Source organism: Pyrus communis, chromosome 4, assembly GCF_963583255.1.
Source record: "Pyrus communis chromosome 4, drPyrComm1.1, whole genome shotgun sequence".
NCBI classification, from domain to species: Eukaryota; Viridiplantae; Streptophyta; class Magnoliopsida; order Rosales; family Rosaceae; genus Pyrus; species Pyrus communis.
In genome coordinates, this window is record NC_084806.1 from 6695225 (window position 1) to 6756810 (window position 61586).

General features: G+C 35.7%; 1 pseudogene; it reads left to right on the plus strand.

The window, feature by feature from the left end:
- The first annotated feature begins 2413 nt into the window (after positions 1-2413).
- LOC137732590 (NADH dehydrogenase [ubiquinone] flavoprotein 1, mitochondrial-like) lies at positions 2414-31957 on the plus strand (annotated as a pseudogene).
- The last annotated feature ends 29629 nt before the right edge of the window (positions 31958-61586 follow it).

The following is a 61586-nucleotide window of genomic DNA, read 5'->3' on the forward strand; positions in this document are numbered from 1 at the left end:
CAATTAATTAATATACACACAAGTTATGATATAATAGGTTGACAAATGAGTTTCACCGAGTTGCAAAGCATGGGATCCCATCCCAATTAGGTTTCACTCACTCAGAGTCTCACTCACCTCACCCCCCTCTCACTCACTCGGCCTCAGCTCTCTCACATCCCCATTCCCCCATTTCGCACATCTGAGATCCGACCCTCACCATGGCATCTCATCCAAAAATATCAACGATTCCTCAGGCAACCCACAACCTCAGCTTCTGCAACGACACTCTTCGTCCTCCATCCTCCCTCCTTGGTATTTTCTCTATCTTTCTTATATTTGAAATTGAGATTAGGAATATGGTTAAGTTCCACTGGATTTCCATTCTCTTTTACCTGCACTATATATGTGTGATTAACATTGTCTAATTGAGTCATGTGACTCTTGTCCTACATTTAGGGCCATTTGTATATAGATGGTCTGTGGGGTTCAATAAGGGTGTTTTAAGTTCGTAGATTCTATAGAAATGTCATTGGTTTAGTTGGTTTAATTGGTTATGTGGTTCAGTTTCTGCGAAAGCTTCAGTTGCAGTAGAATTCAAAATTTTAGGAATAAAAACAATTTACTTTTCTTTAATTCTGTAACATCAAAAGAAATAGACAAGATAAATATATAACAATCATCCATCAGAGTTCCAGACTCACTTATCTATTTGAGGTTCACCTCCTTGAAAGGCATAAGCAAAATGCCCCTCTGCTACCTGTAACAAAAATGTGAAATGTAAGTCATATTGATGAAAGCACGAGGGTGATGAATAACACCCTATCTCAAACTAAAGTTTCAAGAACTAAGATGGAGCACTAGTTAAAGCTAAAGGAAAAACAACACTCTAATTGACAAGACTATTGCCCGGGGAAAAATAAAGTGTTTAACTGTGCTGAAATTAGTACGTTCATAGCATGTTTACCCCTTGTAACATGATATGAAGGTTAATTAACAATTTGTTTTTTTGGTTGCTCTGCAGTGGCACAACTGATGACAAAAATCAAGAATCTATCTTCACTGTGAGGAGAAAAGAAGATCTCATTAGTTCATCAATACCAAATCTATGGCATGAATTGACCTCAAAGCTTCACTATGAAACATTATGTGTTAAACCTGCAAGAGATGAATGCTTAACAGGGGTTAGAAGGTTATGGTAGGTTTATCCATGTTTACTTTTTCCTTTTTTTTTATATATTTTATTATGTCAGATAAGATCTCAATTTTAGACGATGAGACAATCTTGGAAGATATAGAGTTTTATGAAGCACTTGAAATAGGTATGAATATTTATTTTTCATTACTTTGTTTTTGTTTTTTCTCTTGTTTTGTTGCATGCTTACTTTCTTATTTTCTAATGAGTTCTTGATTTTTATATGTTCTAGAAAAAAGGAATGTTGGCACATCTAGCATTGGGGATTCATAAACTATTCAGTCCTAACTTATCACCTTTTACTAGTGATGGTATGTATGTAACTTTAATTGTTTAGCACTTTCCTTACTAGTTTGAGTTGTAAGATATATAATTTTGAATTCAACGAATAAGATATATAATTAACTGATGCATGAAGGAGATCATATGGGATGGGATAGTTAAATTGTTTGAGTGAGATGTTTTGGGGCATCTAGCTCGTAGCTTTGGAGAATAAGTTTAGCATGGGAGCTAAGCTAGGTTTTCTGTTAGTTGTCTCTTTTTGTTGACTTGGTGTCACTACCAAAGACATTTGCATTAGAAAAGACGTGTTGGATGCAACTTTATATAATCAGTTTTAGAAGATGTATTTGAATGCATGATGATTTGGTGTTCAAATAATTTAGTATTCGGAACCGTAAACCGGCAAGAATTGAATCGGAACCGGTGTAGATCGAACCGTAAAGTTTTAGTAATAAATTTAAGCAGAAACTCACTGAACTGAACTGTTGATATTTTCTGATTTCGGTTCCGGTTTAGGGGTGGAACCGCACCGTGCCCACCCCCACCCGTCTTTTCTTGGGCTTGGTTGGAGAAAGGTTCTGACCTTAGGCTTCAAATGGATTGCGAGTCTTTCGGTCTAAATTATTTGTCACCTCCATCGTTACCGTTTCTATTCGGATAAAAACCGTGTGGGGATATAGCGGGGAGTCCTCTTAGGCTTATTGAGTTAGTTAATTCAATGTAGGTCTAGGTTCAATTTTGTGTGAGACTATCTTCCAGGTCAAACACGTGTAGCTTGGTGTAGGCAAATTAAAAAGGAACACATATATGGTTAAGATGTTCTAGGAATGATGAATTGAGGTTGTACAAGCTGCATTTCAATCTTAGAGCACGTGTACTTGTATTGCCTTCTTCATGAAATGTAGAATCTTTAAGAAATGAATGTTGCGGATGTGCCACAGCTTTGTTATAGTACCAATGTTACACCATGGTTCTGGTTCTGTATGTTGGATTTTTCATGCATGTTTCTGTGAAGTTGTTTCACGTCAACTGTAATTTGTTTTTCTTGTTAGCTCTGAAGAGTAGATGTTATAGGCATAGGTCACTTTCGAGAAATAAACTAGTCTGACTTCTTGTTAATTCGTAGGCACCCATCAAGGGTATACTTTCTCTGCAGAGAGCAGCTTTAGCTCGTCATCATGGTGCGAAGTGGGGCCTAGCTTTTAGATCATTCAGCACTCAGGGTGTAGCACCCTCTACTACTGCTCAACCTCCACCTCCACCACCTCCCGAAAAAAACTCATTTTGGTGGTTTGAAAGATGAAGACTGGATTTTCACCAACTTATATGGGTTGCACTACCCATTTTTCAAAGGTGCCATGAAACGAGGTGACTGGTACCGAACCAAAGATCTAGTTATTAAAGGTGCCGATTGGATTGTCAATGAAATGAAGAAGTCTGACCTACGTGGACGTGGTGGTGCTGGTTTCTCGTCTGGTCTCAAATGGTCTTTTTATGCCAAAAGTATCTGATGGCCGTCCTTCCTATCTTGTCGTCAATGCTGATGAAAGTGAACCTGGAACCTGTAAGGACAGGGAAATTATGCGCCACGACCCACACAAACTTTTAGAGGGTTGCTTGATTGCTGGTGTTGGGATGAGGGCCAGTGCTGCTGACATCTATATAAGAGGTGAATATATGAATGAACGGTTAAACCTTGTAAAAGCTAGAAATGAAGCTTATGCAGCTGGATTACTGGGGATAAATGCTTGTGGATCTGGTTATGATTTTGATGTTCATATCCACTTTGGTGCTGGTGCCTATATTGGTGGTTTGAAAGATGAAGACTGCATTTTCACCAACTTATATGGGTTGCACGACCCATTTCTCAAAGGTCCCATGAAACTAGGTGACTGGTACCGAACCAAAGATCTCGTTATTAAAGGTGCTGATATTGGATTGTCAATGAAATGAAGAAGTCTGTCCTACGCGGACGTGGTGGTGCTGGTTTCCCATCTGTTCTCAGATGGTCTTTTATGCCAAAAGTATCTGATGGCCGTCCTTCCTATCTTGTCGTCAATGCTGATGAAAGTGAACCTGGAACCTGTAACAACGGGGAAATTATGCGCCACGACCCACACAAATTTTTAGAGGGTTGCTTGATTGCTGGTGTTGGGATGAGGGCCAGTGCTGCTTACACCTATATAAGGGGTGAATATGTGAATGAAAGGTACTGGGACAAAATGCCTGTGGAAAAATTTAAATTTCTGGAGAACCTGTGTTTCAAACCTCTATAGTTCTTATATTTCATTTTATGCAAAAGAAAAATTTAACTGCGTTATACAGTCATCTTTTTTCTCAAATGCATGCCTACTCCCTACTTACCGAGCTTTAAATTAGAATGAGTGTGAGTTTTAGCAGAAGGTTGAAAATTTTGGTATACGGCACGTACCTTCCAGCGGAAAAGGTGAAGGCAATGGTCCACGACCTGCGGGAAGAGCTAGACGACATAGAAATTGAGAGAGATGAAAAAGACTAATTCAACAAAAAATTATAAACCCACAACCTTATACAAGACGGTGAGCAACGAGAGCATACAAGTCAGTGGCTAGCCCAGAAATTGTTGAGCAGACAAGTTAGTGGCTAAGCCAGAAATTGTTGAGGTGTGGAGTGAAACTTAAAAAGATAAAAGGTCCAAAAAATGTAGACAACTCAATTTTTTTAGATAGTAAAATATTAATGTCGTTCATAATTTATCAATATAAACAAGTTACAATTGTTGTTGGCAAGGTTTCATGTCATGAAAACGTCGCATAATCTATGTGAGGGTGCTTCATACCTTCTTGTGTGAGTGACCCCAATCATGGTTCTGTTTTCTGTCGTCGATCCTAGTTGGGCTAGGATCGGTGGGTGGCTTTCTGTTATTGTTTTTTTTTTCTTCTCCCCTTTCATCTGCTGATGTTTCTTCCAATTTTTCTCTTTGGCCTTCCCATTTCTTCAACTCCCGTGGGTCTCCCTTTTCATGGCCTTTCCTTGCTTTGTTTTTCAGCCATGTTTTCTGTTGAGTTCGTGTGTAGAGTTCCGATGTTGTATCTAGCTTGGTTGTCTCCCACAACACCACGTTATCCTTGTTGTTTGCCGTTTTTGGCGGTGTTGCTCGGGATTTTCCTGGAGCTTCTTTCTGATGGTTGGCTTCTCTCTTGTCGACCGTCTCTTGTTCATGGATGTGTGCAAGTGGTGCTTGAGGAGGGAAAGTTCAGCGATGGACGGCGGATCAGGTGGCTGGCTGGTTCTCGGATCGGCGGTGGAGAACAAAGTAGATGGTTCTCAGTTGGTCGTTTTTGTTTGGGCTTCACTGTTGTTGGGCTCATTTTCTGTGTTTTCTTTGTTTTTAGGCCCGTTCTTTGTTTGTTTGTAGGAATAAATTGGGCCTTTATTTGGTTTGTAAGTGTTTGTTTGTTTTAATAAAAGTTCCTCTTTGACGGTCCTTTTGGAACCCACTTTCAAAAATAAAAATAAAAATAAAAAAATAACGAAGAGTCGAGAGCAAATGGATTTTCAAAAGGAGAATGAAGATGTTACCGCACAGTGAAGGTTTTCTTGGCTGCAAGTCGGGGACAGACAAATAGCACAGGTGGACCTTTTTTGCTACCTCTCTAATACTTAGTTTGATAGTATTATCCTGAAATCTATTTTTATTTATTGTGTTTTGTACCGAACTAAAATATGTACCGAACTAAAATATGTGCACTAAAATATGATCACACGTTCCAAGCAACTATGAAATTTGAGCTGAGAATGTGTGAGGAAAGTTGGGTCACATATAGAGCTAACAAGTGACAAATGAAAAATTCGTCACGTAAATTATAGGTGACGCCCCTTGTGATGCATGATATTCGTTACATATAAACATATGTGACGAATTTCAGGGTATATGTGGTGAAATCCTTTCCTCACAGAATCCATGTTTTCTTGATCATTGATATTCCCTTAATATGTTATGCTCAAGTAGTTCCCCGATATTGATGATTGACTTTCCCTCAGCTATTCAACAGCCATGGCATCGGGTGACATCAAACGTATCTTTACATGTTAACCCTTTATGACATCTAGATTAATTTAAACAAGTAATAACCCATTAAGCTCTATGGAAATTGTTGGAAAACCACATAAACCCTAATTGCGTGGTATCTACAAATAGGCGTTTATGGTATCATTTGCAAGAAGCTAAACCCAAGTTAAGTATGACATCGACTCTAACTTGCATCAAATCAACTTATAATCTAAACCTAGATGGTGATCAAGCATCTAAATAAAAATCAAGCATATTACGGTTAGCAAAAGATACTCAATATAGAATAAAAACTTGATAATAACAATGTCACAAGATAATTAAGTATTCATGATCAAGCTACATCGTAGCCATAGCAAAGAAAAACTCCAAAGTAGCTCTTCCTCTTATCTTTCCTTGCCGCATCCCCACTTTGTGAAATATGATGTGTTTGGTTTATTTGGTGGCTTCCTCCATCAAACAAGGAGAATGAATCTCCTTATAAAACCCACAGGAACGGCAAGAAAATCCTAATTAAATCCCCATTAAAATCATAGTCTTAATGGACTTTAAGTTTTTATTTAAGAAAGGAAAAATAAACGGAAATAATAAAAGCTAGATATTAAGTTCTCTCCTAAAATCTATTGGATAGCATCCCCATGTCCATTTGATTTCTAAAACGGATATCGCTTATCTTCTTGTTGTAATGCATTTGTCTTGGTACAAAAGTATACTCTTGCTCCATTAGAATTACTTTAGACATCCGAAAAGTTTGTTTTCCACTCCTTTTTTGCATATGCCTATAAAATAAAACAATAGAATTGAGTGCATTTAACCCTTTCATATATACAAAATCCAAAGAAAATATATTTTACTAATATATGAAAATATGATCAGATTAATTTATTCTTTACCTCGAGTATCCTCATTCTTTGACCGAAGCATGATTGGAGTTTATTTTTAAAATCATCCTTAAATTCTAGTTCGAAGCTCATTTAGGCTAGTCGAACTCATATTTCACGTGCATTTTCATTATAGTTAATTATGAGTATGCGTCAAATTTGATATTTGAATTGCAAGAATTATTTCTTAAATTTTATGATTTTAAAGTACGAAAAAAAAAGAGTTGATGTTGTCATTTTATGCAAGTGGTAAACCATGTTTCTTCATAAAGGATAATAATATATCATCAATAAGAAATAAATACATTAATCAACATTTAAATAATAATTCAATCATCAACATTTACATCATTTAATTTAGAAATTTGATCTCTCTAACATAATCCATTCATAAATAGTTCCTAACTATTTTCACAAAACCGATGTCGTCGAAGCTTCATATGATATATGCTGATTTTATGTCCAACCAATGTGTCCATATATCATATCCGGCTTTTGACTTTTCTACTCCATTTAATTTGAGTGTAAAATGGAGATTTCTTTTTGTCGAATTAAAATGCAGATTTATACAGTGCTTTTACTTTTACACGTGAATTTATTAGTCCTCTTCAAGGTGATGTATCTACAAAGAGATGTATATCTAGTATTTACATATATTTGTGTACCTATTTACTTTTATACGAGTGTATATATATGCACTTTTGTATTTATATACCAATAATTCTGTATCTATGTATATTTATGAAACCACATGGTTAATGCACGTACCCATATTTTCAAAATTTTATAGCAAGAAGAACGGTATCTGTTTATTTTAATTTTTAGGAATAAATTTATTTACCAACTCATATTAATAAATTTGAGAAAGATCAAGGTAGACTCTTTTTTTCGACTTTTTAGCCAAAATGGTTCCTGAGATTTGCATAACACATCACTTTGGTCCCTGAGATTAAAAATCAATAGAAATTGTCTCTGAGATTGTCCACCATCCATTATTTTGGTCATTCCGTTAAAAACTCCGTTGAGTGTCCCGGAGCTCTTGGCCGAAAGTTTGGCAATTTTCAAAGCTTTGTAACTCAATCGTTTCTTAACCAAATTCGACCCATAATATATCAAAATGAAAATAAGAAAGTGTAGAACAAGATTATAACTTCTTCAATACTAAATGAAATCAAGTGATTCAAAAACGAAAATCATACTTCTCGATGAGAGAAAAGCATGGTACCTTTTTTCGACGGCTATATCACTGTGGTTTGATCGGAAAACGGCTCGAGATTGGCTGTATTGTTCTCGAGTTAGCATTTTCGAGCCGTTTTCCGGCCAAACCATGGCGAATTAGCCGTCGAGAAGGGTACCATTCTTAAGAATTTTGTATGCCTTCTTGATTGGGTAATAACGTAATTTTATAACTAGTTTATGTCATTTAATCTTTCAGCTTTTTGTGGCATTGGCAGTAATAACTTCACTGGAAGAATACCTGACTACTTTCGAAGTTGGAAAAACCTCCGGGCCTTGTAAGAGATCTCTTTTATTGCACTTTTTAAATTCTCAACTGAAATATTTCATGTGCAATCCTAAATCCATCAAATATGCTGTTTACAGAGAGATGCAAACGAGTGGTCTTGAAGGCCCCCTTCCATCTAGTCTCTCTGCCTTGAATAATGTGACAGATCTATGACTCCTGCCTTCTAAGCTATCAGTTATCTTAATTTGCATGATCTCCTTGCGTCTTTCTAATTTAGAGAGAAAAATGGATTTATGAAGATACTTGTATTCCAACACGTTATCATGCTGTAACCTTTTGCAGAAGGATTAGCGACTTAAGCGGTGAGAGTTCAGTTTTTCCAAACTTATCAAGCATGACGGGCATTAATAAATTGTGAGCCATATTTTAGGTTTTATATATATTTCTATTAGCATATAACGCATGCAGATGAAAACTAATTTTCGAATATTGGTTGTTCAAATTGCAGGATGCTAAGGAGCTGCAATATAACCGGAGAAATGCCTGAATATATCTCTACCTTGACAAATCTGACTGTTTTGTAATTCTTCTATCTATTATTCTCCATTTTTTCGTGACATGGTCGTCTTAATAATTGGTTTTACACTGTAGCTCTAGATTATTACTAGGGAAACTTTGGATGCGGTCCTTAGTTATAAATATTCTTTGATTGAAACCTTGTTGGTTTTTAATTTTTGATTAAGGTCCCTGAAATCAATGTGATAATTTATTTCTATGTACGTTACTATATTTTTTTAAATTAAAAATTAGAAATTTTAGTTGTTTATATAAATGAGATTTTAAATTAAAAAAAACACAATTTGTGGGATTAAAAATATTAAAATATAAATATACTACAGTGTGTGTATAAACATGGGTACATTCATCAAAATTAACCAAAAAATTAATTGTATCAAAACATGGGTACATTCTTCAAAATCACAAAAAAAAAAAAAAAAAAAAAGAAAAGGAAAAGATATTAGGCTTTATAACATTAGTAAATTTTTTCGATTAAACTTAACATGGATACATTTTTAAATTAAAGAAAAAAGAATGTACCCATTTAAGTTTAAAAATGGATTAGAAAAAAATTGAATAGATTTTATATAAAAAATTGTACATTTTACATATAACAAATTGGTATATTTAAGAATGAGTACATTTTAAGATTAAAAAGTTTTACATGAATGGGTACATATAATTAGCATGGGTACATTTAGCAAAATAAAAAGTACAAATAAAAAAAAATATATGGGTACAAACACAAATAAACTTTAAAAAATATGGGCACAAAAGGAAATTAATATATGGGTACAAATTAAAATTGAAAAGAAAATTGGTACAAATTAAAAAAGAATTAAAAATTAAAAATGGGTACAAACTAAAACTAAAAACATCTGATAAAAAAATTTAGTCATAAATATAAATATACTAATTGTAACATTTTTAACATTATATGAATATATTTAGAAATAAAAAAAAATATTTATTATTGAAATAATTAATGATATTATTAATACCCAAGGACCATGATCAAAAATTGAAAATGAATAGGATTTTAATCAATGAAGTGGCAAAAGGAAGGATGAGAACCTAATTTCTCCTTATTACTAATATTGTATAACAAACTGGGAACACTATATATGAGCAGTTTGACCTTACAGTTCGAGATTTGTGGACTTAAAATGTTTGCTTGACCTTACACGTAATAAGCTTTAAAACATGTAACTTTCAGTTAAGCAGCACATTCTAAATTTGTCCAAAGCCCCACCGGAATTTGGTGTGCACACAATGTTCTATTTATTATTCACACTAACAGGCTACGTACTGGTTGATTCATTTATGTTTTTAAGATTTGCTTAATTTACTTCTGATTATTTGTATACATGCATAATCATTTGCAGAGATCTTAGCTTCAACAGATTGGAAGGGAGTATTCCAAAATTTGCAGATATTAGGGAATTGGCCACAACGTAAGGAATATAACTCATAAGGGTAGCTAACACACATGATGATGCATGGAGGCATTTTCGGCCAAACCACGGCGAATTAGTTGTCGAGAAAGGTATCATTCTCTTCATCTCGTTGAAAAGTATGATTTTCATTTTTGAATCACTTGATTTCGTTGAGTATTGAAGAAATTATGAATATTTAAAATTTACCCAGTTTCTGGCGAGTTTTTCAGTTTTCCAGCGGACTAGTCACCTTTCAAACTATTTTCTGGTCATCTCTGGCATCCATTGGGCTTCTAAATGGTAAAATCTTGTTCTACACTTTCCTATCTTCATTTTGATATATTATAGGTCAAATTTGGTTAAGAAACGATTGAGTTACGAAGCTGTGAAAATTGTCCAAACTTCAAGCCAAGAGCTCCGGGACACTTAATGGAGTTTTTAATGGAAGGACCAAAATAATAGATGGTGGACAATCTCATGGACCATTTCTATTGATTTTCAATCTCAATGACTAAAGTGAAGTGTTATGCAAATCTCAGGAATCATTTTGGCTAAAAAGCCTTTTTTTTTTCCTAACTTGAAAGTGAAGATTTAATGATATTAAAATTAGGGAATCTTAATAAAACACTTTGATACTATTCACTTTTAACGAAAAAAATTTTTTTACCTTAAAAAGTCACTCATGGTACCATTTACTTGTACCTTTATTTTGTCATTTTCGTTAAAGTTAAATTTTTTTAAGGATTTTTCGTTAGTTTTCCTTTATAATTAGTGGTTGTTTTGGGGGGTGGTGATTGATGTAATGATACACGGAAGTTGTCTTAATGGTCAATACCATAACTATTCTGGATTCCTGCGCTACTACGTTGCAGTTTCAGACTTTCATGTGAAGGTTTTCTTCTTCATACTTTCATGTGAATCTACTGCTTGCAGTTTCATACTTTCATGCGAAGGTTTAATGTTAAAATCAGTGGGGGGCAATGCCATTACATCTAGAAGTTGTATTTATCAGTCAATAGCACAACAATTCTGAATTCCTGCTATTGGGTTGCAGGCTGGCATGCATGCACGCATGTGAAGGAAAAACATCAAGGTAGACGTTTTTTCCTTTTAAACATGCAGCATGATTCTCACCCAATAAAAAAACAAAAAAACAACGACCCCACTACCCAGTGGTATAAACCACACCATGCTACAAACACTTGCACACACCTACCCAGTAGTATAAAACAGCCCCCACACCCTACACCAATCAACCCCTCCTCACCGCCACCGTCACCGCCACCTCAACTCTCATTTCTCAATCTCTCCTTCTGCCCCCAGCTGCCTCTTTTGACCACCACTATGGCGGACGCTGAAAATCAAAACCCTCCTTCAAATCCGCAACCACATCTAACCGAGACTCTAACCATCCTCTTGGCCTTAGCCACCATTCTGTTTGTCGTCGCGGTGAACCAGTTTGACTTTGTCAAACCTCCCTCCACCGATGCGGCTGGTTGCGACTGCAAATTGAATGACTGTCCATGCCTTCCTCCCTTGTACATTTTCTCTGTCGTTGCCACGGCAGCGCTGTCTGTTGTTTGGTTTGGACTTTTTGTCCTCACCGCCCGATTTCAATACCGCTTCGTTATCTGGGTAGGGCTTGGCTTAGTGTGGGCTATCTACTGGCTTGCGATGATTTGCAGTCTTGCACCCCAGTTTTATAATCCAATGCTTTATTCCTTCAATCCTATTCTGGCAGTCCTATTGTTGCTTAACATAAGATTTCGAAAGTTCTCGGACCGTGCAATGCATGTCCTATCTGACAAATCGGACCGCGCGTTCCATGTCATAGCTAACATCTGCATTCTGTTTTGGAACTACGTCACAAGAAACTTCTAATATTTGGGTATTTAAATTCTGTTCATACTTTTTTGCTTTTTTCTTTGTAATTTGTTTTTTTTTCGAAATTACCGTTTCTTGATTTATGTGTGTGGGACATGTTAACCTTTTTATGAAGAATTATTCTAAGACCATCTTCAATTTTTAGGTCAAAATTTAAAATTTTTAACCTAGAAATTTAAATTTTGACCCATAAACAATTTTTTTGCTCTAATGATTTTGAGTAAAAAATTTAGGTCGATATTATTAAAGGATTAATTTATGCTACTTTTTATTCAGTAACTTTTTTTCAAAATTAAAATTATGTAGATTATCTTAATTTATTTTTATAAACTTTTTAACCTAAAAATATTTAAATTTCGTTAAAAGTTAAAAATTCACTAAATTGACCCTATGAAACATGTAGTATACAATTTTTGGGTGAATTTTGATTAAAATAATTTTTAATTGTTTTAGCTGTTAGATTTAATTGTGGCCTTTTAGATTTTTTTTTTTTTAACTGTTAGACTGATCATACTCTATCTCAGCTGTTGGATTTAATGTTTTTAAAATTATCCAAAATTTAGGTTTTAACCTAAACCTTATTTTAGACCCAATCATTGGAAAATGATTGGATTAGTTTAAAACCTAAAATTTAGATTTTAACCTAAAATACGTATATATGTATATATAATATACAAGTTGTTGATGTCGCTCAAATACAAAATACATTGAAAAATTACAAATACTTTAATTGGCAACAAAAAAAAAAAAGTAGACAAGCTACATCTAAAGAATGTTCGTTATGTTACTTCTTTCTTTTGTTTTTGTATGAGTATCTTACATATATGTTTTTTAATTATTTCCAATGTTATTTTCAGATCATAAGAAAGATGGAGAGAGAGATAATTATCAGCAAAATGCATGTCCATTCCTCTTCTTTTGAATGTAATAGTCGTCTTTTCCTACTAGCTACGTTTTTAATATTTGGATCTCTCCATGAAAGATACTTGTTATATTTATTTGGTGGTGGTGTGTAATTTAGAATATTTTGGATCTCATCATGTAAGACTAGTTATATAACTCGTTTGGAACTACTTTGAAATAGCTAAAAGAACTTTTGGTGAAAATGTTTTTATGAACAAGTTCACAATAAAATTGCAAGTGAATCCTAGAAAAGTATTAAAGTGCTTACTTTAAGTGCTTTTAGAATTCAAAAATATTTTCGCTAAAAGAACTTCTAGTCATTTTAATTGTACTTTCAAAGTGAGAAGCATACAATGGTGAAGCATTCCGAAATGTCAAGAAAGCTCTTTTATTTTCTTCACAATTGAAATCCAAAAAAAGGAAAAAATGAGGACAAACTGGTTAAAAACCATTTCTCAACAAAAAAACCTTATTGGAAAATAAAATAAATAAAAAAAAGAAAAAGAAAAAGAAAAAAGAAAACGGAATTTAAAGCCAATACTGATTAAGAGTCCACGTAGTGGGTAAGTGATTGCTAAAAAAGGGGACGTGACCAACTTCACTCCTCCTCCACTTTCGGGGAGAGAGAGGGACTGATATCTCATAGCAATATTGTTAAAAAAAAGCCGAAACTTAAAAAAAAAATTATTGAAAAATGAAAAAAACTAAAAAACTAAAAACAAAAAAACAGGGAACGTGCTGAACCCCTCACAGTTGAGAGATGGGGTTTTCGATTTCATCATCTACTAGCCTCTTCGCACGCGCTTACGTGCATGCAAGAGGCATTTTAGCATTACGGGTGCTACGCGCCCCAAAAATGGGTTGATTTAGATATTCTTATATTTTTTAAGTGATTACTAAAAATAAATAGGATCTCGTTGCCAAATGAGATGGCCTCATCCAACTATTTAGGCAAAAACTTAAAATGTAGTCAAATTCGGGAAACTCTCTCAAAAGAGGGATTAAATTCTTCCCTCTAAATCACAAATGAAGTGCATGTGGAGACTCTCATTGTTTTCTGCCCCAGACTGTATTGCTCTTTTTTTTTTTTTTTTTTTGTCAAATGATAGATTTTGTTAAATGTTAGATGAGTCACCGACGGAGTTCGAACCCACGCAGTCATGCAAAGGCTTAGCACCTTTCCACTACTGTGGTAAAGAGCCATTTGCAGGACTGTATTGTACATTGCCAAAAACATATTTGTATATACATCATTGTTATTGAACATATGGTGTAACAGAAAAAAATAAAAAAAAAATCAATTTGAACATATGAAGATAATTAACAATGTTGTTATACAAAAAAAAAATTAAGAGAAAGCAATCAATAGTGAGAGCCATAACTAAAATTTAATAGATTCACAAGTTGCCTCATAGACGATCAAACTTCTCTAATTACTATTTCGATTCCCCGCGAAGTAAATATAATCCTGAATCTTGAGAAAACTAAATTCAATTAAACAACGGTTGATCAGTAGCCACAACGAATTGAAGTTTTAATCAAATAATTAACTTGATAAACAACCAAGTCATCTCCTTTTTGCCTCACAAACATAAGCTGATGAAGCTAGCAAGTGGGGACGATTTGGTTAAGCATAATAGCCTTTATGTGCATAAATATCTTTTCCAAAACACCTAAATATATTTTAAAAAATGAATAAATCCAATGCTTAGGCCACAGGAAGCTTGTAGAAGAAAGTTAACATGAAAAATGAATAAAATGACAGGCATATCTATAAATAGCAGGAAAATATGCAATGAGCGCTAAATTCCTCTTGACTAAACTATCTCGAGAGTTATTGTACTGAAATGATGTCAACCCTATGACAAAGAAACAAATAAAAACGTATAAATTCATAAATCGAAGTTTTAACTCAAATCAAATATTATTCCAATGAAAGTTGTAAACTGCAAATAAAGCCATTTAACAACCATTTGACTGCCTGCAATGTAGACAAAGAAATCTGATACTCATAGTACATAACTGCTCTATTTATCTCTGCAAATGACAAATAATAAAATGAAAAATTGAAGTATACCGTGGCTAGTTATTATTTTGGATCGTCATCTCCACTTGCTTTAAGTAAAAAGGAGGAAGTGTGTGAAGGCTAAATTGGAGGCTTGTCTTGAGTTCTTGAGTTCTTGAGTTGGCACTGCCGGCCGTCGACCACACCTCCTAACCTGTGACGTGCTAAAGCTATCGATTCAACAGAGAGTGTTTAACTAAATCTTATCTCACTACCGACGACGCATTATAATGTCAAGCACATATTTTGTGTTTATAGATAATAGGATTTTACACTATGAAGTAGTTATTTTTCATTTTCAGAACAAAATTAGGAATCGAACATAGATATGAACATCAACACATTATACAGAATTCCGTAATGACAATTAATTAGTCATGCAAACCTTTTTAAAGCAATCGCGATTCTCATCTCCATTTGAATACAACACCATTGACCTCAGGTTCTCAATTTTCTTAGCTTGCTGTTGCACCATCTTCTCTCTCTCAGCTTGGGCTTTTTTTTTCCTCCAACTCCAAAGCCATACGCTCCCTCTCTAACTCAGTCTGCACAGAAAGCACGCATATTCCAGACACTTGCATTCAACTAATTACAATAAACATAAAGTGTATATTCCAAACCTGCATTAACGTGTTTTGCAGATTGAGGATTTCCTCTGGCCAATGTTCTGAATGAGATACCTCGAAACATGCGGAATATTTAAATTCCTTTAATTTATGTACAGTCTATATTTATAATTATTATCATACATGGATGTCGACAATTAATACAAAAATTAGCCTGCAATTTGGCTCCAAGCTCCTCAATTTCTTTCTTTTGACGCTTGAGAAGAGCAGCATATGTTAGACTCTCCCAGGAAGGACTTACATTGAAATAATAACAATTAAGACATATGATAGACATAAAAGTACAATTCCTACGTCAAACAGATACAAACTTGGGAGAAAATGAAGAATTAATCCAAAAAAGATTGCAAACAAAGCCGAGAGAGGAATTTAAAGTACATCAGAGAAAGCAAATAAACTTGCAATCAATTTAAATTGCATGGCATGTATAACTAATATGTCCAATGTCAGATCAAGACTAACAAACATGTTCAAAGAAAAGGGGCAAATTATTAAGGTACCGTAATAACAATAAAGAGAAACTTTTGAGTTTCGTTTTTCCAAAATCCCATCACAGCCCATAAGAAAAATATAAATTAAGCGATAGATTCCGGGGAATTACCTTTAAAAATGGCCATATGATGCTCCGCCTTCCTGCAATGCACTTTGTACGGGAAAAAGCAGGAAAAAGACTGGGAAAAACAGGGGATAATGGATTAATAGAAACTATCCCAGAATATGAAATTAAAATGCAGAATAAAAAGAGAGATAGAAGTTAAAAGCCAAAGAAGACAAAAAGGAAGAAAAGGGTGGAAGCAAATACCTCAGACGCTGAGGATTAGAGATTGACGATCAATTAAAGGTGAAATCAAATGGCAACTGCTCATAGCAGTCTGAAATCTAATGCCACGTTCATACTTTATTGTCTTTTGCATTAAGTCTGACATATGATGGTAAAATGATGAATGAAAATTACTTTAGTACTGGAAATATAAAAACTACTGTATAAAACAATGAATAATTTGTAATAAAAGATAAAAACGAAAACAAAAAATTAACCATTTCCAAAGCCTCCCCAAGGCAAAAACAGAATGGCAATATTGATTACAAAGAAAACAAATTTCAAACCTTGTTCATTGTTTGTTCCACTATTATGAAAATTCCAACAATTGATTGATGGTAGAAGAACTTCGATTCAATAATCGTGTGAAAATGCATGAGAAGATTAACATTAAGGAATAAGGAGCAGAGAACAAAACACAAAAGATTAACCACAAAAGAAATTTTATTACCGACTTTCTCAAAGGACCAGTTCTTGTTGGTTTTTTCCCAATTTCATCTTCTCCAGCAAAACAATTTCAATTTGTTCTCTTCAGATTCTCTCTTTTATTTTGTGCTTTATTTAGCTCTTCCCGCAAAACTACTTCATATGATCATATCCCACGTTCGCTTTTATTTCCATGCACGTTCGCGTTCCACAGAACCGCTCCCATAATCCCATTGCACGGTTCAAGCCTTCAACTGTAGAATAGCAGTTCTAACCGTAAACGTATTAGGTTTCTTTTTATTTTTTATATTTTATTCAATTATTGAAAGCAGTTTGAAAATTGCAATATCTCCCAAACTCCCACGTTTCCTTCCAACATTTTTTTCATTTTTCGTTTGTTTTGGATTGGTTTTTTTGTTGCATTTATTTATCTACTTTTTTTTTAAATTTTTTTTAAATTCTTTTTTCAAATGAAGATCAGTATTTTTTTTTTTTAAGTACATCGACATTTTTAGACTACGGGGAGGAAGAGTTCAGCTAAGCCATATAATGGGCAGCCTAATTTGGTATTGAATTCGCCATCCACGAGATTCAAACCTAAAACCTCTCACTTCCAAGTGAAGAGGAATACCATCAGATCGTAGTACTGAGTGGCAAATAAAGATCAATCAGTTACTCACTACGTGGACTTTTGATTTTAAATTCCGTTTTCTTTTTTATTTTGATTTCCAATACAGCTTTTTTTTTAGTTATGATTTTTTACTAGTTTGTCCGCATTTTTTGAATTTTTTGGGTTTTGATGTGAAAGAAACAAATGGGCATTTTTAGCATTCTGGAAAGCTTCACAACACTGGTCTTCTCCCTTTATATATATATATATATATAGATAGATAGATATAGATATCTATATGGAACGTGCTGAATGTTACATCCCGACTCGAGGCGGATCACTTCCCGAGCCCGCTCCACCACCGTAGCACGATATTGTCCGCTTTGGGCTTACCATTCCCTCAAGGTTTTGTTTTTGGGAATTCACGAGCAACTTCCCAGTGGGTCACCCATCATAGGATTGCTCTAGCCCCCTTCTCGCTTAACTTCGGAGTTCCTACGGAACTCGAAGCCAGTGAGCTCCCGAAAGGCCTCGTGCTAGGTAGGGATAGGAATATACATTTAAGGATCACTCCCCTGGGCGATGTGGATTTCACAATCCACCACCGTAGCACGATATTGTCCGCTTTGGGCTTACCATTCCCTCACGGTTTTGTTTTTGGGAACTCACGAGCAACTTCCCAGTGGGTCACCCATCATAGGATTGCTCTAGCCCCCTTCTCGCTTAACTTCGGAGTTCCTACGGAACTCGAAGTCAGTGAGCTCCCAAAAGGCCTCGTGCTAGGTAGGGATAGGAATATACATTTAAGGATCACTCCCCTGGGCGATGTGGGATGTTACACTGAACCCCACAAAGGAATATATATATAAATTTTATGGAATTCTTTGGAGATGATTGAAAATAATAAGAAATTATTGTGATGGACACACATCCACAATTTATAAAATATTCACTTAAGAAATATAAAAATATTTAAAATAACACATCTTTGGGGCGCGTAGTGCCCTTGATGCAAAAATGTCTCTCGCACGTGCAAAGAGGCTAGTATATATGGAATGAGAGCCCCAAAACATGGTAATTAAAATTAAAAAAAATCATGGCAATTATCCTCTACTAATTAGCAGTTATGGAGAGGAGAAAGAGATAAATGATAAAGGAAGGCAACAAAAACAAATTAAAAGTTAGCAGTTATCGTTTGGTTTTTTAAAGTCAGAGATAAGTGTATTGACATCATTTTAGGAGAGAAATATTTATATATAAAAAAAAAAGTATTAAACAAAAGCGACATGGTGAATAACTGCTCTCCATTTTAGGAGAGAGAGATATTAAATAGAAAAATTAAAATTTGTTATATTGGAAAAAAGAAACAAAAAAAAAACACAACAGAATAACTTCTCATCCATTTTAAGAGAAAATATTAATCTAACAAAATTATATTAAAAAATATCTAAGAAATTTATATTAAACAAAAACAACGCATTTGCTCTCCATTTTAGGAGAGATATATTAAACATAGAATTAAAATTTGTTTTATTGGAAAAAATGGGGAAAAAAGAAAAAATATGAACGTATCTCCTCTATTTTAGGAGGAGATACTATTATCTAACAAAATTATATTAAAAATAAAGAAAAAAAGAAACAATGTGGGAGAAAAATGGTAAAGGTTGACGTCAGTTTTTAAAGTACGGTGAAGTTCTCCCACTACCAAGCAGTAACTTCCCAGTTTCCACGTACATTCCCATTTTTTCCGTTTGGGCTACAATATTATTATATGTACTCCTTATCTCCTTCGATTATGTGGCCGTATCTTATACTTCCCATTTTTTTTCTCTGCCTTCTTCACATGCAATGCTATTTGAATTAATTTGGTGAGAATCTTGACTCAAAAGGCTTTTGCCAACCATTCATATCCATCTTATGTGAAATCTTGGTGTGACACACCCCGACCAAAATCAAGGAGTGCTGGCCGTCACGTGAGGGTTACGTAGCCATGTGCACAGTGCGGAAGCAATAATAATAAAACAATTACGAATAAATAAAAACCAAAGTACTAGATAAACTAGTTAAAGTAATACGCTAGTGTAAGACTAAGTGTGATAAACATAATCAGAGCACAAAAAGCCTAAGTGATGTCCAGAAGAACGAATACTAATTATATAACACCCAAAGGTGATCCTACATTGGTGATAATATGTCAGGGATGTCGTGAATTCCTCGTAAGCCACCGAAAAGCACTTCAAACTAGAACCTGGAGGGGCGTAAAACAGAAAGTGTGAGTAGGCAAAAACAAAGCTTTTCAAAATCATTTCATTCTCAAAAGTTCTAACCTCTCTCCGTAAAACCTGTATAATTTTCCAGAAAATAGAATATATATATATATATATATATATATATCTCACAACCATGCATATATAGAATAGCAACATTCACAACTATGCCATATCGAATATCTCAACATAAGATGTAAGTAACCCAGGTAATGTCAATCAATGCAAATGATATGTCAGCCGGAGTCATCTAACGTGACCTGTACGGCTAAATCTAAAGCTCAAATCCATATCTCAATAACTATACCTGTACATGAGTCAGAACCACCTAAAGTGGTCTGTACGACAGGACTGGGTGTAAATAAATACGCTCAAGTGTTACGATCACGTGAAGACTGTGCGAATAATCGCGGGTCACCTACGAGTTGGAACCACCTAACGTGGTCTGTACGACAGGACTATGCACCTAACTTGGATCCAAGGTGAGCGTATGGTGCGGGAGGTGAACATCACGTGAAGGACTGTGCCCTACTCTGGGCGGGAACACTAACACCGGGGTGCAGGTTTATGAGTTCTCAATGCATCTCACATAACCACTAATTCACAACCATAACTTATAAACTTACCTAGCATTAACCTGTGCGTCCGCAGCACCAAACATACATATATGCAACTACTAATGCATAAATAAATAGGCAAACACTATGCACGACATTTAAAACGTATAAACATTCAATTTCATTTTTTGGGAAAATTCACAAGTATATAGGTATATACGGAAAATCAAAAGCCCACTCACTAGTATGTGCAAGGGTCGTAACCCCCGAGCCTTGAGTGACTGCGTTCGTCCTCAGGATAGGTCTCACCTATATGTGAAACAACTATAAAAACGTCAATTTAAAGCACATAACCAAAACTAGGTAATAACTTCTCATACAATGCTCAAATGGGGTGTTTGAATATACTAACGTGATCTACTCAACCTCACGAACATCCCCATATTTTAAAAATAATTTTCTGACCACCTACGCTCCGGCCAAGGCATGGCCAAACGCGCCGCCTAGGCGCAGACATGTGCCTGGCACACTGACGGCAGTAGTTAACGCCATTAGGAATATTCTGTCCAAAAGCAAGCATATTCCGTTATAACTAACCTGAAGCCGTTAACTGCCGTTATGAATATTCTGTTAAGATTAACGGAATATTCCCTTTTCTTCTCCGGCTAATCGCCGAACTCCGTCGCCGTTGTCGAAAACTGGGAAAAACTTCCATTCATCATATCTAACTCGTTTCTCAACCAAAATTCACGAATTTTATTTCAAAATGAAGCTTAGGACAAGGGAAAGAAGTTTATACCACTTTGAAGCATAAAAAATGTCAGAATATCGCCGGAGAAATCTCACAAAATCCGGCCAACTTTAGAACTTGCTATCCCGAGGTCCAAAATCATTCAAACTTGCTCTCTGAGCTTCGTGGGAAGGTTCTAAAGCTCCCTATGACCTTAAAAACTTCTAAAAACCTCACAATAATTAGTGCATGAACAGTGCATAAAATCTGTGGTTAGGGTTCTCGAGGTTTTCGAAGGTCTCACGTCTAACCACCACCACCAATTGACTCCTGAGCTTGAAAGGAGTCCAAAAACACCAACAATAATCTCGATCCGTGAGTGGAGAGGTTAGTTTCAAAGTTGACCGTACACTTTGACGGAAATGGAAGAAAGTCTGAGAGAGAAGAGATGGAGGGTCCACGGGTTGGTTTTGGTGTGTGTGTGGTCCAAATTGAGTCATTAACAAAAAATAAATCATCCACCACACCAACTAATGTCCAAGGGAAAACTGGTCTTTTCACTCCCTCGATAAAGAAATTCGGGACGAATTGTCATAACCTACCCCCTTAAGAAAATTTCGTCCCCAAAATTACACAACAAAAACAAACCACTAGTAACCATAGAATAAATGTGGATACAAATCTCTCATCCGGTCTTCCGTCTCCCAAGTAGCTTCTTCCACTGAGTGATTCCTCCACAAAACTTTCACTAATCTCACAGTCTTGTTCCTCAGAACCTTCTCTTTCCAATCCAAAATCGTTACTAGTTCCTCGTCATATGTTAAATCCGGATTTATTTTCAATGGTTGAGGAGGTATCATATGCGACGGATCCGCAACGTAATGACGAAGCATGGACACATGAAAAACATTATGCACTTTAGTCAGCTCAGAAGGCAACTCAAGCCTGTAAGCAACTTCACCAACTCGTTCAGTGATCAGATATGGTCCAATATACCTAGGACTTAGCTTGCATTTCTTTCCGAACCGTACTACACCTCTCCACGGTGAAAGCTTCAGAAACACCCAATCACTAATTTTATACACCCTATCAATGGCATGCCTGTCCGCTAAGCTCTTTTGTCGATCCTGGGCCACTTTCAGGTTAAACCTAATTACCTGAACATTTTGAGTAGTCTCATCTACAATCTCGGGACCTACCAAAACTCTTTCTCTGACCTTTGACCAACACAAGGGTGTACGACAAGATACTATACAGTGCCTCAAATAGTGACATGCTTATACTTGAATGAAAACTGTTGTTGTAGGCAAATTCCATTAAATCTAACCGTTTGTGCCAAGCGTCACCAAACTGCAATACCGAAGATCTCAACATATCCTCCAACGTCTGAATGGTCATCTCTGATTATCCGTTTGTCTGAGGATGATATGCCATACTATAGAGTAATCTCGAACCTAAAGCTTCCTGAAAAGCCACCCAAAATTTAGAAGTAAATCTAGGGTCACGATCTGAGACAATACTCACTGGGACTCTATAGTACTTCACAATCTTTGATATGAATAATTCAGCTAATCGGCTTAATGAATACTTCTCCCCCACTGGAATAAAATGCGCTGACTTAGTAAGCCGATCAACTATCACCCAAATGCCATCATAACCATTATGTGTACGAGGAAACTTGTACACAACATCCATAGTAATATTTTCCCATTTCCAATGTGGAATGGGAAGTGGTTGCAACAACCCAAACATTTTCTTCCTTTTAGCTTTAACCTGTTGACAAATGGCACACCAACTCACATACTCAGCTATCTCTCTTTTCATACCCGGCCAATAATAAAATGGTCGAATGGTATGATACATTTTAGTACCTCCTGGATGCATTGCATAAGCTGAGATATGTGATTCATCAAGAATCGCTTTCTTTAATTCCAAATTATTTGGCACATACATTATACTCTCATGCATAAGCATGCCATCAGATTCTCGAATTTTGAAGTCTTTCTTTTTCCCCTGATTCCTTGCTTGAATTATTTCCTAGGTCTCTTCATCTACCATCTGGGCTTCAAGTACACGATCAATTAAAATTGGCCTAACTTTAAAATTAGCAAGTAAGGCTTCCTCTTGATCTTCTACCCCTAACCTCACTCTAGTTGATCTCAAGTCTATCAGAAGAGGAACATGACTAGCGTATAACGCGTTAATACGACCTTGAGATTTTCGGCTAAGTGCATCAGCTACCACATTCGCACGACCAGGATGATAATCAATCGTGCAATCATAATCACTAAGCAGTTCCAACCATCTCTGCTGTTGAAGATTAAGATCACTCTGAGTGAAGAGATATTGAAGACTCTTATGATCCGTAAAAATCTTACATTTTTCTCCATAAAGATAATGTCTCCACAAATTCAAGGCAAAGATAATGGCTGCTAACTCCAAATCATGTGTAGGGTAATTCATCTCATGAGGCTTTAATTGTCGTGAAGCATAAGCAATCACCCTACCATGTTGCATCAACACACAACCCAGACCATTCAAGGAAGCATCACTGTAGATTTCGAAATTACAACTATCATCCGGGAGTGCCAAAACAGGTGCATAAGTGAGACAATACTTCAATTGCTGGAAACTCTGCTCACAATTATCATCCCACTCAAATTTAACTTCCTTCCTAGTTAACCTCGTTAATGGTAAAGCAATCACAGAAAAATCCTTTACAAACTGTCTGTAATACCCTGCTAAGCCTAGAAAACTTCATACCTCAGTGACGATTCGTGGTTGCACCCAATTCTCAACGGCTGCTACCTTTTGAGGATCCACCAAAATACCTTGAGCAGATATGACATGTCCCAAAAATGCCACTTGATCTAACCAAAATTGGCACTTGCTAAACTTAGCATACAATTGGTGTTCCCTCAATCTTTTCAATACCAAAGTAAGATGTTGAACATGTTCAGATTTAGACTTAGAGTATACTAGGATATCGTCAATAAAGACAATGACAAACCTGTCCAAATATGGTTGGAATACTCGATTCATCAAATCCATAAAAGCTGCTGGTGCATTCGTTGTTCCAAATGGCATCACAAGAAACTCGTAATGACCATAACGAGTCCTAAAAGCGATCTTAGAGGCATCCTCATTACTGATTTTCAACTGATAATAACCAGACCTCAAATCAATCTTAGAAAATACGTAGGCACCTCGAAGCTAATCAAACAAATCATCTATATGCGGCAATGTATAACGGTTTTTAATTGTTACACGATTCAATTGCCGGTAATCAATGCATAGCCTCAAAGTCTCGTCTTTCTTCCTCACAAATAACACCGGAGCTCCCCAGGGTGAAGTACTAGGCTGAATAAAACCTTTATCCACTAGTTCCTACAATTGGATTTTCAATTCCCTCAACTCAGCATGAGCTATTCGATAAGGAGTCAAGGATATAGGATTTGTACCTGGAAGCAAATCAATAGTAAACTCCACATCTCGGTCTGGCGGCAATCCAGGTAAATCATCAGGGAATACATCAGGAAAATGCCTGACTACCCTTACGTCCTCCACGCTTTTAGGAGCAACATCGTTCAACACCACATGAGCTAAATATCCCTGGCAACCTTTTGATAACACAGCAGAAATAACGCCATGTCTTACCCCACTCTGCTCACCCATAAAAGTAACCACATGCAATCCAGGACGATAGAATGTAACTGTTTTCCCGTAGCAATCTATATTGGCACGATTAAAATACAACCAATCTATGCCCAAAATCACATCAAAATCAACAATATCTAACGGGATAAGATTAGTTAGCATAACTACATCCTCCACCATCACTGGACATCCTGGATACACATAATCGACATAACATCTCTCCCCTCTAGGCATAGCAAACTCTAAATCATACCCTAGAAGTGTAAGGTGAGGTTGCGTCACTTAAGCAAATGTATGAAAAATAACAGAATGTGTCGCACCACAATCAATCAATACTCTAGCAAAATAACCAAGGATATTTAACGTACCCATGATCAAGTCAGGATTATTCTAAGCATCCTGCAGAGAGATATTGTGGATACGCTCTTGGGTCTACTGTCGTCCACCACGACCTCTACTAGTCTGACCACCTCGACTCTGCACATTACGCCCCTGACTAGGCTGACCAGACTGCCTTGAAGATCCTGCACTACTAGAAGGAATCTCTCCCTGCTGGGGCTGTCCTCCCTGGTACCACTGATATCCACCAACTGGAAGTAAAATTGCATTCAATTCGCATACAGTAAGTCTTTTCTTATTTTCATACGAAAGCATACTATAAATTCAAATTGCATTCAATTTTCAAATAGAAGTAAAATTGCATTTTTTGTTAGTTTTACAAGCATCACACCCGTTTCAAAGTACAAAGGTTGAAGTACAAGATTAAGGTAACATTTCTTACTATTTAATTTTGTAATACAATTTGTTACCTCAAACTTGACAAATTATTTATCTTTGAGTATTCTAAAAGCAACTGAAGTAAAAGTATTGCCATGAGAAAATTGTCAAAGTTAAAGGTATTTAGGTTAAATTGCTTACAACCTTTATATTTGGGATTGTGCATTATAGTTAGACTTCTTATTTTATCATCATTGCTTGCAGATTAACCATGAAAATCTAAAACATCAAGTGCAAACAAATGGGTGGAAGGCATGGCTTTGATTTCACACGTATTTGATGCCAATGTATTTCTGTTTGGAAGTAATCCTCTATATTTTCAAGCAGGGAAGAACCATTGGTGTTGCTGTGAACGCACACAACTAAATCTCATGGCCTGCACAGCCTGCACATGTAGAGAACCATTTGCACAATTATTACCTTATCTATTGTTCATTACTGTGATAGAACTCATTTTATTCCTGTTCTTTGTAATTCATATCATTTGATGTCAGATCAATGTGTTTGTGGACATACGTAGTCTAAATTTATTCATTAAAACCTAATTTAACTTCAAAATTGTAGTTTTCCTTCATGAATTTTTCCATGTGAATGTTGGTAACGCAAGTTATGCAATAGATAAAAGGAATAAGTTGATTTTGATCTTTTCATATCTTTGTAGAACCAAAGAAGAAAATTGCAGAAATCAAGTTGTTCAAAATTTAAAAACTGAAATAGAAAGGAACGAAGTTACCCGAAAAAATTTAAAAGCCTTAGGTGGTAAATGATTTTTGGGATGAGTCGCGGACTAAGTCGCTCTCTTTAAGATGTTTTGCGGCTCTGCCCAATCTGTGCAAGCAGTTCACAAACACCACGTCGTCCCCAAGATAAAACAGCCCAGAACCTTCTTCTTTAATAGGTTCTTCCTTGCACAATGAAAGAACCTTCGAACTCACACCTTTTCAATATGTTGCTTTCAGAACTCAATTTAAAAAAAAATAATAAGCTGTTATTTCTTTTTCTTCTCACCTTTTTCTTCGAAATAGGGAACATATATATATATATATATATATATATATATATGCAAGACAATAGAATATACGTCGCAAATTTTTGAGATTCAAGGGCTTGAAAATCTTAAAGAATCAAAACTGAAGAAAACCAAAACAGTCAAATCAAAACCATTCAAACGAAACAAAAAAATGCATAAGGACATAATCTAACCTAATCTTCTTCTCTGTTTAGAGAAGGGATCCCATCAATTAATGTGAGCAAGCTTTCTCACGTTTCAAAAGTAGTGGAGGAGATTACTTCTCATCAAAAAGTAAGATTAAAGAAAATTTAGGTTTTATATATATATATATATTTAATGATTGTAATAAACCCAAATATAAAAACCACAACGGACAAAAACAGAGCAATTAAAATATTTAAATAAAAACATATTTACTCCAACAATCCCCCACTTGTTTTTGTTTAAAAACTGTAAATCAAGCAACATATTATAAAGCTATGCATAAGTAAAGGTGTTTCTCAACTTGAACCTATACATAGTGTTAGTGATCCAGACTATACTAGAGTAACTTATAGTTTTGAACTCTATCTCTGACAACACCACACACATAACTTTATTAAGGTGAAGTTCAAAAAGCCAACACATTACGACCATGTGCTTGTATCCCAGTATAGTGAACGCTCTAGAAACTTGCCCAAGATTTCATAGGAAACGGCCTCACCTCCACATTCACATAGGTAAGACTATCAAGGATATACCTGTAGCTAGATATCCCACTCAACATAGGTATAAACCTTATTAAGAAAAAAAATCTCAACCTAAAAACGCTTCAGGATGTCATGCTTCTTAGGGATGGACATGGAATAATATTCCAAATTAAAATTAGCAAGACTTCGCTCATATCACTTGTGACTTGTTATTACCATTTGAACTTATTTCTTGGGATCTCTTGTCTATAGGCTGGGTTGCTATCACAAATGACTCAATTTTCTACGGGCTTTAGTCTCATCCCTTTCGAGGTTTTCCAAACCTTTTCTCGTGCTAGCCCTTTCGTCAAAGGATCAACCAAGTTTTCTTAAGACCGTATATGATCCATTCTTACAACTTCATTAAAGAGATAATCTCTTACAGTGATGTGCTTACGACATATTTGTCGCATTTTCCCATTATAATAACGGTTTTGCACTTTAGTTATTGCCATTGTGCTATCGCAGTGGATCAAAACTGCTGGAATCAGTTTCTCCCATAAAGGGTTATCTGACAGTAGGTTTCTTAACCATCCTGCTTCTTCGCTTGCCGTAGCTAGCACTATTAATTCTGACTCCATAGTAGACTGAGCCAAGATAATCTGTTTCTTCGACTTCCATAACACAGCCCCGCCACCAATACTAAAAATATATCCACTAGTGGCTTTAGAGTCATCTGACAGGGTATTCCAATCAGCATCGCTGTAACCTTTTAGGACAGCGGGAAACTTCTCATAGTGTAATATGAAATTCATCGTCCTTTTAAGGTATCTCATAAGCCTCTCTATAGCAGGCCAATGCTCCAAACTAGGTCTGTTAGTGAACTTGCATAAAACTCCTACGGCATAAGATATATCAAGCTTAGTGCAATCAGTAGCATAACGAAGACTACCAATAATGCTCGCATACTCATATTGTTTAACATTATCACCAGTGTTCTTAAACAATTTTACACTAGGATCATAAGGAGTACATGCTGATTTACAATCAAAATAATTATACTTTCTTAAAATAAATTCCTATGTAGTGGGATTGATCTAAAGAAAACCCATTTTCGGACCTAATTATTTTCAAACCAAGTATTACACTAGCTTCACCCAAGTCTTTCATATCAAAATTAGCAAATAATAAAGTTTTGACATTATTCACAAAATGAATATTCAAACAAAAAATAAGCAAATCATCCACATATAGGCATATTATCGTGCAAATATTATTTTCAAACTTATAATAGATGCATTTGTCGCTTTCATTTATTTTAAAACCATTCGAAGTAACCAAACTATCAAATTTTGCATGCCATTGTTTAGGATTCTGTTTCAATCCATAAAGTGACTTATCTAACTTGCAAACTTTATTTTCTTGTCCTGGAATGATAAAACCCTCTTGTTGATCCATATATATTTCTTCCTCTAATTCACCATTTAAGAAAGCTGTTTTAACATCCATTTGGTGCACAACAAGATCATGAATAGAAGCTAAAGCAAACAATACACAAATAGATGTTATTCTAGTAACAGGTGAATAAGTATCAAAGAAATCAATATTTTCTCTTTGTCTATAGCCTGGCTTTAAAATTTTCAACTGATCCGTCAGGTTTTAATTTTCTTTTAAGAATCCATTTGTTACCTATTGTTTTGCAACCAGGTGGAAGATCCACCAAGTGCCAAGTTTGATTTGACTATAGGGACTCCATTTCATCATTTATAACTTCTTACCACAAATATGCATCTAAAGAAGTTAAAGCTTCTTGAATTGTATTATGATATTCTTGTAAGTTATATACATGAAAATCAGGCCCAAAATCTTTAGCTATTCAAGCTCTTTTACTTTTCCTAGGTTCTAATGCAGATTGACTATGTTCTACACTAGTAGGTTCATAAATTTTAGAAGAATTAGAAACCCCACTATTTCGAAGATTAAAAGGAAATTTATTCTCATAAAAATCAACATCAAGTGACTCAATTATGACATGGTTTTTCAAATCATAAAATCTATATGCTTTGCTATTACATGCATAACCAATAAAAACACATTCATATACTCTACTAGCCAATTTCGATCTTCTTGGATCAGGTTTACAAACATAAGGTAAACAACCCCAAGTTCTGAAATACAACACATTTGGTTTCTTATTTTTCCAAATTTCATAAGGAGAAAAATTCGTTTTTGAATTAGGGATTCTATTTAACACATAACATACAGTCAACACAATTTCACCCCACCAATAAGAAGCAGCTCCAGAACTAAGTAAAGTAGCAACAATCAATTCACAAAGAGTTCGATTTTTTCTTTCCGCTTTACCATTCATTTCAGGAGAATAAGGAGCAGTCGTTTCATGAATAATTCCATGAGACTTAAACAAATTAACAAATTCAATGGATTCATATTCTTGTCCTCTATCACTACGAAATCTTTTAATCTTACGATTAAATTGATTTTCAACTTTAGTCAGGAAAGTTTTGAACATGTCAATAGCTTCACTTTTATTTTTTCATAAGATAGACGAAACTGTAATTTGAACAATCATCAATAAAGGTAATAAAATAACGTTTTCCATTTCTAGTTAACACTCTATCAAATTCACATATATCAAAATGAATTAAGTTAAGTGGTTCAGATTCTCTATTGACAGATTTATGTGAAGTTCTAGTGATTTTAGCTTGACTACAATATTCACATTTTTCAAAATCATTCAATGATAAGTTAGGTAAAAAGCCTAAGTTACTCATGTTCTTAACCAAGCGTTTGTTAACATGACAAAGTCTAGCATGCCAAGTATTAAAAGAAAACAACATGTAAGCAGAAGTAGTCATTTTATCAATATTCAATTTAAACATTCCATCAGTAGCATATCCCTTTTCCCACAAAAACCCCATTTTTAGTAAGAGTATACGTATCTGATCCAAACGTTTGAGTGAATCCAGCCTTGTTGAGAAGAAAGCCCAAGACAAGATTATTCCTTATCGCTGGAGCGTGCATCACATCTTTCAGTATCATGGTTTTTCCAGATGTGAACTCTAACTCCACCTCTCCAGTACCAGCAATATCAGTTAAGTGCGAATCACCCAACAAGACCTTCCTTCCCTCAGCCACAGAATAGGTCTTGAAAAGGGAACGATTGTAGCAAACATGGCGATAAGCGCCAGTGTCCACCCACCATCCCTCGGATCCATCAACTACGTTGATTTCTGATATCATTGCAATCGGTTGCTCTTCAACAAGATTTTTCTGAGAAGCAGAGTTTTCCTTATAATGCATGGCAGATTGAATCCGTCTTAAAATTGTTAAAAACTAAAATAGAAAGGAATGAAGTTGTTATAACCAACCAAATGTCAAGTGTATATTATATATAAAATTTGCACAGTTTTATTTCAAATGTAAAAGATCAACTACAAACACAATATATTAGAACATAAACACTTAATGAGATTATATATAAACACACAAATCACTGACTTGTTTCTTGCAGATAGAGGCTTGCAGAAGCAATCTCCTAAGACAGAAATTCGTCCCTACACCAGTGCAGCAGTCCTTGGACGTCTATCTTGCAGGATACAACTATCTAATCCAAGTTCTTGCACTAGAACTCGGATTCTTGGCGAATTGGTTGTGTTGTTCTCAGCGGAAAAATAAAGGAATGGTTATGTGAATTGAATTCTGTTTCTGTAATGCAAACCATATATATAATGGCATCATTTGAACTTCCCAACCGTTCATGCTTATCAGTTTTTGTTAAAAAGAAAACTGAATGCAACTGTTCATTCAAATTAAAAACTGAATGAAACTGTTTCGGGAAAACTGAATCCAAAAAATCAAAAACGTAACTTGTGTTTTTCGTCCATCCGAGCCCCAAGGCCCAAGGCCCATCTTTGACATTTAATATATACACCCAAACTCTCCAAGTCTAAGGCCCAAGGTCCATGGCTTTGGCCCAATTCAATTCAAACTATAAGTGAGTGAACTCACTTATAAAGAGTTGTTCCAAAAGGTGTATGGCCAATGTGGGACTGGCAGTCCCACATAACACAAGTAAGTTCCAACAGAAGTTACCCGAAAAAATTTAAAAGCTTTGAGTGGTGAATGATTCTTGGGATGAGTTGCGGACTAAGTCGCTCTCTTTAAGACGTTTCACGGCTCTACCCAAAGTGCGCAAGCAGTTTACAAACACTACGTCGTCCCCAAGATAAAATAGCCCAGAACCTTCTTTTTTTGATAGGTTCTTCCTTGCACAATGAAAGAACTTTTGAACTCACACCTTTTCTATATGTTGCTTTCAGAACTCAATTTAAAAAAATAATAAGTTGTTGTTTCTTTTTCTTCTCACCATTTTCTTCGAAACAAGGAACATATATATATGCAAGACAATAAAATATACGTTGCAAATTTTTAAGATTCAAGGGCTTGAAAATCTCAAAGAATCAAAACTAAAAGAATCAAAATTGAAGAAAACCAAAACGGTCAAATCAAAACCATAAATATTCAAACGAAACAAAAAATATATATAAAGATATAATCTAACCTAATCTTCTTCTCTGTTCAGAGAAGGGATCTCATTAATTAATGTGAGAAAGTTTTCTCACGTTTCAAAAGTAGTGGAGGAGATTACTCCTCATCAAAAAGTAAGATTAAAGACAATTTAGACTATATATATATTTATATATTTAATGATTGTAATAAATCTAAATATAAAAACCACAACGGACAAAAACATAGCAATTAAAATATTTAAATAAGAACATATTTACTCCAACACCCACCACTGTTACAAATGTGGAAACGGAGGCTGTTCTCCCACCATTTTTAGGCGTGCACCAGAGTGGTTTGCCAGTTTTGGGAAAAAGAACAATTCAGGGACAAAATTATTTTGTATTTCGGGACATGTGAACAAGCCTTGCACTGTTGAAGAGGAAATGAGCATACCCTTGAAAGAGTTACTGGATAGGCACTGTGGAGGTGGGAGGGGCGGATGGGATAACTTACTTGCAGTAATTCCAGGTTGTTCATCTGTTCCATCGCTTACCAAGGAATATGCAATGATGTATTGATGGATTTTGATGCGACGGTTTGACGAATTACTTTGCAACAATTGTGCTTCATCGGACATCCTACAGTGCTTTATTTTTTTTGTCAAACGAATAACTTTGTGCTGCTTCAATTCCAGAGACATCTGCGATGCTTGTTTTGTCATTACCTTTTGAACAGTTATCCCTTTGTGCTTCAACAGATCCTAAAGTGCATTTTTTGTCAAACGAATTACTTTAACGGACATCCTTTGTGAAGTGCTACGTAAAACGAATAACATTTTTTTTTTTTTTTTTTTTGTCAAACGAATTACTTTGCGGACCGACATCCCACCGTACTTATTTATTCTATTTTCGATTGATAAGTTTTCTTTTGCTGAATTATTTGTATTTGTACGCCATTGTTAATTAATATAATTTTTTATTATAAATTATTTTTATATGTGAAATTTAAACAGAAAAAAAAAATGTAATAAAATAATAGTTTAAGTTGACATATTATAGGTAAAAATTAAAATATAAAACAGAAATTATGAAAATAATATGATAAAATAATAATTTAATTTGACATATTGGATGAAGAACAAAACTTTAAAAATGTCAAAATGTCACATAAATTGTCGAATGAAATTTTATGTATAAAATTTGACACCTCTTTTAGAGATGATTTAGGATGATCTTCAAAAAAGTTGTACTACAAACATACTCCTTACTTTAGTGAGTTAAAATGGCTATGACTTAATAATTAGCTAATAAGAATTAATTAATTATTTAAAATAATATTAAATCAATTAGCATTATATATGAAGAGCAAGAGCTCCTAGATGAATTACTATCCTAGGAGGCGGATATGGAGCATGATTAGAGTTGACGTTTTTTTAAATCCTCTCTAAATTATTGTTAGGAGCTCATTTAGGTTTTTCGGACTCATATTTCAAGTGCATTATCATTGTATACAATTATTTGCATGTGGTCAAATATCCTAGTTGATGTGTTGGATTTGTACCCATGCATCTCAGGTTCGAATCTCGTGAATTATTGTAATAGTTTCGAACTCATAGTAGTAAATTTAAAATAAATAAAAAATTGTATACAATTATGAGTATGCATTAAATTTGTTTTGATTTTTTTTACCAAATGATATTATCTATACTAAGAGAGTGGTGGAGTGGTTAAGCCTCATAATAAACTAGCAATAATGTGGTTAAAATTCAGCTTTGGCGAAAATCGAATTTAAAATCTTACACTTACAAGTGATGAGGAATATCATTAGACCGTAGTACTAAGTGGCTTTTTTAATTTGATATTGAATTTGGGAAGTGTTATTGGCACTCCAAAAATCTCATTCTACACTCCTCATAAGTGTATTTTTCTTTCCTAATATAGAAAGTTTGGAGTGTAGAATGAGATTTTTGGAGTGTTAATAACAATTCCCTTGAATTTAATGAATTATTTCTTAAATTTTATGTGTTTATATTACGGATAAATAATAAGGTTGATTTCTAATTTCAATATTAACCTAACGCTTATTTTTAGCTATGCTCCCTGAGACTCTATTTTTTTATCCCATTTTGCCCTTTGTAACTTAAAAGTCACAACTTTACTCCCTGAAACTCAAAATTCGTTCTACTTTGACTTGTAGACTCTATCTTCTCCTTGAAACTTATAGTTCGTCTCCTCAGATATATGTGGGACACAACATCCAATAAAGCTATGCCACATGTGCAATATATTTGATTATAAATCTCCACTATGCGTTAACATTCAACAATCAGATAATATTAAGTTTACAAAATATTGAAGACATGAAAAAAATAAAAAAAGAAATTGATTAGTTTGCCGCATCCATATCAAGCCTACAACAAGAAATTAACAGATCTAAGGCAATGTAGAGCGAATTTTGAGTTTTATAGAGATAACCTTCAAGTTTCAACGGGCAAAATGAGATCAAAATCGAGTTATGGGGGAGCAAAGAAGAGCAAACTTTGAGTTTTAGAAAGTAAAGTGATGATTTATGCATTACAAAAAACAAAATGAGATTAAAATCAAATTTCAGGCCTAGCTAAAAATAACTTTAATCTAATTGGGATTTCATCTGAGAAGAATACACCTTTTGAAGCTGTCATTTTACGCAGAAAATTTTTAGCATGATTCCATATGCCAAATTGTTATAAAAATGGGCTGTGAGGGTTGTGTTTCTATAAGGATCTATAAGGAACAACAAGTGGATTGTGTTATCTTAAATTCTTGGACACGTGGGTGGTGATGAAATCATGCTTAAGATTTAAAATTTGGAAAGTAAAATAATTTGTGTTTCCGGTCTCCCAGTCTCCGATACAAAGACTGGAACTTCCTGAAATATGCTTTGTCACAAACATTCCACAAGTCCACACTACACCTCAACTCTCAGTAGTATAAAACAACCCCCACCCCTCCTCACCGCCACCGACACCTCAACTCTCATTTCTCATTCTCTCCTGCTCCCAGCTGCCTCTTTTGACAACCACTATGGCAGAGTATGAAACTTTCATTCAGCATCTTGGAAGCATGAAATCTATGTGGAATGAACTTGATCTATACCGTCCACACACCACTGAATCCGCTGCACTCTTGAAAAGGGCTGATGAAGATAAAGTGTTCCAACTATTGGCAAGCTTGGGAGTTGAGTATGAAGACTTGCGTAGCCACTTACTAATGACTCCTGAGCTTCCATCGTTCGTCAACGTGTGTCAAGCAGTCCAAAGAGAGGAAACTCGAAGGAAAGTAATGCATGTTGAGCCCCGGTCTAGCCCAGAAGCTAGGGCTTTCACCAGTAACCACAACTTCACTAGTGAAAGGCTTTTTAATGGAAAGAAAGCTGACTGGAAATGCACATACTGCAACACCAAGGGGCACGTACGGGAAAAATGCTGGATTTTACACCCTGAGTTAAAACCTAAGTTTAACAAGGAAGGAAAAATGATCAGGGATGGGAAAGGGTTTGCGCCTAAAGCCTTCCAATCTTTGAGCTGTCCATCTAAAGAGATGTCAAACTTCACCTCAAGCCCTATCTCCCTGATCAATGAGTTTGCCGCCTTTCTCCAAAAGAAGAGTGATATCGCTGAGGGTAACAATGTCACCACGGAAAATTCCACAGAAATGCTTCGAAAATTTGCTGGTTTTCTGGCAAATTCAAACACCACTACATCCAGCAATATCCCAGGTATCATTTGTGCACTTTCCACGGCTCTCAATCTCACACACGATTTTTGGATTGTAGACTCAGGTGCCACTGACCATATAACCAACAACCAAGCTTGTCTACATGAGTTTCAAAAATTACCTAATCCTACTCATGTGTCTGTAGCGAATGGGAAAGGGGAACCAGTCCTAGGAAAAGGAAAAATTAAATTGATGGGGAGTGATGTAGAGTCTACGGCACTATATGTACCCTTATTTCCATTTCAGCTTCTGTCCATAGGAAACATCACACATACTTTGAACTGTCTTGCTATTTTTTCTCCTCACACAGTTGTGTTTCAGGATCGAGTCACTCAGAAGAAGATTGGTGAGGGTTTTTTCTTAAATGGTATGTACTACATCTCAAAGGAGTTCAATCAAATTAAGGAACCCATTGCCACCCTAAGCCATGTCCAGAAGCATCAACTTTGGCACCAACGCCTCGCTCATCCCTCCGAACCAGTAATGTCTAAATTATTTCCAAATTATTGTACCAACACACATGAGTGTGAGATCTGTCAAATGTCAAAAGCCACTAGGCTACCTTTTGTACCCTCTAAATCTAGAACCAGTAAACTCTTTGAAGTTGTACACTCAGATATTTGGGGACCTTCCCGTGTTGAGTCATTTGATGGGTACAAGTATTTTGTTACATTCATAGATGACTACTCTAGGGTTACCTGGTTATATCTCTTAAAGTCTAAAAGTGAATTTTTTTACAGCTTTTCAAGACTTTCATAAGCTAATAACCAACCAATTCTCCTCAAAAATATATACCTTACGGTCAGATAATTGCACCGAGTATACCTCCAATAATCTGTCAAACTACTTGAGCAGTCATGGTATCTTGCATCAAACTAGTTGTGTGGGTACACCACAACAAAATGGTGTTGCCGAACGCAAGAATAGGGATTTATTGGAGAAAACTAGGTCTCTTATGTTTCAGATGCAAGTTCCCAAGAGATTCTGGTCCCAAGCACTCCTCACTGCAGCCTATATCATTAACAGACTTCCCACTCGTGTCCTGAATTCCAAATCACCTTTTGAAGTTATGAAGGGAAGAACTGCTGATTTAACTCATTTCAGGATTTTTGGATGCACTTGTTATGTTCACGTTCAAGCAAATCATCGTGATAAACTCGAACCTCGAGCTATCAAGTGTGTGTTTATGGGGTACTCGAGTTCTCAAAAGGGATACAAATGTTATAACCCACACACTGGGAAGCTGGTTGTCTCTAGGGATGTACGGTTTGATGAACTCGTTCCTTTCTTCAACAATCACTCCCCGAATAGTTCTCAGGGGGAGAGTCTAATGGATATTTTTCCACTACCAACTCTTGCTGAAATCCATACAGACACCCCCCCATACCACCCTATAAGTGATTCCCCAGTTGATGAGATGGTCAGTGAAGATATACCTCGTGCCCCAGCACCAGTTGTTGCCACACAACCAATTGTAGCAGCACCAAAAAAGAACCCAACTCGCGATCGCAATCCTCCTCTACGGCTATAAGAGTACATCACTTACAGTGCAAGGCATCCCATTTCTGAAGCTCTTACTTATCACAAACTGTCAGCATCTCATGCATCCTTCCTAAGTCAGGTGACAAATAATGTTGAGCCTAAAAACTTTCAAGAAGCAGTATGTATGCCCGTGTGGAGAGAAGCCATGCATAATGAGCTCAAAGCACTGAACGAAAATCAAACCTGGAGTGTGGTAGACCTTCCCAAAGGGAAGAAAGCCGTAGGGAGTAGATGGATTTACAAGACCAAATTCAATTCCAATGGTACCATTGAAAGACACAAGGCACGATTGGTTGCACGGGGGTTCACTCAAACCTACGGTATTGATTACAAGGAGACTTTTGCTCCCGTCGCCAAAATGAACACAGTAAGGGTGTTGTTATCAGTAGCAGTCAACCACGACTGGCCCTTGTTTCAAATGGATGTTAAAAACGCATTTCTTCACGGTGAGCTTCAAGAAGAGGTGTACATGAAGCTACCTCCAGGACACCCTCAATAACAAGAACCTACCAAAGTCTGCAAGCTTCATAAAGCTATATATGGACTTAAACAGTGTCCTCGAGCTTGGTACGCCAAACTGAGCTCCGTTCTTGAAGTGGCAGGGTTCAAAAGGAGTCATGCTGACTCTTCTCTCTTTGTTCGAAGTGGTGTCCAAGGGAAGCTCATCGTTCTTATATATGTTGACGACCTTATCATCACGGGGGACAACATGGATGAACTAGAGGCTCTTAAAAAGGTCGCTTCACCAACAGTTTGCCATTAAAGACTTGGGAACCTTGAAATATTTTTTGGGAATTGAGATGGCTACCTCTTCCAAGGGTTTATTCTTGAATCAAAGGAGGTATGTTCTTGACCTTCTTAAAGAAGCACATATGGTCAACTGCAAACCTGCTCGCACCCCACTTGCTAGCAAACTTCAATTGGATGTTCCAGGTAAACCCCTATCAAATCCTAATGTGTATCAACGCATGGTTGGGAAACTCATTTACCTCACTATCACAACGCCTGATATTGCTTACTCCTTTAGCCTTATCAGTCAGTTTATGCATTCTCCTACATTGGTTCATTGGGAAATTGTCAAGAGAATACTCCGATATCTCAAGGGTTCGATCGGCAGAGGCATACTCATGCAGAAAAATGAGTCTAATAACATTCTGGCCTATACCAATGCTGACTGGGCTGGTAATTCCCTTGATCGAAAATCCACCACAGGTTTTTGTACCTTTGTAGGTGGAAACCTTGTCACCTGGAAAAGTAAAAAACAAACAGTGGTTGCACGGTCCAGTGCTGAACCTGAATATCGGGCCATGGCAGCAACAGCTTCTGAACTCATCTGGTTGAAGAGTCTCCTTCTTGATCTTGGCTTCACCAGCAAGGAACCCATGTCCTTATTCTGTGACAACCAGGCTGCAATGCATATTGCATCCAATCCTGTCTTCCATGAACGGACTAAACACATTGAAGTTGACTGCCACTTCATCCGCACTCAAGTTCAATCCAAAGTCATCGAAACTGTGTACACTAGAAGTCATGATCAACTTGCGGACCTTTTCACGAAAGTTCTCGATTTTACACAGTTTCAACGGTTATTGTTCAATCTTGGATCAATCAACCCCCTTGATCCAGCTTGAGGGGGAGTATTGACAGTATGGACAGTACAGTATGGACAGTATGGAAGGGAATATTGCACGTGAAAAGGAATGTTGTATATTCCTTGACAGCTAGACACCACATGGTTTGCTGCTTATTTTTTTCTAGTTGCTGCATCATGGACAGCAAGCACAACACCCTATATTGCATTTGTTTATTGCATGCGTATGTGTGCATGCGTGTATGTAAAATGTGTATAAACCATGCTGCCGTTGCAGCAGTTTAATGTGAAAACAACAAGTTGAAACCAAAACTTCAAGAGTCTTAGCCGCCATTCTGTTTGCCCTCGGAGTGAATCCGAGCTACTTTGTTAAACCTCCCTCCACGGATACGGCTTGCGACTGCAAACCGAATAACTGTCCATGCCTTCCTTCCTTCTACATTTTCTTTGTCGTTGCCACGTAGCGCTGTCTGTTGTTTGGTTCGAACTTTTCGTCCTCTCCGCCCGACTTCAATACCGCTTTGTTATCTGGGTAGGGCTTGGCTTAGTGTGGCCTACCTACGTTTCCTAGTAAGCGAGAGAGCTGTCTCGTGTCTTGCATTAGTGGTGTATAGAAATCAAAAGCTCGCAAAGCGTAGCGTGGCCTCCTCACGGACTATATCCATCAGCATCAAGAGCATTGACATCAGAACCCTTGTTTATCAATGTAGACTAAATCAACTTTCCAGTGTTGTGCTGCATGATGTGCGTACCATAAAACTCAACATGACCATCGAGTCCCTTTTGTGCTGCAGCATTCTTAAACAATAATCTTTCAAATTCTTCGCCATATTGATTTGTATCGAAGAGTTCCATAACAGTCTGATCATGTTTATTCAGCAGGTTCATTTCAGCCCCAGCGTCGGTAAGCAATTTGAAAGTTTCCAGGTAACCACCGTTTGCAGCAATCATGGCAACTGAGCGTCCCTTTTCATCTTGCTCTTTGAGATTAACGTATGCTCCCTTAATCAGTTTCTTCAAAGCATCAACATCGTTTGCTTGAGTCACAAGCATTCGAGGAGAAAATATTGAAGTATCGCTTGATTGAACAGTTTCACCAGATCGAATCACGTCTACAACTGCTTGTCGGAAGTTCAGAGCCCATCTTGCTCAGTCTGCAATTAAGCTTGCACTATGACCAGTAGCATTCACCAGGCCAAAATCGGCACCGTCTCAAGCCATGATTTTAATGCATTCCTGGTGTTTATATCTAGCACAGATCTTTAGTGCAGTTTCTCCAGATTCTGTCTGAGAGTTGATATTGCACCCGGCACTAATCAATAGCATCACTGTCACCAAACAAAAGTTATATGTTCAAGCAATTAAAACACATGGAGATTTTGGTTATGGTAACCTTGATTGTACTTCATACCTATTATTTTTGCTGTCCACAATCATGTTTTAGGCAATGTAGACTCAGTTAAAAGCATAACAACTTAAAAGTGCTTATGAGCAGAGGTTATTCCCTACGTAAGGACGAGCCCTAATTGACACGTATACCCTTTATGGATTTTTCGATTAATCATTGATTAAAAGTTACCTTGATGAGAGTGTCAACTAATCAACAATGCCTCTGCAGGAAGTGGAAGCAAGAGCTGCACAACAGCCTGAGGGCAGATCATGTCGGATCCCTTGAGCATCTCGGAAGACCTAGCCCTGCCCAAGTAGCTTGCCTCCAACAAAGCCTCCTCACATGCCTGCTGAGACGCGTCCCCATTGATGAGCACCTCAATATCTCCAGAGTAATGCCAGTGAGATTAAATTTGTAGATTAAATTTGCAATCCAAATGATGTGTCATTAATATCCAGAGTAATGCCAGTGAGATTAAATTTGTAGACTAAATTTGCAATCCAAATGATGTGTCATTAATATGAATGAGCACGTTTATCAATGTTTAAGTAATAAACCAATTATCAATTTCTATGTCCTTTAGTTGTTAAAATTTAATTTACAAATTTAATCTCTCTAGCATTATTCATATCTCCAAGTGTCCCTCCCTTGCTGTTGTTGTTGCATAACATCGAAATGCTCGTAAATGTCGATTTTGCTCAATTTCTTGTCAATTACAGCATACTATGATTTCAAACAACTAACAATATTAATAATTAAAATAACAACAACCTGGACTATCAGCATCAGTTTCAACAAGAATCTTGATGCAATTTCACATCTATTTTCCCTCATTTCCCGAGAAACAAACACAATTATAATAAAAAACGAGAGTTCAGATTATTTTTCAAGGACAGTGTCCCAAAAAAATTATTTTAAATTCACTCGAAAATGTTTGCTAGAGCTTCCTAACAACAATTGGTGATATCAAAGTGTTTTCCTTTTGTTGTTGATTCTAAAAACTATTTAGTCTACATGGTGCACATGTTGAACAGCTAATAAGTTAATTATGTCATTCGGTTGAATACGGGGCATGCCAACTAGTTGGCCGAGCTCAACTGGAAAGTGAATGAATGTTGATGGGGCGTTGGGCACACTAATGACTTGTAAATCTTGTGACTATGGCCAGGAAAGAATATGTCTTGGCCTTCGGGTTCTAGAGTCTAAAGACAAGGCAGCTAGTTTTGTGAATCTAAATATCAAATTCGACTTTCAATATGTCTAATGTCGTAATCTGATAACACCTCACTCATCCTCCCAGGTTTCCACGTTGGCAATTGGAAACTGTACAACAGTTCCCCATATCCTATTCGAATTCAAACCCCATTTTAATTTCTTAATTTCTAAATCACTCCCTCTCTCTATACTTTTGGGTTTTGTGGTGTTTGGATTAATGAGTTTGTGTTTGTTATTAGATTAATGCCGAAGAACTGCGGCAGCAACAACAATGGAGGCGACAACGCTGCCAGCAACGACGGGGGTGAGAAGAAGAAGGGAGACGAAGGTGAGATGAAGGAGGAAAGCCCATCACCATCATCCTCAAGGTTGTCAAATGCGCCAAAGCTTTTGGAGGTCCAATAATAAATTCTTCTAAACCTTTGCTTAATTAATTATTGCATAATAAATTTTCAAGGTTGATCTACCAGCCAGGTCACTGTCTCTTCTTGTAGAGAGAGAAAATGGTAGTGAGAGAGAGAGAGCAATTTAAGCGGTGGAGGAATTGGGGTGGTACAGTAGAAGAAGAAGCAGAGCAAAATGGGGACGCTTCAGACGTGGAATGGTTATTGGACTTACTAATGTATCTATTTCTTTTGAATTTCAAGTGGGGTTTGCTTACTTAATCACAGTTAGATGAAATGACACATGAGTAAGCAAAAATGCTCCCTTAATATCGTTGTTTACCATGCCCTTATTTGAGTTTGCTTGGAAATATACTTGGTCAAGTACAAATGTAAAAACAATAAACATTGTACGTTGGGCATCTTGTAATAAATCATTAACGGTGCAAAAGTTCATACTATTTGTTAACTAAAAACATTAAAATAAATGTCTTTTGACAAATATAAATGTAAAAATTAACATTAAACATTGTACACGCGTAGTGAGCTATAATTATAAAAATGTCTTTATAATTAAAAAAATTTCATACGTCGTGTGACAACTCGTCCTTAATTTTATGATTTTATAAATTTTAAAAGAATGATTTGACAAAAATGCCCCTAGAGGCAAGGATTTCGACTTCTGTTGGCCATCGTTTAGAGTGATGTGTGGCTTATTATTTTAGCGTAATAGCGTAGTATGCAACTATACGAACACGGCGGCACAAGAGAAATTGAATTTGGAATTGCGATGAAAATTTTACAAATTTACAACGTGGAGGGCGATTTGGTATATGTATAGAGATATTTTGTGGGTTGTTTTGTCAGCCACGTGGGCCCACACCCCACTCCTGCCTGTGCCGTGTCCCTTCTCTCTTCCTAACACCGTCTTTTTATTTTTCAAACTTTTGGACCACTCTCTTGTTGCCATATGTCCCTTTCCTCCACACATTTCCGAGGCTCCCTCCCTTCACTCACCTCTCTTGTGCTGCCACAACATCCCATTTTCCTCTAACCCTCTCTTTTTCCTCTCTATTCTTTCCCGTCTCTCTCACTCTAGGACTCTCTTCCCTCTGTAATCACCGGCGTCGAGGCCAGCTTCCACCACATCGTCTTCATCTCCGACGAGACCCACCAAACCAACACTTGGACTCTCACTCTCCCTCACTAAAGATCTAAACTTTCTGGGCATGTACAGACCGAGGAGAGGACCGTTACGAGCAAAACTTCTCCGGCGATATTTCGCCATTCACGGCCTAGGTAAGATTCGAGGTCCGTCATTTCCCTTCCTCTTGATGAGATAGCTTGGTTTCCGAGTTACCATGTGAAAAATACAGTGTTCTAAAAAACGCTCTAAGAGGCGCTAAAAGGCGGTGCTCCGCCCCGATTAACCCAAAATCATTTACTAAATCGGGAAAGTTATTAGGCTGCGTAAGGCGGACGCCTGGGCGACCTAGAAAGAAGCTTGACGGTCTGGGTGGCCTGGGAAAATAACACTGGTCTAGTAAGAAGCATGCAAACGTTGGCCAGTCTGGGTGCTCTGCACTTCGCCGTCGTCTCACCGTCTCACTCTCGATGTGACGATGGTTTACAAGATGAGAGAGTATGGATCTGCAATTGCAGATGTGGTGATATGGCTGACGGCGGCAATGTTTTTTGTAGTGAACAGCTTAAGGTTTTATTGTGAAAAAGGTGAGTCGGTGAATGCACTAATTGGGAATCAGGAGACTGTAGGAAATATAGGATAACAAATGGATTAGATGGCTTTGGGTTTTTGGTTAGGGTCCATTGCGCCCATCTATAATGGACTGGACAATTCTATTCGAAGGTGAAACAAGGAATACAAGGCCCAACCTTACATTTTGTTAATGAAAAAGGCCCAAAAAAATTTATAGGCTTAGAAAATAATACAAAAAGGTCTAAAAAAATAACATATTATTCAATGTTTATTCACATATTATGTAGTAAATTGAATTAATTTATATGATGTATAATAAAATTACTTAAATCTGCCTAGGCACTCACCTAGCCGCCCGCCTAGGTGCTAGGCACCAGCCTGCCGCCCGACTAGCGCCTACCGTTTTTTAGAACCTTGGAAAAATAAACGTGTTTTGGTGCGGAAATACCTCGAGGAAATACTCCCCAGTTTTCCGACGAGCCATCCGAGTTTTGTAGCCCATTTCCGACTAACTTCGGCTATGGCTCCGTCTCCCATTAGTATATTTTGAACCCCTACTTCACAAGCTTCATTTTGACTTTGATTTCGTGAAAAATGGTTGAGTTTTGAGCTCGTTTGGAGCTTAGGAATTTGCTACCCAATTTCCAACGATCGGACCCGCGACAGGGACCGGGTTGACCCAACCGTAAAAGAAAAAAAAAAGGGCCTTAAGCCCAAACCCAGTCCAAAATCCTTGGCCCAAATTGTAATGCCTCGGCCCCGAAATATTTATTTCGGAAAATAATATTGGTGATAGGCCCAAACTAAACTCTTGTTTATTAAACTACCATTATTCGTGATTCTTTAATTAAATTTCCTTAATCCCACACATGGTCTATAACCACAATTCTCTTACCAACACGTACGATTATATTTTCAGTTTATCACACCAAATATATATTAAATAGGGTAAAGTACAAAAAACTACCTCAACTATTGGTGTCATGACACTTTCATATCTCATCTTTTAAAATTGACGATGTCATACCTCATCTTACGAATTTGTGCCAATGTCAGACCTCCGTTAGTTTTTCTGTTAAATGCTGACGTGGCTTAAGATGGGCTCCACTCCTTAGTCCAACTAGATAAAAAAATTAATAAAATATTAAATAATTAAATAATATTTCTATTTAATATTTTTATCCCTTACAAATTCATCACCCTCACTAAATTTAAATTTGTAACCAAACAGCCCCACAATCCTCCTCTTCCGCCATCGCCACAACCCCAAACTCTCTCTGTACAGTTACACCACATCGACGCCATGGCGCTTAACAAAACCCCCACCCAACTCTTCCACTGCCGCTTCCAGCGTGACACCTTCAGTGTCAAAACCCTTACCTCACTCGCAGCCGCTGTGACATCCTTAAACAGAACAACCAGAGGCGGTGGTCACATCCCCAAACAAAACAACCAGAGGCGTCTTCTCCATCTCTAGACACTTCTCTGTTTTCTTTCTCATCTCCATTCTAAACCATCGTCGTCCCCCATCGCCGTCCCTCACGACCTCTCTTCCCCTCTTTGACTTTTCTGCCACTGATCCGCCGCTTCAACCTCCCCCGTCGCTCCCGTCTTCTCTACGCCGATCACTACCACCACTCAAAACCCATCATCCAAAACCAATTGACACCAAAAACCCATTTCTGAAATCGAATTAAATTAAATAATTTATGAATACCCATCAATCGAAATCATCAGAAATCCAAATCCCATATCCCGAAATATTTCAAAAAGCTATGAAAAGCCAAGAAAATATGTACTTGAAATCAAAGGTTGAATTTTTTTTGTTTTTTTCCAAGGGAAACAAAAACGAACCATCATTCAATAGGAACATGCAGAGAGGAAGCTCGCGCTTGAAGGCATCGATCTTCCTCATGGGATCTGGGTTTGGGGTGTTTGGGTTAGGGAAGACGAGAGGGGGAAGGTTGGGGGGATGGGTGGGAATGGTTGCCCCGAGAGAGAGAAGAGAGAGAGGCGAGAGTGAGAGAGATGAGAGAAAGAGGGTGGTGGAGGAAGGATTTTTGGGATTTTGGGGATGGGTCGAAGGGAGAGTGGCGAGGGAGATTGAAGCGGTGGGGGAGGTCAAATGGAAAGTGGCGGTAGTGATTGGCGCAGAGAAGACGAGAGCAAGATAGGATCTGGGTTTGGGGTGTTTGGGTTTGGGGAAGACAAGAGGGGGAAGGTTGGGGGATGTGAGGGAAGAGTTGCCCAAAAAGAGAGAAGAGAGAGAGGCGAGAAAGAGAGGTGGATCCCACAATTTAATATAAAAAATAATTTTATTTTTAATTTTTTAATATTTAATTATTAAAAATATATTTAATTATTTTTTAATCCAGTTGGACTAAGGAGTGCAGCCCATCTTAAGCCACGTCAGCATTTAACAGAAAAATTAACAGAAAAACTGACGGAGGTCTAACATTGACACAAATTCGTAAGATGAGGTATGACATTATCAATTTTAAAAGATGAGGTATGAAAGTGTCGTGACACCAATAGTTGAGATAGTTTTTTGTACTTTACCCTATTAAATATGTATTCAGCACATCGAGATTAGCATAAAAAGACGACATTGGCTCACTGGCCATGCGTTGCTGAGGATGGCGGTTGGCCACCCCAACTCAGCGGAAAATTTCAACTATTTCCAAAAATTACTAAATTTTACAGGAATGTAGATCTCAGTGAGTGGAGCAAGTTTCATACCTGCATCCAAGTCCAGTTTAACTGGGAAACAGCTCAAATCACACTCGAACCGTCGGAAACCCTTGATTTTGGGGGTTTTTTATTCGACTCCAAAACATCTCTAATGCCCCAACCAATGCATGGGTTTTGTTCCTGAGATTGAGGGGAGCCTATTGGTGGTGGTGGTTGAAGGAAATTGTTTTAGATTTTGGTGATTCGAAGATAAACCCGTCGCACCCTCTGATGTGGATTTGTAATATCAAAGCCAAATTATCTAACTTTTTGGGTGGAATTGATAGAGGTATCGATTGGCCTCGAGGTAAGGATCATTTTGACACCAACCTCGCCATCCATGGTGGTTGGAGTTAGGAGATAGAACCGGGTCAGGTCACGGTTCCTCGAGGGGATCCGTTTCCCTTTCCTTTCTTTTTTTTTTTTTTTTTTCCTCTCTCCTTTCCCCTCCTTTCTCTTCTTTCTCATTGGCCCTCTCTCCCCATCATTTCTCTCCTTTCTCTTCTCCCCTTCTCATCACAACCGTCCATTCTTTTCTTTCCTAAATCTTAGCCACACACGTGGCTTTCCCCAGATTTGGCTCAAAGAAATTTGGAGCCTTCTCAAAAATAAATTGACCATTTTGTCCTCGACTTTAAACATTTATAACTTCTTGATTATAACTCTGTTTCACGAACGGTTTGCGCCTATGCGTTCGTCCAAACCGTTCGTGAGATCAAGCTCTATTCAAAAATATAAATTGTGACTTCGAACAGTCGACAGATTTTAAATAATTAATTCCCAAACTTCAAACTTTATAACCAGTTTAATTCAAAACTAAACTCAAATGAATTAATATAATTTCTCCAAAAATAACATAAAATCTCAATAACACAAACTCGTAAATTATAATAATTCTGGAAACAAAACTTTAAAATTTCTCGATTAAATTCTTCATAACTATAAATCGATTTATTTTTTATTTTTCCCACATATTCATAATTATGAATATATAATTCATATATTTAAATTTTCAAGGTATTACACAAATCTTTAGCCCAACCAGCCCAATCCTTTGGGCCAACCGGCCCATTTCTGAATTTGATTGGGAATATTCTTAGGAATAATCCTTGGAATATTCTTTGGAATATTCCTTAAGTTGACTTTTTCGGAAACCTTTCTAGGCTAATTTCGATGTCCCGAGTCCTTTTTTGACACCTATTTAGTGAAATTCCAAAGTTTTAACGTGGTTGACCATTGGGGTGTCTCGGTTGAATTTTTAGGGTTAATCGTTGACTTTTCATTGACTTTTTACAAAATTTGCCAAGGACCATCCTTAATGTATTTCGACGCCCTAATTTCAAATCCGCCATCCATTTTTCAAAATTCCACCATTTTAAGATAGTTCCTTTATTAGTCATACCTTGTATGAAAACGTGTAATTACATTAGTAAGTTATATTTACCTAAATGGTTTCGTTTCTAGACAAAACGCTTCACAAGAACTCTCGACGCTACGAGACGGGTTCGACTCGATGACATGATATGTGAGTAGGTATTTTCTTTGATATGTATGTGTGTGTGTATATATTGGTTAGTTTCCATATATACAATTATTAATAAATTCTTTACGTGATTGCCATGATTAAACTTACGTTTATAAGAAATGCCTTATTATTGGGAAATGATGAAATAATCCTACGGGATGCACAGGTAAACTTACTATAAGGGGATGCCTTAATTATATTTATGGTTATGAATAGTATGATATTGACTAGAATTGTTGAATGGCTATGGCATGATTATAATTAGGTTATTTGCTCATCGTTTACTGCACTGGTGTTGGTACTCGCCCAGGCTAGGGTTAGTCTTTCACATGTATGTGCACATCGCACCGTATGCTCACTTTGGATCCATTGTAGGTGCTAGTCCTGTCGTACAGGTTGCAATAGGCAACTCCGACTCGTATGTGCTGCACATAGCGCCAGTCTTCACGTGATTGTAGTGCTAGAGCGTATAGTATTGTTACACCCAATCATGTTCATGTCAAAATACCTCTGCATGAACTCGTGTGTCAGCATGTGTTGATGAACACCTGATATGATATGTTTGCTTATGTGAGATTATATGATATTGGTTGTTATATGTTCATTTACGCAATATTGCAACATACGGTAATCTTGTGATTTTGCAGGCTACGGTAGGTATTTTCTTACTACACGTAGTATGTCTATTTTGGAAACGATACTTGTTTTACAGTGAGGGGTTATAATGTTTTCAAAAGATTTTTATTAAAATTTTATTTTCAGGCCCGCTCACCCTTGTTTTGAGCCCCTTCAGGTTTTAGCAGCTCAGCTTTCATATCGACGAGGATTCTTAGCAAATCTTGGTGTAGACGATTCCCTCGATGGTATAATTCTCACCTTATCTTACTGTACTGTACTTATGCTCTGACATCACGTGCAAAATTGGTTGATTCCTGCTCACAGCACACTCTTATATTTAGGAACATTTAGGTTTAAATTTATTCACTTTTCCACATCACTACACCCTTCATCACCCTCCTAGTGTCAGCCAGCACAGCTCGATTCAGAGTCCTAATGAACATTCTGGGTCGGGGTGTGTCACGTCACAAGTAACGCTCCATGATGTTAAAAAAAAAAAAAAAAAAAAAAAAAAAAAAAGCCTTTCGCACCTTTATGAGCGGATGCAGAAAGGCTAGTATATGTAACACAAGCCATGAATCCACTGAATTTCAAGTGAAGAAAGGCTTTTCACAAATGTAGAAACAATGGCCAATAACAATTACAAACTACTAACCAAAACATCATAATAACATATTCATTGATAATAGTGTGTTTGAAATTGTTTTGAAAATAACTAAAGATGCTTTCAATGAAAGTGTTTTTAGAACCAATCTTTAGTTAAAATGTAAGTGAATCCTCAAAAAGAACTTGAAGTTCTTCTTGCAAAAAGTACATAATTGGTGATTCTTCCAAAATTTCACTTATAGTGTTTTTGGAATCTAAAACACTTTTCACAAAAATAGTTTCAGTCATTTTAAAAGTACTTCCGAACATGCACAACATTAATCGTTACATGATAACTTGGTCATTTATACGAGAAAAATTTGTGTGAGACTTGGCTTGCCACTGAACTTTGTTGAGTGACACTACAATCCATTCAAAACTTGTCACGTGTCAAGTCTTAAATATATAATCTTTTATCATTCTTTTATATTTAAAATTCTCATAATTATTTTTTTAATTAATAAATTATATGTATATATATCAATCTAATGTTTTTTTTTTCCTTCTTCCCCCCACCCCCCCCCCCCCCCCAACTCTTTTTTTTTCCTTCTTTCCCCCTTTTTTTTCCCCCCAAATTTCCCTCCACTTTGTTTTGTCCTTCTCTCTCTCCCAGTTGTGGTTCTTGGTTTTTATGAAATTCTGCACTTTTTTCTTCACAAAACTTCTTTGCTTTCTTTCCCCCCACTGTTTCTCTCCTCTCTCTAATACAAATCTTTCTTATTCCCCCACTGTTTCTCTTCTCTCTATAAATACAAAAGTGCACACTCCAAATTATCGAGTTAGTTTTTTCATAACCTATTTGTTATTTTTCACTTTGTTTTGATCGTAGTAGCTTTCTATTTGCAAGAAAGTACATCTTTACCAAATATAATTAAGAAAAAAAAACCCCTAATATGTGGGTTATTCATGTCAAGTTCTATTAAGAACGAAAAGAAACTTACATATTCTTAGTTGCTTTCCATGATAAAATTGGAGTGGGTGCAGAATTTTTTTTGAAGGAAAGCAAGAAACAAAATTGGAAGAGAAAGAAGTGGGAGAGCATACTGAAGACCTATGGCAAAACAAAGTGGAGGGGAATTTGGGAAGAGAAAAAATAGGGGGAAAGAAGAAAAAAAGAAGAAACATTAGATTATATATATTATTAGTAGAAAAAATAATTATGAAAATTTTAAATATAAAAGAATGATAAAAGATTATATTTAACACTAGCCACATGGCGAGTTTTGAGTGAATTGTAGTGCCCCTCAGCAAAGTTTAGTGGCAATCTAAGCCCCACACAAGTTTTTCTCCATTTATACTATTAAATTTAATAGAGATAATTAATAAATAAAAAAAATAAACACGAACACTTAAATAAGAGGCATGATAGAGATAAATAATAAAAAGTTATCAAGAATAAGATAGATTTACAAATCTCAATGTTGTTGAATTAATTTGAATTTAGTATATGACAATATATATCTATATCTATATCTATATATCTATATATCTATATATATCTATATATATATATATATAGATATATATATAGATATATATATATATATATATATATATATATATATATATATATAGATCTATATAGATAAAGGGAGAAGGCCATTTTGGTGAAGCATTCAAAAATGCCAAGAAAGCCCCTTTGTTTTCTTCACAATTGAAATCCAAAAAAGTTTAAAAAATGAGGATAAAATGGTAAAACCAGTATTACTACACAGGAGAGAAGATGAACATGGTTTGGTTTGGAACCGCTATGAGTAGTTGCATTCGGTTTCTCTCTTTCTTCCACCATCCACCACACAAAAACTCAATCTTCTCAGTCTCTCAGGTATTTTTCTTTATTTTCTTCTCTTCTCTTGCTCTTTTTGGTGTTGATTTCTTTCTCCATCATGTCTTATCAAGAATGAATTTGTAGTTCAATGGCTTAACTGATTATTTTTTGGCCGTGAAGTATGACATAAGTTTACACTTATTAGTACGAGATATTGAAGAAAGTGATGAACTTGGTAAAATATGATGTTCAAACTAAAATCATGAGTCCGCTCTCATGGTCACTCACTGTAAGATTTTTGATATCAAGGGCTGAGATTCAAACCTTAAAACCAAAGCTATATATCTTCAGCTTTATATCAAATATCAAATCTAAGGATGCATAAGAGCAACCATGCATTTCTCGGTCACCAGGTAACCAAATGTACAAATGTGCTAAAATAATATCGAAAACTAAAGTTCCAGAGCTCACTTACAGTGAGAATTGCTTCATATGATCACATCCCACGTTTGCTTTTATTTCCATGCATGTTTACGTTCCACAGAATCGCTCCCATAATCCCATTGCACAGTTCAAGCCTTCAACTGTAGAATAGTAGTTCTAACTGTAAACGTATTAGGTTTCTTTTTATTTTTTATATTTTATTCAATTACTGAAAGCAGTTTGAAAACTGCAATATCTCCCAAAGTCCCACGTTTCTTTCCAACATTTTTTTCATTTTTCGTTTTTTTGGATTGGTTTTTTTGCTGCATCTATTTATCTACTTTTTTTTTAATTCTTTTTTCAAATGAAGATCAGTATTTTTTTTTTTTTAGTACATCGACATTTTTAGACTACGGGGAGGAAGAGTTCAACTAAGTCATATAATGGGCAGCCTAATTTGGTATCAAATTCGTCATCCATGAGATTCAAACCTAAAACCTCTCACTTCCAAGTGAAGAGGAATACCACCAGATCGTAGTACTGAGTGGCAAATAAAGATCAATTTGCAATATTGCATTGATCAGTTACTCACTACGTGGACTTTTGACCAGTATTGGTTTTAAATTCCGTTTTGTTTTTAATTTATTTATTTTGATTTCCAATACAACTTTTTTTTTAGTTATGATTTTTTACCAGTTTGTCCTCGTTTTTTGAATTTTTTGGGTTTCGATGTCATTACGGACTTCTGTATAATGTGTTGATGTTCAAATTTATGTTCGATTCCTAATTTTGTTCTGAAAATGAAAAATAAATACTTCATAATGTAAAATTGTATTATCTATAAACACAAAATATGTGCTTGACATTATAATGTGTTGTCGGCAGTGAGATAAGATTTAGTTAAACACTCTCTGTTGAATCGATAGCTTTAGCACGTCACAGGTTAGGAGGTGTGGTCGACGGCCGCCAGTGCCAACTCAAGAACTCAAGAACTCAAGACAAGCCTCCAATTTAGCCTTCACACACTTCCTCCTTTTTATTTAGAGCAAGTGGAGATGGCGACCCAAAATAATAACTAGCCACGGTATACTTCAGTTTTTCATTTTATTATTTGTCATTTGCAGAGATAAATAGAGCAGTTGTGTACTATGAGTATCAGATTTCTTTGTCTACATTGCAGGTAGTCAAATGGTTGTTAAATGGCTTTATTTGCAGTTTACAACTTTCATTGGAATAATATTTGATTTGAGTTAAAACTTTGATTTATGAATTTACACGTTTTTATTTGTTTCTCTGTCATAGGGTTGACATCATTTCAGTACAATAACTCTCAAGATAGTTTAGTCAAGAGGAATTTAGCGCTCATTGCATATTTTCCTGCTATTTATAGATATGTCTGTCATTTTATTCATTTTTCATGTTAACTTTCTTCTACAAGCTTCCTGTGGGATAAGCATTGGATTTATTCATTTTTTTAAAATATATTTAGGTGTTTTGGAAAAAGATATTTATGCACATAAAGGCTATTATGCTTAACCAAATCGTCCCCACTTGCTAGCTTCATCAGCTTATGTTTGTGAGGCAAAAAGGAGATGACTTGGTTGTTTATCAAGTTAATTATTTGATTAAAACCGTTGTTTAATTGAATTTAGTTTTCTCAAGATTCAGGATTATATTTACTTTGCGGGGAATCGAAATAGTAATTAGAGAAGTTTGATCGTCTATGAGGCAACTTGTGAATCTATTAAATTTTAGTTATGGCTCTCACTATTGATTGCTTTCTCTTAATTTTTTTTTGTATAACAACATTATTAATTGTCTTCATATGTTCAAATTGAATTTTTTTTTTTCCTGTTACACCGTATGTTCAATAACAATGATGTATATACAAATATGTTTTTGGCAACGTACAATACAGTCCTGCAAGTGGCCTTTTACCACAGTAGTGGAAATGTGTTAAGCCTTTGCATGACTGCGTGGGTTTGAACTCCGTCGGTGGCTCATTTAACATTTAACAAAATCTGTCATTTGACAAAAAAAAAAAAAAAAAAAAAAGAGCAATACAGTCTGGGGTAGAAAACAATGAGAGTCTCCGCATGCACTTCATTTGCGATTTAGAGGGAAGAATTCAATCCCTCTTTTGAGAGAGTTTCCCGAATTTGACTACATTTTAAGTTTTGCCTAAATAGTTGGACGAGGCCATCTCATTTGGCAACGAGATCCTATTTATTTTTAGTAATCACTTAAAGAATATAAGAATATCTAAATCAACCCATTTTTTGGGCGCGTAGCACCCGTAATGTAAAAATGCCTCTTGCATGCGCGTAAGCGCGTGCGGAGAGGCTAGCGTGTGTGTGTGTGTCTATATATATATATATATATATGTATATATATGAAGTTTCAGAAAATGAAATGAAGAGTAGCTTTTGTAGATTTGGAGTCTTGCTTCTGGGTTGCAATTGCACCGTAAAAGAGAACGATCAAGGTAGACTTTTTTTTCTAATGAACAATTAAAATTAGGGAATCTGAATGAAACACTTCCGGTACTGTTTACTTTTTAACGAAAATAATATTTTTACCTTAAAAAAATCACTTTTGGTATTATTCACTTACACTTTTATTTTGTCATTTTCGTTAAAATTAAAAAAAAATTAGGACTTTTCGTTAACTTTTTTTTACAACTAGTGTTTTTTTTGTTTGGGGGGGGTGGTGTTTGTTGGAGGGGGGTTTTGATGTAATGATATACGGAAGTTGTCTTACTGGTCAATACCATAACTATTCTGGATTCCTGCTACTGCATTGCAGATTCATACTTTCACGTGGTTTTCAATCACATGTATGTGATATTCATACTTTCATGTGAAATTCGTGGGGGAGGAGGGGGGGGGGGGGGGGGGGGGTGATGTAATCATATATGGCAGTTGTCTTACTGGTCAATTCTAATCATACTTTCATGTGAAATTAGTTTTTGGTGATGTAATCATATATGGAAGTTGTCTTACTGGTCAATACTAAAACTATATATTCTGGATTCCTGCTACTGTGTTGCAGTTTCATACATCAATTCTGAATTCTATAACTATTCTGGAAGGTTTAATGTTAAGGTTTTATTTATTACATGTTAAGTGATTATATAATAAAATATTAAAATCAGTGGGGGGCAATGTCATCACATCAGGAAGTTGAACTTATCAGTCAATAATACAACAACGCAATGTCATCACATCAGGAAGTTGTACTTATCAGTCAATAATACAACAATTCTGAATTCCTGCTTTTGGGTTGAAGTTTTTTTTTTTGAAAAACTGGATACATTAACTAGGACAAACAGAAAGCCGAAAGGAAACGGCAACTATAACTCAAAAAAGGCACCAACGTCGACACCCACCCTCAAGGGCCAAAAAACAACCTAGGGAGGACATGATTGGGTTGCAGTTTGGCATGCAGCACACTCGTCTGAAAGAAAAACATCAAGGTAGACTTTTTCTTTTAAATATGCAGCACATGAAAGAAGAAAAAAAAAAAAAAAAATCAAGGCAGACTTTCTTTCTTTTAGTTTAAAAGAGAATGTTTAATGTTAGGGATTAAAATTTTAAATTAATTTTTGTAAACTAATTATGTGGTTGTTAATGATTAAATTATTACTTAATTATTAATTAACGTATTTATTTCTTATTGACAACATATTAATTAATATGTAAATTTTGTTTAAAGTCCCCATAAGTGATATATTAATAAAGTATTAATTTTAGATTTGATATATGTTAAACTTACTCTTAATGTTAAGGGTTCTTTTTTTTTTTCTTTTCTTTTTTTCTTTTTATCACATGGTAAGTGATATATATTAGTAAAGTATTAATATCAAATTTCAACTCTCAGGATGATTACATCACCCCAACCCACCTTGCATCTGACCCAATAATAAAATAAATAAAACAACCCCACTACCCAGTGGTATAAAACAGACCATACTACAAACACTTGCAAACACCTTCTACCCAGTAGCATAAAACATCCCCCATCCCCTACACCAATCAACCCCTCCTCACCGCCACCGTCACCGTCACCGCCACCTTAACTCTCATTTCTAATTCTCTCCTTCTGGTCCAGCTGCCTCTTTTGACCACCACTATGGCGGACGCTGAAAATCAAAACCCTCCTCCAAATCCGCAACCATATCAAACCAAGACTCTGACCATCCTCTTGGCCTTAGGTACCATTCTGTTTGTCGTCGTGGTGAGCCAGTTTGACTTTGTCAAAACTTCCTCCGCCGATGCAGCTAGTTGCGACTGCAAATTGAATAACTGTCCATGCCTTCCTCCCTTCTACATTTTCTCTGTCGTTGCCACGGCAGCGCTTTCTGTTGTTTGGTTTGGACTTTTTGTCATCTCCGCCCGATTTCAATACCGCTTTGTTATCTGGGTAGGGCTTGGCTTAGTGTGGGCTATCTACTGGCTCTTGGTGAGTAGCAACCTTGCACCCCAGTTTTATAATCCTATGCTTTATTCCTTCAATCCTGTTCTGGCAGTCCTATTGTTGCTTAACCTAAGATTTCGAACTGTCTCAGACCGAGCGATGCATGTCCTATCTGACAACTGGGACTATGTGAACCTTGTCATATCTGACAAATGGGACCGTGCAATCCACGTCATAGCTAACATCTGCGTTCTGTTTTGGAACTATGTCACAGGAAACTTCTAATATTTGGGTATTTAAAGTCTGTTCATACTTTTTTGCTTTTTTCTTGATAATTTTATTTTTCGAAATTACCGTTTCTTGATTTATGTGTGTGGGACATGTTAACCTTTTTATGAAAAATTATTCTAAGACCATCTTCAATTTTTAGGTTAAAATATAAAATTTTTAACCCATAAAATTTAAATTTTGACCCATAAACAGTTTTTTTTCTGTAATGATTTTGAGTAAAAATTTTAAGCCGAGATTATTAAAGGATGAATTTATGCTACTTTTTATTCAGTAACTTTTTTCAAAATACACTTTATGTAGATTATCATAATTTATTTTTATAAACATTTTAACCTAAAAATATTTAAATTCCAAGAAAAGTTAAAAATTCACTAAACGGACCCTATGAAACATGTATTATACAGTTTTTGGGTTAATTTGGATTTAAATATTTTTTTAAATATTTTAGCTGTTAGATTTAATTGTGGGCTATTAGATTTTTTTTTTTAACCGTTAGATTGATCATATTCTATCTCAGCTGTTGGATTTAATGTGTTTAAAATTATCCAAATTTTAGGTTTTAACCTAGACCTTATTTTAGACCCTGTCATTGGAAAATGATTGGGTTAGTTTTAAACCTAAAATTTAAGTTTTAACCTAAAATACGTATACATATTTACATGTGAACAATTTACTTTTTTTTTTAAAATACTCTCGAATAATACTTGTACACCACACGTGTTTCATATTTTACAAACTATGATTTGCGTATATATAATATACTAGTTGTTGATGTCAAACTATGATTTACGTATATATAACATATGAGTTGTTGATGTCGCTCAAATACAAAATACACTGAAAAATTACAAATGCTTTAATTGGCAACAAAAAATTAGACAAGCTACAGCTAAACAATGTTTGTTATGTTACTTCTTTCTTTTGTTTTTGTATGAGTATCTTACTTATATATATTTTTTAATTATTTCCAATGTTATTTTCAGATCAGAAGAAAGATGGAGAGAGAGCTAATTATAAGCAAAATGACCGGTGCATTCCTCTTCTTTTGAATGTAATAGTCGTTTTTTCCTACTAGCTACGTTTTTAATATTTGGATCTCTCCATGCTTGTTATATATATTCAGTGGTGTGTAATTTTAGAATATTTTGGATCTCTTCATGTAAGACTTGTTATAGAACTCATTTGGAAGTACTTTGAAAATAACTAAAAGAGCTTCTGGTGAAAATGTTTTTGTGAACAAATCCTTAGTAAAAATGCAAGTGAATCTTAGAAAAGTATTAAAGTGCTTCCTGCAAGAAGCACCCAGTTAAGTGTTTCTTCCAGGAAACACGTTAAGTGCTTTTAGAATTCAAAAACATTTTCACTAAAAGAACTTCTAGTCATTTTAATTGTGCTTTCGGATAAGCCCATATTTATTCTATGGTGTGTAATTTTAATATTTTGGATCTCTATATAAGAGCTGCTATATTTATTCGGTCAAGTGTGTAATTTTGTTTTTAATATTTGTGTAAGTGTATTATTTATTGAATATTTGTGCTACTGTCGATTATCCCCCCTCTCATTAAATATAGAAATATTGTTGTATAAAAAAATCATCAAAAATCATAACTCTAATCCTCTCACACCGTCCTTGTGTCTTATTAAAGAAGGCAGATGATATACCCACCCATCAACATTATTTCTCCACCCACTTTTCAATGATATTTTTAATGACAACTCTAACCTTTTGCAAAATGACTTATAAGACCACCTTTAACTATTTTATTATTTTGTTTTTGTATTAAATTATGAAAATAGAAGGAACAAAAACATGAGGTCAACAAGTTGAAACCACCGCACACAACAACAACCAAGTTGAATCCACTGTTTTCCTCATCTCTTATGTCAATTCCTTCCCATCCATTCGAAATCTTCATCAAACGCCATAGACCCATTACAATTACCTTAAGAAACCTTGATAATTAGATTCTCTCATACCCATTTGATGTGGTTTTGATACCCCTCTTCTACGATTAGTCCTCTACTTGAGTTGTAATTGTAGAGAGCGACTACAAGGTTGACTGAGGATGTTGCTCATCCTCATAGTCTTGATTAAATTAGAGACGGAGTTGGCTGACGGTGAGAAGGGGGTTGCTTGCCGTCGAGTGGGTGGATGTGTGGCGGTGACTAATTTTCTTTGTAAGGGATAGTTTAGGAATATCAGTGGGTGTGAAAATAGTGTTTTTCATTTTTACCTTTTGAGTGGGGTGGGAAAATAAGGTTGGGTGGGAAAATAGGGTTGTGGGGTGGGTCTAGTAGCTCTCTTAAAGAAAAATACTACACTTTTCCCCATATTTATATCATCATTTTACCCTCCCTCTAATAAAAATTTTAAGAGGATGTCTGATAACTATTTCGTTTTCAATTTTTAGTTTTTATACTTCAAATCTTATTTAGTAATTACTTTCAATTTTTCAGTTTTTAAATGAAAATTAAAAATACTTACCAAATAAGATTTCAATTTAAAAAAAAAAAATTGAACTAAAAACTGAAAATGAAATGGTTATCAAACAACTCATAAGAATATTCTTGAGCCTTGCCAACTCAATAAACTTTTTAAACTTACGAAAGATTCAAACAAATAGTGGACTGTTTTAGCTCACAAAACTCAACTCCAATGGGAGCCCAAAGTTTCTCCTTTTCCTTAAGAGGTTGTTTGATAATTATTTCGTTTAGTTTATAAAAACCTGAAAATTGAAATTTTGTTTGGTTTTTAATTTTTTTTTTAAATTGGCAAAAAAGATTTTTTTTTTTTTTTTTTTTAAACGGCAAAAAAGATTTTACCTTAAAAAATAAAAAACTGAAAATCAATACATAAAAATGTATATCAGGCTAACATTTTACCTTATTCAAATAAGTAGATTATTTTCTTGTTCATTAAATAAAAATTAGGACAAATGGTGGACCACGTTTAAACGTGAAAACACACGAACCCGTTGCAACCTCGATGTGTGGAATCGTCTTGTTCCATGTTAATTGATGTACAAATTCAACAATTATGTAAACAGCTTATAGTAAGAAAAATTAATTAAAAAGATTTGAAAAGTTTGAATGTTAATAAAAAATTATGTTCTATCTTTATTTAATAGTTAAGACAAAATCTAACATTAAATAAATCTAATTAAAATGATCCAAACATTGATTTTTCAATTTTGCCCCTGCCTTTTTCATTTAATATCTTTCTTTCGGAGTAAGATTATATTAATTTTTTATAACAAGAAAAAGATAAAATAAGTGAATGTGAAGAAATATGGAAAGAGAAAAAGAGAGAATCTTAATTCCTTTCTTCCTTCTCCCTTCCCCTTTGTCTCCCCCATTTCTTCGTGAATCCTCACTCTTACAATGCAATAAATTTTGGAAAATCAAGGATTTCACGAAATTTGGCGATTCGGTGGTGAGTTAGGTGCATCTCTAATCAGATTACACAAAAGTTGAAGAAAGAAATGAAAAACACACATGGGTCACTATAAAATTCGTCGATGTCGTCCTTGTGGTTGTTGGGGAGACTTTCTCATCAACCAAATTACAGAGAGACTTACAAGTAGGATTATCTCTGCAAGAGCAGAGGTGACTTGCTCGTCACTTTGGGAAGAGCTTCATACTGGGCAGGTTCCAATTCATCCTTGTGGTTGTCGGTGAAGGAGAGGAAAGGAGAGGTTGGGGAAGGTGAGAAAGGGGAGAGAGAAAGAGAGAGATGATGGAGAAAAAGAGAACAGGGAAATAAAATGTCCATGAGTGAATTAATTATTTTATTAATAAGAATATTAAATAAAATTAGTATTTGCCTACACATTTTGTATGTATGAACATATTTTTTTAGAAAATGAGAAGGAGGGAGGGAGAGAGAACGTGGGGTGGGGGGGGAGTTCCTACGGAACCCGAAGCCAGTGAGCTCCCAAAAGGCCTCGTGCTAGGTAGGGATAGGAATATACATATAAGGATCACTCCCCTGGGCGATGTGGGATGTAACAATCCACCACCCTTAGGGGCCCGACGTCCTCGTCGACATACACCCGACCAGTGTTAGGCTCTGATACCAAATTGTCACATCCCCGCCCGGGGCGGATCACTTCCCGGGCCCGTTCCACCACCGTAGCACGATATTGTCCGCTTTGGGCTTACCATTCCCTCACGGTTTTGTTTTTTGGGAACTCACGAGCAACTTCCCAGTGGGTCACCCATCATGGGATTGCTCTAGCCCCCTTCTCGCTTAACTTCGAAGTTCCTACGGAACCCGAAGCCAGTGAGCTCCCAAAAGGCCTCGTGCTAGGTAGAGATGTGAATATACATACAAGGATCACTCCCCTGGGCGATGTGGGATGTAACATTATCTGTAGGTGATGCTTCAATAAAAAACGGTACAATTTAGACCTGTGAAATTACATTATCATTATTTTTTTTTTTTGTGATAAAAGATTAAGTTGTCTTTTCACTCTCTTTTAATTAACAAAGAAGATTTAATTAATTAGTAGATATAATGATTAAAAAGCTAAACCAGCAAAATTGAAAAAACTAAACATTAAATAAATTTTAAAAGGGAATTGTTATTGGCACTCCAAAAATCTTATTCTACACTCCAAACTTTCTATATTTGGAAAGAAAAATATACTTGTGAGGAGTGTAGAATAAGATTTTTGGAGTGCCAATAACATTTCCCTTTTAAAAATGTTAAAACAGCATTAAATGTATAATTTTAAACATTTTTATATACAAATCAAATATAGAACGAATCAAATATTGTACTATTTATGTCTCCTCTATTGCGAATGATACTATAAGTTACTAGCGAATCCCGTAACTGAACCGAACTGCGACCTTGAACTATACTCCGTATCTAGTAACTATGGCCAACCAAATCATTTCTAATCAAATAAAATAAATGATTTTTGTGTTTGAACAGTGGCTTACATAATATACATCGCATACATTTTCTCGGTAACCGAACACAATTGAGGAAATGGAAATTATGAACCTGAACAGTGGCTTCTGTTATAAAATTAAACCAATATAACCCACAATATTTATGATACTAAACCAAAATAACCCAAGCTATCCCACACGGCAAAATAACCTAACTATTTCTGAAACTGAACCAAAACAATACACATTATTTCTGGAACTACAGCAAAATAACCCACACTAGTTTTGAAACTACAGAAAAATAACTTAACTATTTCTGAAACTGAACCAAAATAATACACATTATTTCTGGAACTACAGCAAAATAACCCACACTATTTTTAAAACTACGGCAAAATAACTCACACTATTTCTGAAACTTAACCAAAATAACCCACATTATTTCTAGAACTACAGCAAAATAACTCACATTATTTTTGGAACTGAACCAAATAACCCATGCTATTTCTGGAACTACAACAAAATAACCTATACAATTTCTAAAACTATAGCAAAATAATCACACTATTTATGAAAGTGAACCAAAATAACCCAAACTATTTCTGAAATTACAGCAAAATAACCCACCATATTTTTGAAACTACAGCTAAATAACCTCCACTATTTCTGAAACTTAACCAAAATAACCTACATTATTTATGGAACTACATCAAATTAACCCACACTATTTATGAAACTGAACCAAAATAATTCATACTATTTATGAAATTATAGCAAAATAACACACATTATTTCTGAAACTGAACTAGAATACTATAGATTACCACTAATTTAATTAGAATACTATGGATGATATAGTCAATCCCAATGTGTTGCAAACTTATGGTAGTCTTAATAAACGAACCACCTACTATAACACGAGTATACTGAAAGTACTGCAAGAAAAAATGTTTATTAGTACTGGAAACACTAAACACATGATTAGTTTAATTATATAATTTCCAAAAAATATTAGAAGTGATCTAATCTTTTCGATAAGGAATAAAAAAGCATTAATATGATAGCACTAGCAAGACAACAGTTTTCACCTATCACAAGAGAATTATACATTCAAAATAGAAAATAACAAAATAACAAACAAAAGGAACCAGTCAACATCTTAATGCTGAAATTCTGTTAATCGATATGGGATAAAGCTGGAGAGGTGGCTGGGAAAGGGAGCTCAAATAATTCCTTGTGATTTGGAAAGTGCCAAACAAAAGGGCATCATGTAATAAAATGTAGTAAAACGCAGTAGTA